Below are 71,554 nucleotides of genomic sequence, written 5' to 3'. Positions count from 1 at the left end.
TCTGCTGGAGGGACCCTGGAGCCTGGTCACAGCTGTCAGCTGATGGTCAAGTCCTGGCGTCCATCCAATTCAGCAATGGTGGGCTTGGCGCACATGCCGGCAGTTGAGCCAGCTATCGCCTCCCTCATTGTGACACCTGAGGAGGCACTGTGCCCAACTGTCAGGTGCCCACGACCCCAGTGTCGAGTCACGGATGACCATCTGACAAGAGCCTATAATGCCGTTGCACATGCTGGCCATCTTGGCAATTCGCTGGTGCACCTTATGTATGCCTTATTGACAGTACTGCCACTGCTTCCACTACTGCTCTTAGCGATGCAGCATTGCAGGCTTTTGCCCTGTTGACACGTGAGCTGGGTTGGATGGTGTTATTCCAACGCGTCTTCCGGCTAGAACTCATCCTGCCACCGCTCCACCGCCTTACATGGGACACGACGGGCAGGCAGGGGCTTTCATGCTCAAACTCGTCCACCACCAGAGCAACCTTGGGCCCATTGTCCTCCCCGTCGCCCCCCCAAGGCCCCTAAGGGCAGTGGGGGCAGGGGATGAAACTTCCGGGCCGGCTGTTGGGGTTTTCACCCAGCAGCACGTCAGTTGTTGGGCTGCTCTCACTTCAGACCCATCGGTGGTTGCCACCTTGACTCATGGGTACAAGTTGCAGTTCTGGAGCCGGCCCCCTATTTCAAGCCGATAGTCAACATGACTATCACCAGCGCCCCGGCAAGAGCCCTGGCGCTGGACCAGGAGTTATCCACCCTCCTGGCCAAGGGCACAATCGAGGCAATAGACCCTCTGTTGCAACCCAGAGGCTACCATTCCCCATACTTCCTCGTTCCAAAAAGGACTGGTGGATTTCGCCCAATCCTAGACTGACGAGGACTCAACAAGTACTTGAAAGTGTTACCATTCCATATACTAACCATGGCAGAGGTATTGCAAACCATCGCCGGCGAGTTCACATCTATGGACCTCAGGGACGCTTACTTTCACATCCCCATTGCACCACAGCACAGGCAGTTCCTCCGCTTTGCATACCGGGGACACCACTGGCAGTTCAGGGTGCTCCCATTCGGGCTGTTGCTCTCACCACGCGTGTTCACCTGGTGTGTAACGGCAGCTCTTGTTCCCTTGCAAGCCCAGGGTATGAATCTGTTGCCATACCTGGACGATTGGCTGCTCTGCGCCATGTCTCATGCTCAGGAAACTTGGGACACTGCCCGTCTGCTGTCCCACGTGGCCCGGTTAGGATTCCGGGTCAATCTGGAGAAGAGCTGCCTGATTCCCTCTCAGACCACAGTTTTCATCAGAGTGGCCTTGGACACAATCTCCAAGATGGCTCGTCCAGCACCACATCAAGTGGGCGACATCCTCCTCTGCCCTACATCACATTCCTGTGTCTTCTGGGCAAACTGACCTTGATCTTGCACTGATCTTGATCTTGATCTCCTCTGGGCTTGCTGTCTCTGCGCCCCTTCAGAGATGGATGAACAGCTTCTGCCTAGAGGAGTCAGAAGCTCCGGGTATCGGGGCAGTGTCTCCATGCCCTAGCTCCTTGGCGGAGCGAGACCTACATGTCCAGGGGTGTTCCTACGGGCACTGTTGTGTCCCGAAGGGAAACTGTGACTACAGATGCCTGCCCCACAGGATGGGGAGCAGTATGGCAATGCAGGACAGCACAGGGGCAGTAGCCCGTAGGGAACGCACCAACCATATCAGTGTGTTGGAGCTGCAGGCTGTGCATATGGCTCTCAAGCATTTTATGGCTTACCTGAGAGGAAGACGTACTTATATGGTCGGACAACACCCTCGACCATCACATTGATCATCAGGGGGCACCAGGTCTGCAAGACTTCTGAAGGTGTCGTGGGACCTTTTAGTGTGGGCAACCCCACGTCTGTCCAGCCTGCGGGCAATATACGTACCAGGAGAGCGGAACCAGCTCGTGAATTCCCTCTCTCGAAAGTCACCTCTTCCTGGGGAGTGGCGTCTCAACCCAGAGGTGATACACAAGATCTGGAGCCTCTATGGCAGGGCGGAGGTAGATCTGTTTGCCTCACAGGAGTCAACACACTGTCTCCTCTGTTTTTCCCTGGCAGAGATGACAGGCCCCCTGGGCCCGGATGTTCTAGCCCATCCCTGGCCGTGGGGTCTCTTGTATGCTTTCCCACCACTATCTCTGGTCGTTCCAACACTCCAGAGGGTTCTTCAAGAGGGTCACAGATTGTTATTGGTGGCCCCCTTCTGGCCGGCGCGGCCATGGTTCCCGCTACTGCACGAACTCTGTCGCGGCACGCCATGGCACCTTCCAGACAGGGAAGATCTTCTGTCCCAGCTGGGAGGGAGGATTGGGCACCCCAATCCTCACCGCCTCCAGCTATGGGTTTAGCCGCTGGAGGGTCTGAACTGCAGCTGACAGTTCTTCTGATCCCCGTCAGGCAGACCATCTTGAATGCAAGGGCCCTGTCCACCCGCCAGCAGTATGAGAACAGGTGGAAACTCTCCTCACAGTGGTGTCTTGGGCACACTGAGGACCCTGTATCTTGCCCAATGGCCACGATCCTGGAGTTCCTTCAGTCCCTCCTGGAGAGGGGCCGATCTCCCTCTACCCTGAAAGTTTATGTGGTGGCAATATCATGTCACCATGCACGGGTGGACAACACTACAGTGGGAAGTCATGGTCTGTGGTGTCTCTTTTTATGAAGGGTGCACAACGGTTGCAACCACCGGCAGTGGCCCCGGCTTGGGACCTGCCTCTGGTGCTGGAGGCTCTATGTGGACCCCCTTTCGAGCCTTTGTTACAGGCAGGGCTGAAGTGGGTGTCACGTAAAACTGCGTTCTTGCTGGCCATTACTTCAGCAAAATGCGTCAGCGAGCTGCATGCCCCTTCAGTCAGTGATACGTGCCTGAGATGGAGCCCAGATGACTTGGCATTACGCTTTGGCCGAACACAGCCTTCCTCCCGATGGTATAAGTCATTCAGTGCTTGCAGCACCGCCCTCTGGTCAGGAAGAATGAAAAAGAATGAGAGTTACGCATGTAACTGTGGTTCTATGAATCCTGAATGACTGCCAGAGCTCTCTTGTCCCTCAGAATCCTTGAGTTAACGCGAGAAGGTTCTGTAGGAAAAGAGCCTCGGATGATGCCAGAATATATGTCACCTCTGGGGGTCATCCGGGGTCACAGGTGACGTTTTTGGTATAATTACTCGAACTGCGCATACGCGAAGGGAACATTCAGTGCTTGCAGCACCGCCCTCTGGTAGTCATTCAGGATTCATAGAACTGCAATTACCTGCGTAACTCTCCTTTTAAACTTATCAGACATGGTAGTGACTATCATTAGCTTAATGCTAAATGGAACTTTTTAGCAACAAATATAACCACATTGCCACAGATAATTTAGCTAACCATCCATCCATCCAACCATCAATCTTTTTCCACTTATCTGCTGGGGACACCAGGCGAGCGCCTGGTGGCTGGGTCTCCCCCCATGGGGCCCAGCCGGGCAAAGCCCGAAAGAGCAACGTGGGGCCGCCCTTCTGTGGACCCACCACCCGCAGGAGGATCCATAAGGGGCCGGTGCATAGTGGATCGGGCAGTGGTCGAGGACGGGGACCTTGACGACCCGATCCCTGGATGCTGAAACTGGCTCTAGGGACATGGAATGTCACTTCACTGGGGGGGAAGGAGCCCGAGCTTGTGCGGGAGGTCGAGCGGTACCGACTAGAGATAGTCGGGCTCACCTCCACGCACAGCCTGGGCTCTGGAACCCAGCTCCTTGAGAGGGGCTGGACTCTCTTCTACTCTGGAGTTGCTCGCGGTGAGCGGCAGTGAGCTGGTGTGGGCTTGCTTATAGCTCCCCAGCTCAGCCGCCACGTGTTAGAGTTTTCCCCCCAGAGTGAAAGGGTCGTTTCCCTGCACCTTCGGGTCGGGGATAGGTTGTAAGGCCCATTGGCCGAAACAACAGTGCAGACTCCTTTTTGGAGTCTCTCCGGGAGGGTGCTGAAAAGTGCTCCTACCGGGGACTCCATAATTCTGTTGGGGAACTTCAACGCTGTGGGCAGTGACAGTGAAACCTGGAGGGGTGTGATTGGGAGGAACGGCCTCCCCGATACGAACCCGAGTGGTGTTCTGTTGCTGGACTTCTGTGCTAGTCACAGTTTGTCCATAACGAACACCATGTTCAAGCATAAGGGTGTCCATCAGTGCACATGATGGCACCAGGACACCCCAGGCCGGAGGTCAATGATCAACTTTGTAGTTGTGTCATCTGACCTTCGGCCGTATGTCTTGGACACTCGGGTGAAGAGAGGAGCAGAGTTGTCAACTGATCACCACCTGGTGGTGAGTTGGATCCCCTGGCAGAGGAGGAAGCGGGACAGACTTGGCAGGCCCAAACGTACTGTGAGGGTCTGTTGGGAATGTTTGGCCGAACCCACTGTCAGAGGGGTCTTTAACTCACACCTCCGAGAGACCTTCTAACAGATCCCGGGGAAGGCTGGGGACATTGAGTCCGAATGGACCATGTTTTCCACCTCCATTGTCGACGCGGCGGCTAAGAGCTGTGGCTGTAAGGTTTTGGGTGCCTGTCGTGGCGGCAATCCCCGGACCCGGTGGTGGACACCGGAGGTAAGGGATGCCGTCAAGCTGAAGAAGGAGTCCTACCGAGCCTGGTTGGCTTGTGGCACTCCCGAAACAGCTGACAGGTACCGCCGGGCCAAGCGTGCTGCAGCCCAGTTGGTGACGGTGGCAAAAACTCGGGTATGGGAGGAGTTCGGTGAGGCCATGGAGAAGAACTACCTGTCGGCCCCGAAGAGATTCTGGCAAACCTTCCGGCGCCTCAGGAGGGGGAAGCAGTGCTCTACCAACACTGTTTACAGTGGAAGTGGGGAGCTGCTGACCTTGACTGGGGATATTGACCTAAAGCCTAACAATCCAGGGTGGGGACCGGGATGCAGAGACTCAGTCTAAAACGCTTCTCTGCAGTTTCCTTAGAGCCGCCGCCCCCTTTAAACCACATAGAGACTGTGTCTGCCCCTCGAACATATAAATCAAATAAATCAGAAGTTAACAGAAGAGGAGTTATTCATAAAACCTTAATAAAAATTAAGACCACTCCTCTTATTGAACAGAAAAACAGAACTGTCAAATGTGGATTATTAAATATTAGGTCCCTTTCTTCTAAATCTCTGTTAGTAAATGATTTGATAACTGATCACCAAATTGACCTACTTTATCTTACTGAAACCTGGTTACAGCAGGATGAATATGTCAGTCTGAATGAATCAACCCCCCTCAGTCATAAAAATTATCATGTTCCCTCGAAGCACAGGTCGAGGTGGAGGAGTAGCTGCAATCTTCCAGTCAAACTTATTATTAAACTTTCATCCTCAGAACAGTTATAACTCATTTGAGAGCCTCACTCTTAGTCTCTCACATACAAACTGGAAAACACAAAAACCAGTTCTACTTGTCATTTTGTACCGTCCACCTGTTCCTTACTCAGAGTTTTTAACTGAATTCCCTGACTTCCTGTCTGATTTAGAGCTTAGATCAGATAAAGTCATTATAGTGGGAGATTTTAACATTCATGTAGATGTTGAAAATAACAGCCTCAGCATTGCATTTAATTCTATATTAGATTCAATTGGTTTCATTCAAAATGTTAATAAACCCACCCACTGTTTTAATCACACCCTTGATCTTGTTCTGACCTATGGCATCGAAATTGAACATCTAATAATTTTTCCCCCAAATCCTGTTTTGTCAGATCATTCTTTAATAACTTTCGAATTTAAAATGATGGATCATGCAGCGTCTGGAAGAAAATTCCACTACAGCAGATGTTTATCCGACAACGCTGTTAATAAATTTAAGAAAATGATTCCATCTTTATTTGCATCCATGCCAAGTATAAACATAGTGGAGGGCAGCTGCCTTAATCCTACTCCCTACCAAATTGATCATGTTGTTGACAGCGCTGTAACCTCACTGCGTGAAACGCTTGATTCTGTAGCCCCTCTGAAAAAGAAGTTAGTGATTCAGAGAAGACTAGCCCCATGGTATAATTTACATGTTCGTACCTTAAAGCAGGCATCACGAAGGCTGGAAAGGAAGTGGCGTTCCACAAACTTAGAGGAAATTTTTCTAGCCTGGAAAAACAGTCTACTAACATATAAAAAAGCTCTCCGTAAAGCCAGAACTGCATACTATTCATCACTAATAGAGGAAAATAAGAACAATCCCAGGTTTCTTTTCAGCACTGTAGCCAGGCTGACAAAAAGTCACAGCTCCGTTGAGCCCAGTGTTCCCTTAGCTCTCAGCAGTGATGAATTTATGAGTTTCTTTACAAATAAAATCACAACTATTAGAGATAAAATTCAGCAGGTGCTTCCTATACCTGCAACAAATGAATCTTCTACTACAGTAGCTCTTGAATCATCTGTAGGACCTCAGTTATGTTTAGACTGCTTCTCTCCTATAGATCTCTCTGAATTTACATCAGTAGTTGCTTCATCGAAATCATCAACGTGTCTCTTAGACCCCATCCCGACTAGACTGCTTAAAGGCACCCTGCCATTAATGAACTCATCTTTATTGGACTTGGTAAATTTATCTCTAGTATCAGGCTACGTACCACAGGCCTTTAAGACTGCAGTAATCAAACCTTTACTCAAAAAGCCTAGTCTTGATCCAGGAGTCTTGGCTAATTATAGACCAATATCCAACCTGCCATTTATTTCTAAAATCCTAGAAAAAGCTGTTGCTAAGCAGCTATCAGACCACTTACACAGGAATGAACTATTTGAAGAGTTTCAATCAGGATTTAGAGCACATCATAGTACAGAAACAGCACTGTTGAAAGTTACCAACGATCTTCTCTTAGCCTCAGATAATGGACTTGTTTCGATACTTGTCCTCCTAGACCTTAGTGCAGCATTCGACACCATTGACCACAACATCTTATTACAGAGACTGGAGCATGTGATTGGTATCAGAGGAACAGCGTTAAAGTGGTTCCAATCCTATTTATCGGACAGATTCCAGTTTGTTCATGTCCATGATGAACCTTCCACACGAACAAAAGTTAGTTATGGAGTTCCACAAGGTTCTGTGCTAGGACCGATTCTGTTCACCCTGTACATGCTTCCTTTAGGATATATCATTAGGAAGCACTCTATTAATTACCACTGCTATGCTGATGACACTCAGTTATATCTATCTATTAAACCTGTTAACACAAACCAGTTAACCAGACTTCAAGCCTGTCTAACTGACATAAAGGCTTGGATGACCAGTAACTTTTTACTTTTAAACTCGGAGAAAACAGAAGTCATTATATTTGGGCCTAAAAATCTCAGAAATAACTTTTCTAAAATTATAGCTACTCTAGATGGCATAGCCCTGGCCTCCAGCACTACTGTAAAAAACCTTGGAGTTATTTTTGACCAGGACATGTCCTTTAACTCACACATAAAACAAATTTCTAGAACTGCATTCTTTCACCTGTGCAACATTTCCAAAATTAGGAACATCCTGTCTCAAAATGATGCAGAAAAACTAGTCCATGCATTTGTTTCCTCAAGGCTAGATTACTGTAACTCATTACTATCTGGATGTCCTAATATCTTAATAAAAAGCCTCCAATTAATCCAGAATGCCGCAGCCAGAGTCCTGACAGGAACTAGCAAGAGAGATCATATTTCTCCTATATTGGCTTCTCTTCATTGGCTCCCTGTAAAATATAGAATAGAATTTAAAATTCTTCTTCTCACATACAAATCCCTTCATAATCAAGCTCCTTCATACCTTAAAGACCTCATAGTACCATATTATCCCAATAGACCACTTCGCTCTCAGAGTGCAGGCCTACTTGTGGTTCCCAGAGTTCTCAAAAGCAGAATGGGAGGCAGAGCCTTTAGCTATCAAGCTCCTCTCCTGTGGAACCAGCTCTCAGCCTGGGTTCAGGAGTCAGACACTCTCTGTACTTTTAAGGCTAGACTTAAAACCTTCCTCTTTGACAAAGCATATAGTTAGGGCTGGCTTCAGGCAACCCTGAACCATCCCTTAGTTAGTTATGCTGCTATAGGCCTAGACTGCCCGAGGACCATCGGTGCACTGAGCTCGAATTGTCGGACGGTGACGGATCTATGGTCATGAGCTCTGGGTCATGACCGAAAGAACAAGATCGCGGATACAATTCAATTCAATTCAATTCAATTTTATTTGTATAGCGCCAAATCACAATACAAATCATCTCAAGGCACTTTACAAAAACTAAAACTAAAAACCCAACAATTCCCTTATGAGCAAGCACTTGGCGACAGTGGAGAGGAAAAACTCCCTTTAATGGAAGAAAAAACCTCCAGCAGAACCGGGCTCAGTTTGCGCGGCCATCTGCCTCGACCGGCTGGGGTGAGTGGATAGAGCAGAGAGAAAAGAACAGCAATGATAAGGTTGGTGGGACCAGTAACTGCACATCAGCGATATACAGCAAATCAAAACAAATCATCACTTTTTATTTCATCCGTACGAACGTAAGGAGAAGTCCGTTTTTTCCTGTCTCACCCCATTACAGGTAATGTGGTCCCGCCTTGTACACTGTCCACTGTTCACATGTAAATAATCTCAGGTGAACCAGGTAAATATGTGCACACCCCCGAGAAATGACATAAAACGTCAAACTTCATCATAGAATTTACTCACTTTTTCTGCGCATTTGGATGATGGCGCATCACGGACGTGAAGAAGCGCTTCTTGTATTCCCCACAGAGACAAATAGCTTGTCCTCAGAGTAAAAACACTGATTTTAACTCAAATGAGGATCGTTTGGCTCCTCATTGTTTTGTATTGTGCTGCACTAATCCGTCCCATCTACATTGACTGAAAGGCTCATTATGCGCGTTTTTGTCTGGTCGTTCAGTGCGTCTTTTGTGTTCTCAGGTAAATCACATGACTATTCATCCTCAGACACACCCTCTTGCATATGGCCTTTCTGGACAAAAAGTGTCTTAGAAAATTTAAATCAGTGCATTGTTTACTGTGAATGTGTGAACAAGATGACATTCACAGCACTCTGAAGTAAACACTTTAGCCTACAACATGCAGGTCTCCAAAGTCTTGTGTTTGTGTTTTATGGTCTTATTTCAGTGAGTAAAAAATTGTAGTTTTTCACTAACCATGCATAAACACTTTTTTCTCAAAAACACAATAATGTATAAACTTGCTGCTCACATATTATTGTAGCCAATTTTGTGCTGATTACAGTGTTATTAGACTTTAGACATTAATATGTTTAAAAGACACTGAAAAAAGCACAAATGTCAGGACATGTCAAAATTTGTCCAGGCCCCCAAAACCCCCTCAGACCCCAGAGGGTTAAGCTTGTTGCTATGCTTTATTAGTAGTTATTGACTATATGATGTCTTAGTATAGTGTGGAGTAGAAATTATACCTTAGTATGTCATACACTGAGATGAAAACTAAAAAGAAAGTTATGCCTTGTTATACAACGTGATTAAATTATGTCTTGTGAAAATCATAGTATGGTATGACATGGAAATTATGACTTAGTACAATATTTCATGTAAATTAAACCTAGCTATTTATTTACTGAAAACAGTGCATTAGTATAATATGTGGTCTAAATTATGCTGTAGTATGTCAGGAGGCAGACACTCTCTGTACTTCTAAGGCTTAAAAAAGACTTAAAACCTTCCTCTTGGACAAAGCATATAGTTAGGGCTGGCTTCAGGTAACCCTGAACCATCCCTTAGTTATGCTGTTATAGGCCTAGACTGCCTGAGGACCATCAGTGCACTGAGCTTTCCTAACCCTCGCCTCCCTTCCCCTATCCTCCTCTCCTCCCCCCTCACATGTATATTCCACCATTGAATGTCACTAACCTTGTGCTCTCTCTCTCCCCTAGTTTGTGCTCTGTCTGTCTCTCTCTGTTCTCTCTCTCTGTACCTTCTGCAGGTGTCCCTGGTCCTGGAGCTGTATATTGATGATGTGCAGTTACTGGCCCCACCAACCTGCAGTGTCTATTTGTTGTTTATTGTTGCTGTTCTTTTCTCTCTGCTCTATCCACTCACCCCAACCGGTCGAGGCAGATGGCCGCCCAAACTGAGCCCAGTTCTGCTGGAGGTTTTTTTCTTCCGTTAAAGGGAGTTTTTCCTCTCCACTGTCGCCAAGTGCTTGCTCATCAGCGACTTGTTGGGTTTTTTGTTTTTGTAAGTGCCTTGAGATGATTTGTATTGTGATTTGGCGCTATACAAATAAATTGAATTGAATTGAATGAAAATTACAGTATTATGACATAGTTTCTACACTATGTGGTGAAAATATGCCTTAGTATCATGCAGAGTGAAAGTTATGTCTCAATACAGTACATTTTCTGCTTTAATATAGTATGTGGTAAGAATTATTTCTTAGTATTTGGTGATGAAAATTATGCCTCATGTCCTTCTAATACTTATCCAAAACAGATTAGAATCATTATTTTTTATCTCCAAAGAAACCCTAATCCACACATTTTATGAGCACTGATCATGTGACAGAAAGAAGCACATGGATCCAAAATTTGGGTAGAATGTTTATTAGAATTTGCGATTAGTGATGTAACATTCATCTACATGGCACAAAGGAAGTCATAAATATGCAAATATGGGCTCATCTTATCAGGGGATGATATATTCAAGGAAAACTGATACACCTCCACGTAACTGAACAGGGTGAAATGCACAGAAGCCTGTCATTGTGATGGCACAGTAAATAAAATAGAAAATCAGTAACAGATCTTCTATCAAATCTTTACATACACATTGAAACAAAATTACAAAAGGTCAGAAGAGCACTGGATTTTAAGAGTGAAATAAAAAGCAATTGAAAGATAAAATAGCTTTGTAATGCACTGCACCCGTAATAGTTTTATCTTTTCATTAACGTGGAGCTACAGTACTAAGTTGGCAGAAAAAGGTGCATGGCTTTTGTATTCAGTTTTTTATCTGAAAAAATACAGGGGGATGAACACCTGTAGATGCATTATCTTACAGTGTAGTCCTTACGAATCAATGAATAAAGGATCTGTGGTTACAAGGTCAGTTTTTGAATAAAGGTGAAACTTGGTAACACCAAAACTCTGTTACAAGAATCAGTGAATAAAAAATAAGAAACAAGGAAGAGGAAATAAATGAACAGAAAGTGTAAAGAAATTAATAAAAGGATAGCAGACATTGTATCCATGTACCAAATGTTGGTGGTGTGATCAGTAACAGCATGTCATGCTCAGTTAGTGAAATCCTTTAATATGGGATTGGCCGTCCCACTTCAGATGACAGCAATTTTGGGGTCTGGCCTGAGCATGATGTGAGGGAAAGGAGAAGGTGAGCTCAGCAAAAGGCAGTAGTTATAGTTGAGGTGAATAGAGTAATGTCGATGGTGAGGATCCATGGTTGATAATGGTAAAAGCGGGGAGGTCATGCAGCTTGGGCCAGAAGTGAGGAGGGTCAGAAAGGCCCTCACCGAAAGGATTTGTCATCACACTGTGGCCCCTGGCCTGCCGGTGCTTTAGGTAGGACACAAGACTAGAGAACAGGAACAGTGGAGAATACTGTTAAGTCTCCATATGATAAATAACAAAGTCACTTCAGCAGAGTGAGTCTCACAGCAAGATGAGTCCATTCTCACTATAAATTAATCTATTAGACAATATTTTAATTAGAGCAGACAGTCTTCCCTGTTGTCATTGTGTTGACTTTCCTTGTACTGTGTAAGCTAGACAGGTCAAAAGATAAAGATGTTCAGAACGTCAGCCAGTTTGGTTTTCTGAACCAGTCACTTTGTAGGATAAATAAAACTTGTGGTTTTGTGTTTACCTTTCAAAATATAGTCTGTTAGAAGTGTAGGCACCTTCTCACTGTCCTCCTTCATAGCATAAAGAACTGCATGGAGGAAAATTCAACAATATAATACATATATGGATATATATGCACATTTTCTAGTCAGCAGTAATTATCATCCTTTAATATGAATGTTCAGACTGGACACTTACTTTTTGTGAGCATCTGCAGGTCCTCCACAGATGGAGGGCAACCTTTCTTCTCATACGGAATAATTGTGTTTAGATACTAAAACAGAGGAAAGGTTGCAAAGTTTAAGAAGCTGGTTAGTTAACATGTAATGAGGATTTTTCAGTATATTCAATATTCAAAAATATTTCAGAAGCAACTTACCACTGATGTTAACAGCACTAAATCAAAAGATTTAAAACAATAGTTCTGTATTTTGGGAACTCACATATTTTTTCTTGCCTTGAGTTTTCAAAGATCAAAAACGGCTAGCACTCTTAGATGCAGGTGCTGCTGATTCTTGTGCTGAGGATTTGACTATCCTGTGTTGTCATGTGTTTGTGAAACCATTTTATTTCTCCAGGTAATGAGTCTTGGAATTTCTCACTGCACTAAACTCTACATACTACACTGCTCTGCTTTTGACTGGGTGTTTAGTCCTTAGTGTGGACCATCCTTAGGTCAAGAGACATTTCTTTGAAAACAGCACATTTTGGTCAGAGAAGACTGAAGGCTTAAAAGAGGAGTTAAAGAAGCCATCTACACTCTATTTACACCGCTTCCCACCTTGAACCAGCAAACTCTAAAAACATGCATGATGGCTGGGTGGGGCACTGACAGACATATCACCTCCATCACCCTCAAGGTGTGAAGGTTAAAGTCCTGGGACCCCCTCACAACTAGAGATGTAGAGTAGTAGAGATCATTTTATCTTCAAGAACCTCAAACATCCAGTTACAAGCTTTAGCACTTTTGGAAACATTCTCATACCTGTCCTTTAAACATCCATGCAGTTAGCTTGGAGACCAAAACAAGAACTCCAGTGGGGATTAAACAAACAAGACATACTACATCAATAATCTTTTTTTGAGCTAAGCTACGTAGCCACTCAAATATATTACACAGACATAAGGTCTTCTCAGCAAATAAAAGCAAATAAGCATCTTTACTAAAGTTTATTAAATAGACTTACATTGCAAACAGTTGTGCCAGTGAGTAAGAAGTTAAAAGCACAATCTATGAAATGTAAACATGAATATAATTTCAAAAACACGTTTACACTTAACATTTTATTTTCATATACACAAACTACGAATTTATACATGTTTTCTGATGTTGTAAAAGGTTTGTTTCATCCCATGATACCTGCAGAAACTGGAATAAATCAAACCTTTATTTATTTATTATTTATTCTATTCTAGAAACTCAAAAAGTTAAAGACAAAACTTTTAATAATATATGAGCATCTGCCTGTAGTTTACATGAACAAAAACAGGAGAGGGTACCATAGCATATTGCTTTCACTATCACTAAGGATCACATTACATACACTAGGCCAGTGTTCTTGTGTATGACCTCCACTGTGTGTTGGACCAAGGCGATGGCATAAATACAGATACCTGCACTGGCCTGAAAGGGGCTGTGCTCTGACCACCTCAGCAGAGTTGGTGCAGGAAATATGCTGTGAAATACACTGTGAGTGATAACCTCACTATAATCAATTATTATTACACTAACTGCTTATGTACCTTCAGTAACTGATGTCTTACATGGCTGTATTTACTGATGTCTACATGTTGCATATACTGTATGTACAGTTACTATCTACTGTGAACACAGTACTTACACTGTCTAAGCTGTTAAATGAATTAATTTCTGGACCTGTGCTGGAAATAAGTTTGCCAAGATCTTGCTTTGAATAGGGCCTTTGCACTTGCACTCCTGCTTTACACGGGTCAAAATTTAGATCACATTCATCGAAAAAAAGAAATACTTTGGCATTACCTGTTTGTCATTCCCTGTGCTTCCAAATGTCTGTCTGATGCCTGTCTGCAGAATGTTGGACAATCCTTCCATGCTGAAACGCTTCAGGTCACACACACACACGCACAGACACACAGACACAGACACAGACACACACACACACACACACACACACACACACACACACAGAAAGATAGTCCGTTACTGTTAGACTGTCTGAAATCTGATAAAAAATTAGTTCTTTAATTCAATTAGTAATTTCATTGTTTATACTGCATCTGCATCTTTAAGTGTTGGGTACATTCATATTTTATCGGTAATGCAGCCTCAGGTACCAAGGAGTGACCAGATAAAAGCAGGGCTGCTGCATGGAGAGATATCCATTAGGTTGTTTCTCTGTTAGTGGACAGGAGTAGACTGGACTTGGCGGTTACTGTCTGAAGACAATGGGTCATCTCCATTTTAGGATCTTTCCTGGAAAATACTTCAGAGACTAATGGACCTGAATCCATTATACTAACAGTCAGCAAGAAGGAAGAGTGAGAGCTTAGTGGTTTCACATTCTCCAATTTACAGTGGAACCATTAACACATCAAAAGCAAACTTAATGGAGATGGAGATACACATATAACATTATGAACTTTCCTGTAGTGACACTGCTGACAGCACAAGTTTCTGAAAGTTATGGCACACACTAGCACATTCATTATGTCAACAACTAAAAGGTGTGTCAAGCATAAAAGGCCGCCTCTCCCCCTCACCTTGACAGGCATGCTCCCTGTCTTCTCCATGCGTCCTGTCGATCCTGTATTCCCTCCGTTCACAGAAAGCGTCCCTGCCCCTTGCAGGCTCAGGGCTTTGTCCCTGCGTCGGCGTTTGCTGCTGTCTCGGTGCTCCTTCTGTCTATTCTGCACCTCCATCAGGGCTGTGATGAATGTGTTCTTCACCTCCTTTTCAAATTCCAGCTCGTCACGCCGAGCCAGCTGTTTGACAAGTTCCTTTGAGTACTCATGGATGGCAGCCTTCAACCGGTCTTTTAGCTCAATCAACGCTGAGATGTGCATCAGGCTCAGGCCTGCACAACAGATGAAGGGGAGTGCAGGGGAGTGTTTATGTGTATATATTTCTTACCTATAGGTTCAGACAGAATGCTAAAAAGTAGTTTAGCAAGGAAGCAAAGCATGAAACAGGTATTGGTTTCTTGGGTAGCTGTAGCTCTTATTCTTAACTTTGCAGACTTAAGGCTCGTGGTCTAATGCAGGCAGGCATGAACAGCTCTCGCAACAACTATATATAGCACGCACACCCTCTGCAGGTGTGGCGGTTTACTGGCCACACACAGGGCAGATAGGCCGCTCCTGTAACAATAGTTTGATAAATAGTTTTGTTTGGTTGCATAAGACAGATATTTATTGCAGTTTGTGTCTGTCCTTACCCTCAGTGTGTATGCATTCATCATAACTGGCCTTCAGGTTAGGGTGTCAGTAAATAATCACAGTATGATAAATATTTTAAAAGTCTATTTAAGGAGGGTCTCACTATTGCTTTATTATTGGGAGGAAATATTTTTGTAACATAAAGCAGGTGACATTAGAAAGACTGATCACCCTGACAAACTTTTACATAAGGAAGTCTACAAGGAAAAATTGTACACATGCCAGATCAGTTGAGAACAATTGAACAGGTGAGCAATTTACTATTAACAGCAGATTAATAAAGAAACAGTATCATGCATTATTTCCAGGTTTACCTTCATAGGAGGAGTTGTTGTTGGAGGCCTGTGAAAGCTTCCGGATCTCCTCCAGCAGGGAGGGACTAGTCCTGGATGAGCAGCTCTCCTCTTCATCCTCCTCCTCAGTTTCACCGGGATCTGGAGAGTTCTCCATCATCTCGACTATCTCCTCAATGACCTTACAGAGATGGTTAGACACCTGTCTGAACTCCTCTAAAACATGATGGTACAATGGTCCACATATGACATCAATAGTTTTATCAGACATGATAAAGACAAGTTCTTGAGAATAAGCATCAAAATATGGTATTGCGCCATGTCCTCTACAATACACAGAAATGGTTTCTGAGCTGATGGCCTATCTGCAGGACAGCATCTGTCATGAGTCCCTCTGGGGACTTCCTGCCAGAGGTCTCTTATTTTGTGTGGCCTTCCTGTTTCCCCTGTTTTGGTCTCTGGCAGTTTTATGTTGGTAATTTGTGTTCATGAGTTTCACCTGTCCCCGTTATGTTCACCTGTGTTCTATCACCTTTTGTGTTCTCCCTATTACCTCCCTTGTTCCTTTGTTTAGTTGCAGAAGCATTTGTTAATGTTAGTCCGCGCGTTGTGTGATGCCCGTTTGTAACAGGGAAAGGATTTAGCCTTGTGCCCGTTTACGCCGAGTGGCGTTTCTGTTGTTTTTGCCTGCCTGCCCGCCGAGTGGCGGAGATTTATGTTACCTTTGCCTGAACTCTGGAAATAAAGCCTTTGTTTTCCTGCACCTGGGTTGTCACCTCTCCTCCTTCACACCACATCACCCGCACCTTGTGACAGCATCATTTGTTGATGCCACCTAAATCTTCTAGAAATCACAGCTAGAAAAACAAATCATCTTTATTACTGTACTTCCACACCACAAGTTGATTCTCTAAGTTGTATTCTCTAAGTTGCTTCTATGACCATATCTGGTCATAGGGGAAACACATTTGATGGCTTCGGTCGTCATTGTTTCTTTTAACTCAGAAGAACTCAGTTCTGACTTGAATTTCCCCAAACATCGTAACACTATTATTGTCTCAGCTCTGTTTTAACTGAATAGCATTGCCAAAATTAGATTTTCATTGTGTGATGTACAAACTCTTATTCATGTGTTTCTCTGTAAATTACCAAAACTCCTAATATGCACTAGAAATAAATTATCTGCCTCCAACTCGTAATTTCTGTGATCTAAGCATTTTGAGTGTATTCCCCTATTCAGGACTCTGTACACTGGTCACTTACCCTGACCCATACCACTGACCTTCACCTACACCCTTTGCTCTCTAACAAAAATGGAAGAATCTGAATGAAAAGGGCAGATTTGTCAAATACTAAGGGGAATAATATAGGAACAATGCAATTAACTGGATGGAAAAGACATAATGTATGTAGTAGTAGAATATTAAAAGGACTCAAGCAAATTTTTGAGACAACAGCAGGTGTGGAGCCACCGAGCTCCGGGTCTGTTAGCGGTCCAAGGGCACATACTCCTAAGCAGAAGCCCACGGCTCATCACCTGCCTGTTCACGTTTCTAATAGATTTTCCCCGCTCAGCGACACACCCGCTGAGAAACCGACTCTGATAATTGGCGATTCCATAGTCAGGAACGTGAAAATAGAGACACCAGCGACCATAGTCAAATGTTTCCTGGGGCCAGAGCGGGCGACATCGAGTCAAATCTGAAGCTGCTGGCTAAGGCTAATCGTAAATATGGGAAAATTGTTATTCACATTGGCAGCAATGACACCCGATTACGCCAATTGGAGGTCACTAAAATTAATGTTGAGTCGGTGTGTAACTTTGCTAAATTAATGTCGGACTCCGTAGTTTTCTCTGGACCCCTCCCCAATCTGACCAGCGATGACATGTTTAGCCGCATGTCGTCGTTCCGTCGCTGGCTGTCTAGGTGGTGTCCAGCAAACGATGTGGGCTTCATAGACAATTGGGCCACTTTCTGGGGAAAACCCGGTCTGATAGCGAGAGACGGCATCCATCCCACTTTGAATGGTGCAGCTCTCATCTCTAGGAATTTGGCCGAGTTTATTAGCCGACCTAAAGCCTGACAATCCAGGGTGGGGACCGGGATGCAGAGACTCAGTCTAAAACGCCTCTCTGCAGTTTCCTTAGAGCCGCCGCCCCCTTCAAACCACATAGAGACTGTGTCTGCCCCTCGAACATATAAATCAAACAAATCAGAAGTTAACAGAAGAGGAGTTATTCATAAAAACTTAATAAAAATTAAGACCACTCCTCTTATTGAACAGAAAACAGAACAGTCAGATGTGGATTATTAAATATTAGGTCCCTTTCTTCTAAATCTCTGTTAGTAAATGATTTGATAACTGATCACCAAATTGACCTACTTTATCTTACTGAAACCTGGTTACAGCAGGATGAATATGTCAGTCTGAATGAATCAACCCCCCTCAGTCATAAAAATTATCATGTTCCTCGAAGCACAGGTCGAGGTGGAGGAGTAGCTGCAATCTTCCAGTCAAACTTATTATTAAACTTTCATCCTCAGAACAGTTATAACTCATTTGAGAGCCTCACTCTTAGTCTCTCACATCCAAACTGGAAAACACAAAAACCAGTTCTACTTGTCATTTTGTACCGTCCACCTGTTCCTTACTCAGAGTTTTTAACTGAATTCCCTGACTTCCTGTCTGATTTAGTGCTTAGATCAGATAAAGTTATTATAGTGGGAGATTTTAACATTCATGTAGATGTTGAAAATAACAGTCTCAGCACTGCATTTAATTCTATATTAGATTCAATTGGTTTCACTCAAAATGTTAATAAACCCACCCACTGTTTCAATCACACCCTTGATCTTGTTCTGACCTATGACATCAAAAATTGAACATCTAATAGTTTTTCCCCAAAATCCTATTTTGTCAGATTATTCTTTAATAACTTTTGAATTTAAGATGATGGATCTGTCATGAGGCAGCAGTACCAGCCGCCTGTCAGGGGGGCGCTGTGCCCTTTCCCGGTCTCATTTCTCCTCCTCGTGTGTTTTCATTCCCTCTCCTTCCGTGTCTGTCTGTCTGTCAATTGTTCACAGGTGCAGCAGGAGTAACCGCCCCATAAGGCTCCCGGCTTCTCTCAGCCAGTTGCCAGATCGTCTAGTCTACTTACCTGGTAGTGTCTAGTCCCTAGCTCTTCACAAACTTAAATCAACAGTGTAACGAACCAGTGTCTCTTCGCAGGTGGTGCATGCCTGGTCTTCTTCCGACCCCGCTCCTACTTCACCTGCGATTCCCGAGTTTGTATTGGTCCAGCACTTCTGGGAGACAACCCGAGTCACTCCACGGATTCCGCTCCGTCGACGGCCCATTTCCCTCGAAGCTTCAAGGACGGGTCCAACAGTAAGGCTGGCCCCAGACTCCTCCCTGCACCTTTTTGTTGACTGTTTATTAACAGTAAAAAGACTACCTGACTCTGATCTGCGTTTGGGCCTTTCAGTCCCCAACACATAACAGGATCATGCAGCGTTTGGAAGAAAATTCCACTACAGCAGATGTTTATCTGACTATGCTGTTAATAAATTTAAGAAAATGAATCTATTTTTATTTACATCTATGCCAAGTACGAACACAGTGGAGGGCAGCTGCCTCAATCCCACTCCCTACCAAATTGATCATATTGTTGACAGCGCTGTAACCTCACTGCGTGAAACGCTTGATACTGTAGCCCCTCTGAAAAAGAAGTTAGTGAATCAGAGAAGACTAGCCCCATGGTATAATTTACAGTGGGTACGGAAAGTATTCAGACCCTTTTAAATTTTTCACTCTTTGTGTCATTGCAGCCATTTGCCAAAATCAAAAAAGTTCATTTTATTTCTCATTAATGTACACTCAGCACCCCATCTTGACAGAAAAAAACAGAAATGTAGAAATTTTTGCAAATTTATTAAAAAAGAAAAACTGAAATATCACATGGTCATAAGTATTCAGACCCTGTGCTCAGTATTGAGTAGAAGCACCCTTTTGAGCTAGTACAGCCATGAGTCTTCTTGGGAATGATGCAACAAGTTTTTCACACCTGGATTTGGGGATCCTCTGCCATTCTTCCTTGCAGATCCTCTCCAGTTCTGTCAGGTTGGATGGTGAACGTTGGTGGACAGCCATTTTCAGGTCTCTCCAGAGATGCTCAATTGGGTTTAGGTCAGGGCTCTGGCTGGGCCAGTCAAGAACGGTCACAGGGTTGTTCCGAAGCCACTCCTTTGTTATTTTAGCTGTGTGCTTAGTGTCATTGTCCTGTTGAAAGGTGAACCTTCGGCCCAGTCTGAGGTCCTGAGCACTCTGGAAGAGGTTTTCTTCCAGGATATCTCTGTACTTGGCCGCATTCATCTTTCCTTCAATTGCAACCAGTCGTCCTGTCCCTGCAGCTGAAAAACACCCCCACAACATGATGCTCCCACCACCATGTTTCACTGTAGGGATTGTATTGGGCAGGTGATGAGCAGTGCCTGGTTTTCTCCACACATACCTCTTAGAATTAACGCCAAAAAGTTCAATCTTGGTCTCATCAGACCAGAGAATCTTATTTCTCATAGTCAGGGAGTCCTTCATGTGTTTTTTGGCAAAATCTATGCGGGCTTTCATGTGTCTTGCACTGAGGAGAGGCTTCCGTCGGGCCACTCTGCCATAAAGCCCCGACTGGTGGAGGGCTGCAGTGATAGTTGACTTTGTGGAACTTTCTCCCATCTCCCTACTGCATCTCTGGAGCTCAGCCACAGTGATCTTTGGGTTCTTCTTTACCTCTCTCACCAAGGCTCTTCTCCCACGATTGCTCAGTTTGGCTGGACGGCCCGGTCTAGGAAGAGTTCTGGTCGTCCCAAACTTTTTCCATTTGAGGATTATGGAGGCCACTGTGCTCTTAGGAACCTTGAGTGCTGCAGAAATTCTTTTGTAACCTTGGCCAGATCTGTGCCTTGCCACAATTCTGTCTCTGAGCTCCTTGGGCAGTTCCTTCGACCTCATGATTCTCATTTTCTCTGACATGCACTGTGAGCTGTAAGGTCTTATATAGACAGGTGTGTGCCTTTCCTAATCAAGTCCAATCAGTTTAATTAAACACAGCTGGACTCCAATGAAGGAGCAGAACCATCTCAAGGAGGATCAGAAGAAATGGACAGCATGTGAGTTAAATATGAGTGTCACTGCAAAGGGTCTGAATACTTATGACCATGTGATATTTCAGTTTTTCTTTTTTAATAAATTTGCAAAAATTTCTACATTTCAGTTTTTTTCTGTCAAGATGGGGTGCTGAGTGTACATTAATGAGAAATAAAATGAACTTTTTTGATTTTGGCAAATGGCTGCAATGACACAAAGAGTGAAAAATTTAAAGGGGTCTGAATACTTTCCGTACCCACTGTACATATTCATACCTTAAAGCAGGCATCACGAAGGCTGGAAAGGAAGTGGCATTCCACAAATTTAGAGGAAATATTTCTAGTCTGGAAAAACAGTTCTTTGTAAAGCCAGAACTGCATACTATTCATCATTAATAGAGGAAAATAAGAACAATCCCAGGTTTCTTTTCAGCACTGTAGCCAGGCTGACAAAAAGTCACAGCTCTGTTGAGCCCAGTGTTCCCTTAGCTCTCAGCAATGATGAATTTATGAGTTTCTTTACAAATAAAATCACAACTATTAGAGATAAAATTCATCAGATGCTTCCTATACCTGTCTCTTAGCCTCAGATAATGGACTTGTTTCGATACTTGTCCTCCTAGACCTTAGTGCAGCATTCGACACCATTGACCACAACATCTTATTACAGAGACTGGAGCATGTGATTGGTATCAGAGGAACAGCGTTAAAGTGGTTCCAATCCTATTTATCGGACAGATTCCAGTTCGTTCATGTCCATGATGAACCTTCCACACAAACAAAAGTTAGTTATGGAGTTCCACAAGGCTCTGTGCTAGGATCGATTCTGTTCACCCTGTACATGCTTCCTTTAGGCTATGTCATTAGGAAGCACTCTATTAACTACCACTGCTATGCAGATGACACTATCTATCTATTAAACCTGTTAACACAAACCAGTTAACCAGACTTCAAGCATGTCTAACTGACATAAAGGCCTGGATGACCAGTAACTTTCTACTTTTAAATTCAGAGAAAACAGAAGTTATTGTATTTGGGCCTGAAATCCTCAGAAATAACTTTTCTAAAAATTATAGCTACTTCAGAGTGTCTCCAGCACTACTGTGAAAAACCTTGGCGTTATTTTTGACCAGGACATGTCCTTTAACTCACACATGAAACAAATCTCTAGAACTGCATTCTTTCACCTGCGCAACATTGCCAAAATTAGGAACATCCTGTCTCAAAATGATGCAGAAAAACTAGTCCATGCATTTGTTACCTCAAGGCTAGATTACTGTACTGCAGCCAGAGACCTGACAGGCTCCTTCATACCTTAAAGACCTCATAGTACCATATTATCCCAATAGACCACTTCGCTCTCAGAGTGCAGGTCTACTTGTGGTTCCCAGAGTTTCCAAAAGCAGAATGGGAGGCAAAGCCTTTAGCTATCAAGCTCCTCTCCTGTGGAACCAGCTCCCAGCCTGGGTTCAGGAGGCAGACACCCTTTCAAGGCTAGACTTAAAACGTTCCTCTTTGACAAAGCGTATAGTTAGGGCTGGCTTCAGGCAACCCTGAACCATCCCTTAGTTATGCTGCTATAGGCTTACAATCGGTGCACTGAGCTCTCTCCCCCCCCCCCTTCCCTTCCCTTCCCCTCTCTTCCTCTCCTTCCACCTCACATGTATATTCCACCATTGAATGTCACTAACCTTGTGCTCTCTCTTTTCCCTAGTTTGTGCTCTCTCCCTCTCTCTCTGTGCTCTCTCTCTCTGTACCTTCTGCAGGTGTCCCTGGTCCTGGAGCTGTATATCGCTGATGTGCAGTTACTGGCCCCACCAACCTGCAGTGTCTATTTGTTGCCTTTGTTGCTGTTTTTCCTCTCCACTGTCGCCAAGTGCTTGCTCATAAGGGATTTGTTGAGTTTTAAGTTTTAGTTTTTGTAAAGTGCCTTGAGATGATTTGTATTGTGATTTGGTGCTATACAAATAAAATTGAATTAAAATTGAATTGAATTGATCTTTGATTTCATTTTCTCATCATCAGAAACAGGATACAGACAAACTACTCTTTGATCTTTAACACACACCTGCTCAGCTGTGATGAGAGGCTCTTCATTCAGGCATTTGGCATTGTCATTCTTCTCATTCATTTCCTCCTCCTCTTTTTCATGGATCTGCAGAATGTAAGAGATAACATAGGAACCAAACAATAACCAAGTACTGTATCTACTACAGCATGTCTGAATAAGAAGATTAGCCTAATAATAGTCAAAAAATGCCTCTCTGCATTGGTATAATAATCTAAATCCACAATCATTTTCAGAAGGAATTATTATTTATTTGCAATGCTTTTTTAAATAGTCACATACTGAACTTGACACTTTCATATGAAGAAATCAACGGGCAACACTGGTCAGTCACTCCAGACTGAAGTATCTCAGCTGCTGTACTGGATGATTGGATGCATAGTTTCCACATCAGGAATACTGCCTCTAGCTCCACCATGATATTTTCATTTGTTGTTTTGCACTGGTTGTTGTGTGACATGTATAAACAGCAATTGGATGATTATTATGCAGTATACTAGAGATATTGCAGTTCCTCTCACGATAAATTATTATTATGATTCTCTGAGGTTTCATCACTGTCATCAGGTCAAAATATTGATTTGCCCAGTACTTCTTATGACCAATTAGCTGCAAAGCTAATAATGACAATCTCATCACATCACTCTCTCAACTAAAAAAAACTGTAGCTAAAGGTTTTAGAAAGCCAATCGAATTCACCTTTCCAAAATTAAAAAGAATATATACCTACTATTGATATTTTTACAGACCTGATGACACATTTCCTAGATCTTAAGCACAGAGAATGATGAGATCTACCTCTTGATCAGAAAGATTGCCATTGAGACCTTCAGAATTGGGTGCATCCCAGGTGGAGATGTAGTTGTCAGTTAGAGCATCCCACACACTGTAAAATAACACAGAGGCACAAGTATGCACACATGTAAGCAAGACACTGTGAGGTAGCACAAATATTAAAAAGAAGCATCAAAACACCATTTGCCTCAGGTCTAATAGTTGCCCACTATTTGAAGCTGGATCCAATAATGATGTCTTTAGACAGTTACATAACAGCATTAGACTGGAAACCAGTGTGTCTTCAGCAGCCTGCAACTCAATTAACACTTCAATGTGACAAGTCAGTGATGGTGGTCAATGTGAAGAGTTGGAGGATACAGCGGAACAATGCACTGAATACTATACTGAATATCGAAGAATACTACTACTACTACTACTTACTTACTAACCACTACTAGGTATCTTTAGCAGAGATTTAGATAACATTTCTCACATCATTGTGCCAGTGGTCTCTGTCTGCAACCCTGAGCAAGTGTCTATCTTAGGAGGAATAACATAAAACTGGGAGAGAAGTCTCCTTTGTCTCTGAGTCGGTCTAAGCCAGTGGCTCTGCCCACATGCCACACAATGGACACTACTAAGCCTACAGTTTACCACATATGCCATGCCTGCATGCCATGGTTGCAAGCACCACCACAAAAACATGGTCAAGGTTTTAGTACATTTCACAGAAATGATAAAAACTATAGTCATTCACCAGAGGAAATATTAAATTTAACTTATGTGAATTGTTTTTCTCTTTTTTATACTGTATGTATAGTAATATGGGCCATGGGTCTAATTGCTGTCACACAACTAAAAAACATTTTTAAAAAATAGATGTTTATTAAGATCCTTCTAATATCTCTGTAAACCGAAAATAATATTTGCAATATGTGTATGGTTATTATACATAGAATCATGATACATAGGGTACTTACAATTGCTCCAAGCCATGAAAATGATACCAAAATCCTTTTTGAAAATTTTTGTTTCATCAAAAATTTTTAGCGCCTTTGGGAAAATAAGAAATAAAAGGTCAATTCATATTACAAATTTTTTGTAATTTATGAAAGTTTATGTAAAAACCATTTTTGCTCAGGTAGTCTGTGTATTTCCCGCTGTGTCATAGCTGCATGGTGAGGTCTAACCATCTTGAAGTAAATGCTAAATTAAAAAATCTCAGTCCAAGGCCATGGTTCTCAACCAGAAAAGGTGGCCTGCCATCTCCAGGTCAGGGGAGAGATCCTGCCTCAGTTGGAGGAATTTAAGTATCTTGGGATCTTGTTCACGAGTGAGGGAAGGACAGAGCGTTAGACTGACAGACAGATCGGTGCATTGGCAGCAGCAATGTGGTCAATGTACTGGTCTGTATTTACTAGTCAATCTACATTCCTACTCTCACCTATGGTCATGAGTTCTGGGTCATGACCCAAAGGACAAGATCTCAGATACAAGCAGCTGAAATGAGCTTCCTTCTCAGGGTGACCAGGCGGTCCCTTAGAGATAGGGTGAGGAGCTTGGAGTAGAGCCGCTGCTCCTCAACATTGAGAGGAGCCAGCTGAGGTGGCTCGGGCATCTGTACTGGATGCCTCCTGGCCGCCTCCCTGGGGAGGTGTTCCGGGCATGTCCCACTGGGAGGAGGCCACGGGAAGACCCAGGACACGCTGGAGGGACTATGTCACTCGGCTGCCCTGGGAACGCCTCTGTGTTGCCCTGGAGGAAGTCTCCAGGTAAAAGGAAGTCGGGGCATCCCTGCTTAGGCTACTACCCCCGTGACCCGGCCCCAGATAAGTGGAAGAAGATGAATGGATGTAAAATCTCAGACTCAGTGTGTAGCTTAAAATGACATCAATACCAAACACATATTTTCTGCAATGAGGCAAACTGGTACTGGGTATTAATTTAGTTTTTATGTGTACACAACTGTGCTGGCTAACCACGTGCTGACTAGCATGTTTAAGCTCAAAAGTTTCTCAAACGACCAAAACAGTCATCACAACCGAAACAGTCAAAATGACAACTGTTGTGACTCCTTTAACTCATTCATGCAAATAAAACGTTTTTGTATAAATTTTGTATCAGTTAAAATTCTCTAATGTGATGTAGCTTGAATACTTTATAATTTAAATATAATGCTAAACAACAGTCAAATTATGCTCCTCAGTTTTTTGCTTCTAGGACAGTGTGTTCATTCATGTATGTTTCAGTAGAGGTCAGATAGGAAGCTGCAAGGATACTGACAAACGTACTGTATCATTACCATCGCTTGGACCTTTAGGACAGCATGTTTGTGCAAGGGGTACAAACAGGAATAAAAACATAGTCTGCAAATATACAGTATTGTCACTTTCAGTGTTTGAGAATAACTATGATTCACTTTTTCATGGAAAGAGGGACAAAAGACCCTCATGTCAGAAGAGAAGATGAACTAGAGCTGAGAGACTGGGACCATACAAGCAATTCTCGTTGCAGACATGGTGAATGGTGATACATCATGATATGCATCATATTGTGGGGTTTGTATTGTCATTGATATTCTATCTTAAAGTTATTTGTAATACAGAGTAAGGGAGGACCTAGGAAAGTGAAGAATTCTTGAGAAAGAAAAGGGGAGGCAATATTAACGGAAGGAAAGAAGGAAAGGGAACGAGCACTGATGAATTGTCTGTCAGGCAGCAAAGATAGACCAGAAACGAGAAAAGCATTTTTGCACTGATATCAATGCATTGATAAAGTGTAGGCTAAAATTTATCTGTTCTGTTTTATTCCAAGGTAGCACGATGGTTTAGTGGTTAGCACTGTTGCCTCACAGCAAGAAGGTTCCTGGTTTGAAACCTGGCAGGGGCCTTTCTGTGTGGATTTAGAGGCTGAGACATGGCAACTGGACGTCTAGTTTTTAGGTTGAAATGTTTTTCTACTCATCCGAGTAGCTTCATCAGTCTAACAGAAAGCTGGTATGGAAATTCAGATTTATCCTTTAGGTTGGTTTTACTCCCCCCCTAGTCCCATAGGCTCATTAGGTGAACTATGTAAATCAGGTGAGAGTCGTTAGACCCACACTCCTGAGTTGGTTTCACTTCACACCTGGTCTGAATAGGCTCATTAGGTGAACTTCTTCTTTTCCTTTCGGCTACTCCCTTCAGGGGTCCCCACAGCAAATCATCTGCATCCATTTAACCCTGTCCTCTGTATCCTCCTCACCCACACCAACTATCCTCATGTCCTCCTTCACTACATACAGTGGGTACGGAAAGTATTCAGACCCCTTTAAATTTTTCACTCTTTATGTCATTGCAGCCATTTGCCAAAATCAAAAAAGTTCATTTTATTTCTCATTAATGTACACTCAGCACCCCATCTTGAAAGAAAAAAACAGAAATGTAGAAATTTTTGCAAATTTATTAAAAAAGAAAAACTGAAATATCACATGGTCATAAGTATTCAGACCCTTTGCAGTGACATTCATATTTAACTCACATGCTGTCCATTTCTTCTGATCCTCCTTTTGATGGTTCTGCTCCTTCATTGGAGTCCAGCTGTGTTTAATTAAACTGATTGGACTTGATTAGGAAAGGCACGCACCTGTCTATATAAGACCTTACAGCTCACAGTGCATGTCAGAGCAAATGAGAATCATGAGGTCGAAGGAACTGCCCAAGGAGCTCAGAGACAGAATTGTGGCAAGGCACAGATCTGGCCAAGGTTACAAAAGAATTTCTGCAGCACTCAAGGTTCCTAAGAGCACAGTGGCCTCCATAATCCTCAAATGGAAAAAGTTTGGGACGACCAGAACTCTTCCTAGACCTGGCCGTCCAGCCAAACTGAGCAATCGTGGGAGAAGAGCCTTGGTGAGAGAGGTAAAGAAGAACCCAAAGATCACTGTGGCTGAGCTCCAGAGATGCAGTAGGGAGATGAGAGAAAGTTCCACAAAGTCAACTATCACTGCAGCCCTCCACCAGTCGGGGCTTTATGGCAGAGTGGCCCGACGGAAGCTTCTCCTCAGTGCAAGACACATGAAAGCCTGCATAGAGTTTGCCAAAAAACACATGAAGGACTCCCAGACCATGAGAAATAAGATTCTCTGGTCTGATGAGACCAAGATTGAACTTTTTGGCGTTAATTCTAAGCGGTATGTGTGGAGAAAACCAGGCACTGCTCATCACCTCCCTACAATGAAACATGGTGGTGGGAGCATCATGTTGTGGGGGTGTTTTTCAGCTGCAGGGACAGGACGACTGGTTGCAATTGAAGGAAAGATGAATGTGGCCAAGTACAGAGATATCCTGGAAGAAAACCTCTTCCAGAGTGCTCAGGACCTCACACTGGGCCGAAGGTTCACCTTTCAACAGGACAATGACCCTAAGCACACAGCTAAAATAACAAAGGAGTGGCTTCGGAACAACTCTGTGACTGTTCTTGACTGGCCCAGCCAGAGCCCTGACCTAAACCCAATTGAGCATCTCTGGAGAGACCTGAAAATAGCTGTCCACCAACGTTCACCATCCAACCTGACAGAACTGGAGAGGATCTGCAAGGAAGAATGGCAGAGGATCCCCAAATTCAGGTGTGAAAAACTTGTTGCATCATTCCCAAGAAGACTCATGGCTGTACTAGCTCAAAAGGGTGCTTCTACTCAATACTGAGCACAGGGTCTGAATACTTATGACCATGTGATATTTCAGTTTTTCTTTTTTAATAAATTTGCAAAAATTTCTACATTTCTGTTTTTTTCTTTCAAGATGGGGTACTGAGTGTACATTAATGAGAAATAAAATGAACGTTTTTGATTTTGGCAAATGGCTGCAATGACACAAAGAGTAAAAAATTTAAAGGGGTCTGAATACTTTCCGTACCCACTGTAGGTTTATTAGGTGAAAAATAGCAGTAATTACAGATGAGGGTTGTTAGGATCTAATGGTAGACTCAATTGACCCGTCTGATTCACGAAGAATGTGTCCTCCCTAGGAGACATTGGATGTGTTCCTTAATTTCCTGGGAACAGATGAAAGGGCAGCCTGGTAGATTGAAGACAAGTTATGTCTGAGCCCTCCGTCCCTGTTAAGGGAGGGTTTTTCTACTTGGACATATATAGCTTCTCTGACTCCTCTCTCAAACCATCTATCTTCTCTGTCCAAAACATGTCTTCAAATGAGTGTCCTGTCTCTTTTAAATGGAGGTGCACAGCTGACTGTGGTCTGAGGAGCTGCTCCTCCTGTGCTAGACCATCCTCCTGTTAAGTGGTTGTTTGGTTTCTCCAATGCAGAGTTCTGAGCATTCTTCCTTACACTGGACAGCATATATTACAGTGCTATTCTTTTGTTTTGGTGTCCGGTCTTCAAGATGAAAATATTTTATAATAGCATAACAATGCAGAATTAGACCTAACTACACCCAATAAAAATGTGCAGCTTGGGTATTATGTAACTTGCAGAAATTTGGGAGAAAAGACATATTCTTTCAGGGTGTTATAAACAGTTTTTTCTCCAATTCAGCAGAATGGCCCATATCAGCGTCCATTTTTACTATATCCTCTAAACAGATGTCACGTGCCATCATCATTTGTACACTGAAAAATGTTCGAGATGGTCTAACGCATTCACTTTTTTGTTTAATTAGTCACCCTTGGAGCGGATCCGAGCCGATATTTGTATGTCTACATATGTCACAAAAAGATCGTCGGAAAATGTGTATACAGTCTAAAAAATTTAATAAATAAAACCTTAAAGTCTCACGATTCAAATGACATAAAGCAATTTTGGATTGAATAATCACAGCGACTACAGTTTCTTAATATTTAACAAAAGTAAAAATACAGTACAATACGCTGCTCCTTACCTTTCTGTCGCGTTAGTTCATATGTGTACTCAAATATGGAGTGTCGCTTATCGTTTTGTTCGTTAGAATCCATAGAACAAAGTGCACCCATGTTTTAGTCCAAAAGACTGTAATATTGTACAGTAAATCCATAAATCCATCGTCCTCCTCATAAAAAGTCGTAAACCGCTTCGTTTTACGGTTGTTTTGTCCGTTTATTCAACAAAGTTTGACATAGCAAGCTTCTGTGAATCACATGAGGCCTCAATCAAACCTGTTTGTTATGTTTCACAGCGTCACTAACGGTAAAACCAATAGAATTCACATCCTCAGAGAAAATCCCAGTCAGGAGGCATAGTCTAACTTCGATTGACAGGAGAATTAGCCAGTCAAATGGTTCATAAATGGTGACTGACGCATCTTGTAGCCAATGATGAGACCTTTGCAACAATATATGGCAAGTCGTGCCAGATGATGCAACAGTGGGCTTTAAATGGCCCCTCCTTACTGTAAATGTAGCCTTGACAACACTGAGCAAACAGCGCTCGACGCCAGAGGGGGAGGGGAGTCATATTTCACATTTTACAGCGCGCCGATAGAAAACTGGGACGCTTTTGCTTCAAACGACACGAAGGTCGTCAATATAACTCTTAAAATGTAAGAACAACAGCTAGTTTAATTTAGCTACGTGTTGTTCGGCCGTATGCAAAAAAGGGGGTGGGGGAGACAACAGGTTAAATGTCTTACTGCCACAGAAAGCAATATGAATAGCACCTGTGGTGAAATGCAGATAAATTAAGACGTTTGATCCCAAATTCAGATTGTGGCTGAGTTTAAGATGAATATTTTTAAGAGCTTAAACCTAACATACATTAGTTTAGCATGCATCAAAAGCTGAATACATAAAAAAATGACTATGTAATAATGGTGGTAATAAATAAGGCAGCAACGAACACAAAACAACTGTTCTAAACTTTGGGCATTATGTCTTTAAAGGCCCTGCACACCTGTGTGTTTTCACATATTCTGGCTAATTAGCTGGCGGGTGGAAACAGGCAGATACATTAAGCCTAGCTCTGTCCAAAGATAAACACATCCAACTGCAGTACAGCACCTGGAGGTTTGCTGTCACCTTACGGTTGTCTTGTCTGTACCATTAGTGGAAGATACCACACCCACCAAAGATCTGTCAAACATTTCCCAATGTTAACTGTCTTCATGCTAAGTTAAGGTAAGTGTTGGCTGCCTCAATATGTAGTTTGATACATAAAAGACAACCCACAAAAACAGTTGAACAAAACCTCTTCGCCTGCAACAGAGGGGCATGGCTTGGTTGGTTGGCAGGAACTGGAACTTCATGTTACAAAGCTGTCCTGCTGTGTTTGCAGCCACAAAAGAGAAATAATTCTGCCTATTATGGTTCTCCATAAGCTTGTCCAACTCACTCACTCACATCTGCATTTTTAATCAGGCAGTTGCAGGAATTAGGCCAAATGTGCAACAGACTGTTTTCAGCCATACAGCAGATACAGCAGTCTTCAGCGTATTCTGTGCATTTGTCAGTCTTTCTTGTTTTACATCCTCCATGTAGAAAAGATACTTTTCCTATGTGCCATGATATGGCATAAGGTTAGGATATGAACATCAGTAATGTATCTATTAATCGCTGCTTGTATCCAGTGTCTAAGTGGTACTGGGGTGGATAAATATTTAGTGAATGAAACCCAAAATCACACCACAGACTTTTGCTTGCAAAATGGGACTCCAGAGCAGGTTGTAATTGATGTGTTTGGCTGAAATATGGTCTGTACTAAGGTTCCCATGTGTGCCGCAACAAATCAGTGTCTAGGCCTTGCTTTTTATGTCTTGGTCATAACATACAGATTAGTGTACTGTCCAACTGTATGTTCCCACCACCCTGTATTGTCTGCTCAATAAAGAAAACATTCCTACCAGCAATGCAATATTGTTTAAAAAATGTAATGTGATTCATGTTATTATTTTTCAAAATCTTTCTTCTTACACCTACCATCAGGCTATTTTTAGCCCGATTCCTATCCAGACAGTGTGAGGATTCTTATGTTTCTGCCTCTGGGCCTTCTAGCAAAAGAAGAAAGATTTGGCAGTCAGCTAGTGGACAGGCAGAGACAGATGAACCAACAGAGCCAATGCCAACTGAGGCATACATCACTGCACATTGAATAATTCAGCATGCAGCCTGACTGTGGGAGATGGGAAGGGTGGGGTCACACTGGTGACTGACTGGTTGTTTAGGATATTGTGATCTGTGTGTGGAAATGTTTTGGTTTTCTGAGAGTGTCATGTGTTGTGCTAATTATTATGGTTTTTGAATAATGATGAACCCAAAACCTCTGTTTTAATACTACTGGATCTTAGTGCTGCATTTGACACAGTTAATCATGATGTGCTGCTTGATAGACTAGAAACGTGGGTGGGAGTTACTGACACTTAAATTGGTTAAAATCTTACTTACAAGATAGAGACTGTTTTGTCTCACTTGGTAATTACGAGTCTGAGCGAACAAAAATTAAATGTGGGGTTCCTCAAGGGTCTATTCTTGGACCTCTCTTATTCAATATCTACATGTTGCCCCTTGCTCAGATTATGGAATACTACAACATTGACTACCATATCTATGCAGATGACACCCAACTTTATATATCAATATCATCTCATGATTATAGTCCTCTAATTTCATTATGTGAGTGTATTAATCAAGTCAAAGAATGGATGTGCCAGAATTTTCTCCAGCTCAATACAGACAAGACAGAAGTGATTGTTTTTGGCCCCAAAAATGAAAGGTCAAAGGTCATTGCTCACCTTGATTCCATGTCATTGAAAGCTACAAATCAAGCCAGAAACCTTGGTGTAATCATTGACTCAGACCTAAATTTTAACAGCCACATAAAATCCATCACTAAATCTTCCTATTACGACCTGAAAAACATTGCTAGAATAAAAGGTTTTCTGTCTAAACAAGATGCAGAAAATCTTGTTCATGCATTTATCTTCAGTAGGTTAGATTATTGTAATGGCTTGTTTACAGGTCTTAGCAAAAAGTCAATCAGGCAGCTGCAGCTAATCCAGAATGCTGCTGCCAGAGTTCTTACAAACACCAGGAAACTGGACCATATCACACTAGTTCTCATATCACTACACTGGCTTCCCGTTAGTCAAAGGATAGATTTTAAAATCTTATTGCTAGTTCATAAAGCACTAAATGGTTGTGGACCAAAATATATTCAAGATGTATTAGTTCCCTATGAGGTTTCCAGACCCCTCAGGTCATCTGGGACAGGTCTACTGGGTGTTCCCAGAACCAGAACCAAACAAAGTGAAGTAGCATTCAGTTACTATGCTCCTCACTTGTGGAACAAACTTCCTGAACACCTGAGGTCTGCTCAAATTGTCAGCTCACTCAAATCAGGACTGAAAACACTGTTGTTTACTGCTGCCTTCAAATAATTGTTCATCCTTGTTTTCTTAATGTGCTTTTACATCTTATTTTAATTTATTTTATTTTAAATGTCTTTGTTTTTAAATGTTCTTTTCCATTCCATTTGCCTTGCCTTGCCTTGCCTTGCCTTGCCTTGTGCTGCGCTGCTGAGCCACTCTTTTAAACTTGGGTGTGTTATGAACAACCACGGCTGCATATTCAGTATGCTACTTTGTCTTTTATGTGTGCTGAGAGTCAGTGGTATTCCATTATGTTACTACAGCATGTGTGTGTTTCCTTTACTTACTTTTATTAATATAACTCTGACTGCCTAACAGGATGTATGAGAAGAGCCTAGATGCTACAACCTTTTAGCATTTCACCAGGTAACTCAATTATTCAAAGACAGACAGTAACCCAATGTGAATACGGTACTGCAGTTTAGTTTTCTGTGGTCTGTACGTCAACGCAAAATTATTTTAATTATTTCCATATATGAACAATGTCCTGTCCTGGAGCTGTATATCGCTGATGTGCAGTTACTGGCCCCACCAACCTGCAGTGTCTATTTGTTGTTTATTGTTGCTGTTAATCATGGACTCAGACTTGAATTTTAACAGCCACATTAAATCGATAACATCGTCAGCATTTTACCATCTCAAAAACATTGCCAGAATCCAAGAGATCATGTCTAAACCAGACTTGGAAAGACTCACTCATGCTTTTATCTCTAGCATTCTCTCTAGATTACTGTAACGGCCTGTTCACGGGGTTCTCAAAACGAGCTGTAAGGCAGCTACAGTATATTCAGAACGCTGCTGCTCGGGTCCTGACTAGAACCAGGAAGTACAACCACATTACTCCTGTTCTCAGATCTCTGCACTAGCTTCCTGTCTCTCAGAGAATAGACTTCAAAACAGCACTGCTTGTGTATAAGTCTCTTCATGGCTCAGCACCACATTACATCTCTGACATGCTGATGCCATATGAACCATCTCGAACTCTGAGAACATCAGGGACAGGCATTCTGCTCGTGCCCAGAGGACTAAACAGGGAGAAGCAGCATTTCAGTTTTATGCAGCTAAAACCTGGAATAGTCTTCCTGATGATGTTAGACAAGCCTCATCTCTGGCAATGTTTAAGTCCAAGCTAAAAACCTTTCTTTTTAGTGTGGCATATAACATATGACCTGACTAGACCTGACAGTGTTTTATCCAAACCGATCTATCTGCACTCAGTTTCCTCTAATATTAATTTTTAATTAATGTTAACTTTTTATTATTATTTTCTTTTTTTAAAAAAACTGTTTTGTCACTACTTTTGTCCAGTTGGGGGAGACAATTAGACTCACGGTCAGTACTCAGTTGATCAGTCAGTTCCTAACCTACAGTTGATTAGGTTAGGAACCTTCGATCTAAAGCCAGTTGGGTCAGGGACTCAGGGGTTAGGAACCTGGGCGCTTTAGTGTTATCCTTAGAATACGGATCTAAACAGCTGTAGACTTAAATAAGGGGTTTGGAACCTCCAGCTGTAGTCTACTCAATCCTAGATGTAAGAGTCCGGGACTCAGGATCGTCTCCGCAGATAGTCTATGTTGAGGTACTTTTAGTCCATCAGGGATGGGACAAACTGAAAGTAGGGGACGCACAAATATGGGTCAGCGTGGTCCGATAGTCGATATCATATGGTGACAAAGCGGTGGCATACCTTTTTATTTTTATTCTTGCTTATGTATTTTTAACCTGTCTTTTATTTCTGTAAAGCACTTTGAATTACTCTGTGTGTGAATTGTGCTATATAAATAAACTTGCCTTGCCTTGCCTTGCTTGTTCTTTTGTCTCTCCTCTATCCACTCACCCCAACCGGTCGAGGCAGATGGCCGCCCAAACTGAGCCTGGTTCTGCTGGAGGTTTTTTCTTCCATTACAGGGAGTTTTTCCTCTCCACTGTCACCAAGTGCTTGCTCATAAGGGATTTGTTGGGTTTTTAGTTTTAGTTTTTGTAAAGTGCCTTGAGATGATTTGTATTGTGATTCGGCGCTACACAAATAAAATTGAATTGAACTGAATTGAATATATCCAAGAAAGTCAGATAGTGTGTAAAACTGCTACAATATTGGCAAATGAGAAATATAAAACAGGATTAACAGCAGCCACTCACTCTTCATCTTGCAAACGCTCCTCATCCTCCTGGTTGTGCGACAGGTTGCGTATAGGTGCCAGGCCCTCTGTCTTGGTATTGTAATTGTGGAAACAGACATTGAGCTTCTCATCGAACTCATTGACCAGGTCTTCCATTGACTTGAAGCTCATCATCTCAGAGAAGTTCTCCAGCTCAGAGAAGTCCTCACGGGTGATGGAGGCCAGAGGGATGGTATTGGTGGTTGTGGAGTAAGCTGAGTGATTCAGTGCTGCCTGGTCCAGCTCATCCACCCTACAGGGTCGGAGATCTTCAAATTCCTCATCCAAACACACAAGAGGGGCTTCCATTGTGTCCCCTGTTATCTTAATGTCCTGCACAAAACAGAGTTGGGGTAATGTTTAATGCATTAAGTTAGTTAAATCATCACAACTTATAAAACAAATGTTTCATCAGCCTTCCATGAATTCAACAAGACCACTACTCAAACTAAGCAGAGTAGTTTCGTGATTATTACCTGTCCCTGTCCGTTAGATTAACCGGTACTCCAGAAGGAATTGCCTGGCGTCTTCTAAGTCACACCTACCTCACCTCATGGAATGGCACCGTGTTGTCTAGACAAAGCGGAGATAAAGGTAGACGTGCCAGAAGGAGACCAGCTCCCAAAGGGAACCCAACCAGTTGGTGTTACTGGTAAACAGCAGTTAATTAAGTACCTCTGCTGGGCTTTAACTAATGAGGTTTCCCAGATTCTGAGGCAGAGAATTACAGGAAGATTTCTCAAACTACATCATATTGTACAGTACTGGCAAAAGGTTTTTGATGCTATAGGTATAGAAATCATTAACTTTAACTTCATTAAATGATGTCATAAATTGTGTGAGTTAATTATAATGCAGCTCCGAGAATGCTCTTTTCATTTAAGTTGTTCATGTTAATGTGACCAGTTTAAAGAATGAATATAGCTCCAAAGATACATTTATCAAAGCCTGTGGTAGGCAGGTGGGCTTCCCCCTAATCGTCAAACTTGGTGCTTGTAAGATGGAGTATATTCATAAAATTAAGACTAAATATATATTTTTTCTATGTGTTTATGATCTCCCATGGCAAATTGCATAAAATAAAATTTTACATGACCCTATTTGTATTCAGCTACGTTACTCTTAAATTATGATTATTTAATATGATTCATGTTTGTATGTTTAAAGTGAGGTGTCTGACAGTGATGACAAAAGGACTTCACAAATCACTGTAGGTTACCTCAAAGTATAGTCTTCTGAATAAAGAGCATGTAGTTTAATAATTAGAATGAAAGGTTTTGAGCAGTTCTACCTACTAGAAATCATGTTTGTCATTAGAGCTTAAAACAAAGGAGACATATTAAGAGAATGCAAATCAATGTAAAAAACAAAGCTGGTGATTTTCTTTGTCTCTTAGGATAGTAAACACATAAACTTGAGTTTACATAGTTTATAGATAACCTCATCCACTTGAAACATTTCTCTGGTGATTATCAGCTAATGAAAAGTGAAATCTAATTCATAGTCTTGCAAAACATGAACAATCATTCATGCTTGTGGTGGATTTAATGCTGCTGTCAGACTTTTAAGAGAAGTTGTGCCTCAGTCAGGCTGTCTGATGCTGTGTAATTACAACCTAAATTTCATCTGTTGTGCTTTGGTGGATCGTGGCCTGGCTTAAGTGTGTGAGAACAGAGGAGTCCATTTGAAAACTAGCTTATGCAAGCCTCTTCCTCCTTATCACACCACTCAGCAAAGTGCAGGTCAGTGTGCAGCTGGGTATTGTTTTTCACAATCCCATCCTCACTCTCCATAGTTCCCTTTACTTTCGATGTGTCTCTGTGATGTGTTTTTCTTTATGTTTTTAGCTGCAAACACTATTGACTTCACATTAACAGTATTTCTCTGCAATCTATAGTTGAGAAATGACTCCATGTTGAATACCTCTTGAATTACCGCATTGCCTTTGTGTCACAGTGACTACCAACATGTGTCTGTCAATAGATCCAATTGAGGCCATTTGGTCGAGTCAAATAAGGAACATGAACATGGAAATTAGTAGCTGAGTCTAACCTTGCCACAGGGACTTATTCCAGGAGGCACTTATGCACGACTGTTTGAAAATTTGTCAAGGCATCTTCTCTTCCAGCCTTTTTTGTATGTGACCTTCACACAGAGTGGTGGTGGTCTCAGGTGCCTCTCCATGCTCCAAAAAGCTGCAGGTTTGAAAATGAGCCATTCTCCTGAGCTCATCAAGTAATGTACAGCGGCCAAAATCTGTCAGCCCATTTTACTGTGAGGAGTATGACCACAATTTCTATTGCAACAATTCCATTAACACACATTTTTCTATTTTTAACGACATAATCAAGCTTGTCACACATACACAATGTCAAATTTTTGCACAGTGGTTAATTTAATATTGTAGATAGGAATGATGTCAACATATGTCAATATGCTTCTAAAATCAATACGTGGGATCCTGTTATGTGTCTGGAATATAACATTAAAATGGTCTTATTATCATGTAGCAGGTATTTAATCATATTTATATTGAAAGAAAAACAGTCTGACCATTTAGAAAATGTTACACATAAATATATGAGAAAAGGATTCCACTCTGATAATTATTGAGGTAGCCATGGCAGAAATGGAAATCAAGAAATGTCATCAAGCTCATCAGAGGAAGAAAAAAGAGCAGAGTGGGGGGAGGAGGAGAGCAGCAAAAAGATGGATAGAAGAGATGGAGGAAACCATGGTTACAAAGATGTAGGGAATATGATGCACTGTGAGGTCAGGACAGACCACTGGAATAAAAAAGAGTGAAAGCAGAATGAAATGTACAGTAAAAAGGCACATTACCTGCACAAGATGAGCTGCTATTTGTTAGCTTGATGTGTAAGCAGGATCTTCTTAGACAAAGAGAGTCTATGTCTAAGCTTTTCTTTGTAGCAAAACCCACTGATGAGCAGCAGCTGTTACGTTCATTTCAGGGTAAAAGAGAAAAAAGATGGGGAGGTAAAGATGGAAGCGTGGTCCAAGCTTTGGTCTGTATCCCTTCCCTCACCCGTTAACCCACAGCCACCCTTATCTGTCCTCCCACAGCCCGTTGTTTTCCAATCAATAGGCAGCCAACCCAGCTTACACAGAGTCTGCGCACTGCCAGCCCTCTGACGATATCAGCTTACCCCTCCCTTTTCTTCTTTCACTGTCCTCATGTTTTCCCTTTGTCCTGCTCCTCCCTCCCTCCCTCCCTCCCTGCATGCATTAATTCTCCAATATTCATGAGAAGAGGAAGAGGAGCAGGAGGTCTGGGAGAAGGAGATGACTATGGAAAGCAAGGCACCACATTGTATATCTTAGATGTTTAAACCTACAATGTCACCTACTTTTCCCCAAATGTCTGCTTAATCACTCTACCATGGACCTAAATGGAATTTAAAAATTCAAGTTCTGGTTTGAACCTGTATGTGTGCACACAGAGAGCATGGCCAGAATGGAAAGGAGAGCAACATCATCAAAAATTAATGGAAAATTACATGTAAGTTGTACAGTAATTGAATTTTGAAAGATTGCATTTGATCCCCAAATCAATATCTTATTTTTTTGTACTAAAACAATAAAAAAAAAAGTCAATATCAAAATAAATTTACAAATTTACAATTAAACATACACTTCTGGACCATTTAATGATACCCCAAAATCTCAATCAACTGTATGAGGACTTCTGTTTTGGCGCACTACAGAAATACATGTTATTTATGCATCATCTTATATTGTGATTTGTGCAATTTATCTGATTCAGTGAAGTTAATTATGCACCATGTGTAAACATCTAGGTAAACACCAAAATCCTGACCCAAATAATGCGTAATGTTTATTACAGCCTTTTGTAACCAATTGATTGTATATGTGGAACATCACGATGCATTCCTACGAAGATTCAATTTACATTACAGAGTTGAGTACAAATAACTCCTGGTAGGTAGTGATAATGGTTTTGTGAGTGCTGAAAAGATTTTAATGTACAACCTACTGACACACAATAAACTGTAATGCTAATATTTTTACACTGAAAACCACATCTGTACAGGTACAGTGGGTACGGAAAGTATTCAGACCCCTTTAAATGTTTCACTCTTTGTGTCATTGCAGCCATTTGCCAAAATCAAAAAAGTTCATTTTATTTCTCATTAATGTACACTCAGCACCCCATCTTGACAGAAAAAAACAGAAATGTAGAAATTTTTGCAAATTTATTAAAAAAGAAAAACTGAAATATCACATGGTCATAAGTATTCAGACCCTTTGCAGTGACACTCATATTTAACTCACATGCTGTCCATTTCTTCTGATCCTCCTTGAGATGGTTCTGCTCCTTCATTGGAGTCCAGCTGTGTTTAATTAAACTGATTGGACTTGATTAGGAAAGGCACACACCTGTCTATATAAGACCTTACAGCTCACAGTGCATGTCAGAGCAAATGAGAATCATGAGGTTGAAGGAACTGCCCAAGGAGCTCAGAGACAGAATTGTGGCAAGGCACAGATCTGGCCAAGGTTACAAAAGAATTTCTGCAGCACTCAAGGTTCCTAAGAGCACAGTGGCCTCCATAATCCTCAAATGGAAAAAGTTTGGGATGACCAGAACTCTTCCTAGACCTGGCCATCCAGCCAAACTGAGCAATCGTGGGAGAAGAGCCTTGGTGAGAGACGTAAAGAAGAACCCATAGATCACTGTGGCTGAGCTCCAGAGATGCAGTAGGGAGATGGGAGAAAGTTCCACAAAGTCAACTATCACTGCAGCCCTCCACCAGTCGGGGCTTTATGGCAGAGGGTCCTGACGGAAGCCTCTCCTCAGTGCAAGACACATGAAAGCCTTCATAGAGTTTGCCAAAAAACACATGAAGGACTCCCAGACTATGAGAAATAAGATTCTCTGGTCTGATGAGACCAAGATTGAACTTTTTGGCGTTAATTGTAAGCGGTATGTGTGGAGAAAACCAGGCACTGCTCATCACCTGCCCAATACAATCCCTACAGTGAAACATGGTGGTGGGAGCATCATGTTGTGGGGGTGTTTTTCAGCTGCAGGGACAGGACGACTGGTTGCAATTGAAGGAAAGATGAATGTGGCCAAGTACAGAGATATCCTGGAAGAAAACCTCTTCCAGAGTGCTCAGGATCTCAGACTGGGCCGAAGGTTCACCTTTCAACAGGACAATGACCCTAAGCACACAGTTAAAATAACAAAGGAGTGGCTTCGGAACAACTCTGTGACCGTTCTTGACTGGCCCAGCCAGAGCCCTGACCTAAACCCAATTGAGCATCTCTGGAGAGACCTGAAAATGGCTGTCCACCAACGTTCACCATCCAACCTGACAGAACTGGAGAGGATCTGCAAGGAAGAATGGCAGAGGATCCTCAAATCCAGGTGTGAAAAACTTGTTGCATCATTCCCAAGAAGACTCATGGCTGTACTAGCTCAAAAGGGTGCTTCTACTCAATACTGAGCACAGGGTCTGAATACTTATGACCATGTGATATTTCAGTTTTTCTTTTTTAATAAATTTGCAAAAATTTCTACATTTCTGTTTTTTTCTGTCAAGATGGGGTGCTGAGTGTACATTAATGAGAAATAAAATGAACTTTTTTGATTTTGGCAAATGGCTGCAATGACACAAAGAGTGAAAAATTTAAAGGGGTCTGAATACTTTCCGTACCCACTGTACATTCAAAGAGTAAGTGTGAAAAAATCAATAGTGAAAATATTTAAAAAGATTTCAAAACCAGACTGGGACATATTAAATATTATAAGATCACTGTATTGGTAAGCACTCAGATATGAGCAGATTTTACAGATTAAACTCTCACAGCTGGGTGTTTTGGTTGACAGGACAGAAAATAGAACGGACTTGTTCAGCTTGCAAAACATTATTTAAATATACTTTAAACAGGGACGGCATAATGTATTTTGTACTTGGCTTTGAAGCCCAAAAACTGTTATTCTTCAAATTTTTAATACTATATTATGTTTACATATTTAGCTAGTGATTATCAGTAACTGAAAATTAAAAGTGGGATAAAGTGTTTCTGTCATCCTAAAATAGATATCATAATTCTGGAAAGTGGCAAGTAAATAAAACCAGGCAAAGATGAAGAGGAGCTAAAATGTTCTGAAATGAATGCATGATTTCAATACACAAGAGAAGCAGCAGCACCTAGCTGCCCAGCTATACACTATGCACCTAAAATGCACTATAACCTTCACAGCTGAACTTAATTTGACCTTCTCTAAACTTTTGAATGCACATGTCCAACTGTTCAATGTTTCAGTACTTATTGCATAACATGCTGTTCTCTAACGTGCTGATTAACCACAAAAATCCCAACAAGTGTCTGATCCATGACCATCGACCACTAAATGTTCTGGTTCAATGACAGTTCGTATTTAAACAGTTCTCTTCATCATGCTGTTCACATTTTGACATCATGAGACCAAGACGACACCTAACAATTGACAAGTTATTGAGACATTGACATTTTTTGTTGTGGTATACCCACCCCTGTTGTTAGCTTTTGTTTCAATAAATTGTTTGAGAAGAAGAAATTACCATTGCATACTTCTACTTAAATTCCCTACTTTCATGATATAATATCACTGTAGTATGAACTTTTTACATTTTCCATAAATTTCACCTGAAAGTCGAATACCCCTAACCTTTTGTGAGTAGTGTATATATATCAGTGCAGCTCTAGTTTTTCAATCCTCACTGACTGAGAATAAGTGAAGTGTTAGTGTAGTGATGATTGAAGGACTAATATATTGTAGGGACTAATATATTATCAGGTGAAATTGGCACCATCTTGTGGCAGAAATATATTCCTGCACACACTGAAAACTTGCATGTTTGTGGCTCTTCAGCGCTGTCTCCTCTACCATTTATCTGTGGTCAGTTTTTATCCACTGACTAAAATAAATTGTGAACAAAAACTAACCCAAGCTATGGATGCTCCCCACTTTCCCTTCTGTGTCTCCTTAGCAGGAACATTCATAGTGAATGTGACACAGAGCTCCTATTGGGCAGAGGAGAACCACATCTAAATCTCTGTTAGTAAATGATTTGGTAACTGATCACCAAATTGACTCACTCTGTCTTACTGAAACCTGGCTACAGCAGGATGAATATGTCAGTCTGAATGAATCAACCCCCCCTCACTCATAAAAATTGTCATGTTCCTCGAAACACAGGTCGAGGTGGAGGAGTAGCTGCAATCTTCCAGTCAAACTTATCATTAAACTTTCGTCGTCAGAACAGTTATAACTCATTTGAGAGCCTCACTCTTAGTCTCTCACATCCAAACTGGAAAACACAAAAACCAGTTCTATTTGTCATTGTGTACCGTCCACCTGTCCCTTACTCAGAGTTTTTAACTGAATTTCCAGACTTCCTGTCTGATTTAGTGCTTAGTTCAGATAAAGTCATTATAGTGGGAGATTTTAACATTCATGTAGATGTTGAAAATAATAGTCTCAGCACTGCATTTAATTAGATTCAATTGGTTTCACTCAAAATGTTAATAAACTCACCCACTGTTTCAATCACACCCTTGATCTTGTTCTGACCTATGGCATCAAAATTGAACATCTAACAGTTTTTCCCCAAAATTCTATTTTGTCAGATCATTCTTTAATAACTTTTGAATTTAAGATGATGGATCATGCAGCATTTGGAAGAAAATTCCACTACAGCAGATGTTTATCTGACAATGCTGTTAATAAATTTAAGAAAATGATTCCATCTTTAACTCCGGTTTCCTCCCACAGACCAAAAACATGCATGTTAGGTTGATTGGTGAATCTAAATTGCCCGTAGGAGTGTGTGTGAGGTTGTCTGTCTTTGTGTGTCTATATGTGGCCCTGCGATGGACTGGTGACCTGTCCAGGGTGTACCCCTGCCTTCCACCCGAGAGAGAGCTGGGATAGGCTCCAGCAGATCTCCGTGACCCTGATTCAGGAAGAAGCGGGTATAGAAAATGGATGGATGGATGGATGGATTCCATCTTTATTTACATCTATGCCATGTGCCAACACAGTGGATGGCAGCTGCCTCAATCCCACTCCCTATCAAATTGATCATACTGTTGACAGTGCTGTAACCTCACTGCGTGAAACGCTTGATACTTCAGCAGATGCTTCCTATACCTGCAATAAATGAATCTTCTACTACAGTAGCTCTTGAATCATCTGTAAGACCTCAGTTATGTTTAGACTACTTCTCTCCCATAGATCTCTCTGATCGCCGAACACAGTGTGTGTCAACAGATTATAATGTATCATATTTTTCAGATATGTCATGATGGCACCACAATGTTTGAAACATTTTATAATGTCAGGTTGCATGGTAATAGATATTTTCATTTCTAAGAATTTGAATTTGAAAGGTGATACATGGACAACTTATACAATATTCTCTAATGATGGTCATTATCTTCTCACAGGGTGGTCGATCCTGAAGCCTCCTCCAGTGAAGTGAGGTTTGCTGCTCAGCTGGGGCAGGGGCTCCAGCTGTTCCACTTTGGTCCTGGCCCTCTGCTCACTTTGGAGACAGTCATCACACCGTGAACACAACATTTCTATTCTGTAACACATGTTGTGCATTTTGTACTCAGCATTAGTACTTATTGTTGTGGACTGAGAAAAAGAGGGAACTCACCTATAAAGCTTTTTCTGACTGAGGTACTTCTTTTTGATGTTTGCTAGCTCATTGGCCAGTCGTTGATTCTCACTTTTGTACTCATTCATCTTTGAGTCAAGCATTCTCAGCTCAGCTATTAACATCTGTCAAACAACACACAAAAGTACAGGTATGTATAGTTAAATAGTAGCCTGTATAGCCATAATGGTGGAGGTCTGACTTCGAAAGCATGTGCGTTGTATTGTTTCCATTGTTGTCTAAATTGTTTCACTGATATTTCATGAACGGCCTTTGTCAGAGCTGAATGAGTTAGAACTTTAATGGGATGATTCTCATTTGGTAGAACAAGCGAACACTGTAGGCCACTTTTCAGTTACAGGAACCAACTGTATATGTATCATGAATAAGAATATGACAATTTAACAAATAGGAATTTTGAGGATTGTGTGGGGACAGAGGCAGACATAGTTGACTAAAGACCTTGAGCTTTTTGGTTCTCTCTCTGATGGTCCACTGGCACTGCTGGAGCTGCTCAGCTACCTCTGGACCAGGCTGACGGGACAGAATGTGCTTCAGCTCCACATATAACTTCTCTTTTTCCTGAAATACATAATGCATAATAATACAAAAAAATGAAATTTGTTGTGAAGAAAAAGAGGAAATTTACTGAGTGAGCTTATATGCTATTCTGATTATTGCAATTAGAAAGGAAAAAGTACCGTGTCACGTAACACTGCAAGCACCTGCTATTGCAGAGAAAAACACATGACTCCATTTTACAGTGTATTTTTTAATGTGGTTTTCTACCTTTCTGAGCCCAGTGTTCTGGGGTCAGATCTATGCTGGATGCTTTTTGTAAATTGCTCTAAGGCATTCTAACCAAAAGCCAGAGAGGTAGGTTTTAAAAATTATGTTTAAAGTTATCTATACTTTTCTTTAAGATCTTCATGCAGGCTAACACTACCACATGACATTTTCAAATCATATAAAAACGTGGTTTTAAAGGCAGAATATATTACACAAAGAATATTGAGTAGTAAACTCTATCGCCACCATCTGAATATGGGAACTCAGCACAGGAAGTTTTTCTATCAAGATTTATTCAGGTTTTCTTCTATATTTTATCTTGTTGGCAAGCCTCATGAAAAGACCAAATTGAGCATGTTATGTAACATACTAACATGTTAGGTGTCTATCCAAAACATCTTTGTTCACAAACTCAAACTCAGTTCCACATCATTGTCCTGTTGTCACAAATATTTCACTCCAGTATGCCACTGAAAATGGTGGAGAATGGTCCAAACATATTATATGCCCAGATATTTTAGGTGTTTATTGTGGCTTTGTCACGGACCGGCCGGACTCTCCCCCCAATCCGGTAAGACGATCCGGAGCTATGGAAGAGTTCAGTGGATTCCTTCTCCAGTGCAAACTCATTCTGGACCAACATCCCCACATGTTCCCCACGGATAGTTCGAAGATAGCCTTCGTCGTCACCTCTCTGACGGGTCCCGCTCTCCAATGGGCAGAAACCATTTTAAGTCAGGCGGCACCCGCCGCCCAATCGAATGACAATTTCACCGCTCACTTTCGGGAGGTGTTCTGTTGTCCTCCCGGAGACTCCTCGATTGGTGAGCAACTTTATCACTTTAAACAGGGAGCGCTCACCATACAGCAATATTCCCTCAAATTTCGAACCCTAGCGGCCGCCAGCGGCTAGAATGAGCCTTCACTACTGACCGCCTTTCGCCAGGGACTGGAACCTGACCTACGCCGCCACCTGGCGGCCTACGACGATACTTGCGGTCTTGAGAAATTTATCCAACTAGCGATACGGTGTGCCAACCGTATCAGTGCCTGCCCCCGGGATAGCCCGGCCACACCCGTCAGATCACCTCCCAGCTTGCCTGTGATCTCCAGCGCTCCTCTTATTGAACAGAAAAACAGAACTGTCAAATGTGGATTATTAAATATCAGGTCTCTTTCATCTAAATCTCTGTTAGTAAATGATTTGATAACTGATCACCAAATTGACTTACTTTATCTTACTGAAACCTGGTTACAGCAGGATGAATATGTCAGTCTGAATGAATCAACCCCCCTCAGTCATAAAAATTATGTTCAAGCACAGGTCGAGGTCATTGTGTACCGTCCACCTGTCCCTTACTCAGAGTTTTTAACTGAATTCCCTGACTTCCTGTCTGATTTAGTGCTTAGATCAGATAAAGTCATTATAGTGGGAGATTTTAACATTCATGTAGATGTTGAAAATAACAGCCTCAGCATTGCACTTAATTCTATACTAGATTCAATTGGTTTCATTCAAAATGTTAATAAACCAACCCACTGTTTCAATCACACCCTTGATCATGTTCTGACCGATGGTGTCGTTTTTCCCCCAAATCCTGTATTGTCAGATCATTGATTAGAATGATGGATCATGCAGCGTTTGGAAGAAAATTCCACTACAGCAGATGTTTATCCGACAACGCTGTTAATAAATTTAAAAAAATGATTCCATCTTTATTTACATCTATGCCAAGTATAAACATAGTGGAGGGCAGCTGCTTCAATCCCACTCCCTACCAAATTGATCATATTGTTGACAGCGCTGCGTGAAACACTTGATTCTGTGGCCCCTCTGAAAAAGATGTTAGTGAATCAGAGAAGATTAGCCCCATGGTATAATTTACATATTCGTACCTTAAAGCAGGCATCGCGAAGGCTGGAAAGGAAGTGGTGTTCCACAAACTTAGAGGAAATTTTTCTAGCCTGGAAAAACAGTCTACTAACATATAAAAAAGCTCTCCATAAAGCCAGAACTGCATACTATTCATCACTAATAGAGGAAAATAAGAACAATCCCAGTTTTCTTTTCAGCACTGTAGCCAGGCTGACAAAAAGTCACAGCTCTGTTGAGCCCAGTGTTCCCTTAGCTCTCAGCAGTGATGAATTTGAGTTTCTTTACAAATTAAATCACAACTATTAGAGATAAAATTCAGCAGATGCTTCCTATACCTGCCATAAATGAATCTTCTACTACAGTAGCTCTTGAATCATCTGTAAGACCTCAGTTATGTTTAGACTGCTTCTCTCCCATAGATCTCTCTGAATTTACATCAGTAGTTGCTTCATCGAAATCATCAACATGTCTCTTAGACCCCATCCCGACTAGACTGCTTAAAGACACCCTGCCATTAATTAACTCATCTTTATTAGACTTGGTAAATTTATCTCTAGTATCAGGCTACGTACCACAGGCCTTTAAGACTGCAGTAATCAAACCCTTACTCAAAAAGCCTAGTCTTGATCCAGGAGTCTTGGCTAATTATAGACCAATATCCAACCTGCCATTTATTTCTAAAATCCTAGAAAAAGCTGTTGCTAAGCAGCTATCAGACCACTTACACAGGAATGAACTATTTGAAGAGTTTCAATCAGGATTTAGAGCACATCATAGTACAGAAACAGCACTGTTGAAAGTTACCAACGATCTTCTCTTAGCCTCAGATAATGGACTTGTTTCTATACTTGTCCTCCTAGACCTTAGTGCTGCATTCGACACCATTGACCACAACATCTTATTACAGAGACTGGAGCATGTGACTGGTATCAGAGGAACAGCGTTAAAATGGTTCCAATCCTATTTATCGGACAGATTCCAGTTTGTTCATGTCCATGATGAACCTTCCACTCGAACAAAAGTTAGTTATGGAGTTCCACAAGGCTCCACAGTTATATCTATCTATTAAACCTGTTAACACAAACCAGTTAACCAGACTTCAAGCCTGTCTAACTGACATAAAGGCCTGGATGACCAGTAGCTTTTTACTTTTAAACTCAGAGAAAACAGAAGTCATTATATTTGGGCCAAAAACTCTCAGAAATAACTTTTCTAAAATTATAGCTACTCTAGATGGCATAGCCCTGGCCTCCAGCACTACTGTAAAAAACCTTGGAGTTATTTTTGACCAGGGCATGTCCTTTAACTCACACATAAAACAAATCTCTAGAACTGCATTCTTTCACCTGCGCAACATTTCCAAAATTAGGAGCTTCCTGTCTCAAAATGATGCAGAAAAGCTAGTCCATGCATTTGTTACCTCAAGGCTAGATTACTGTAACTCATTACTATCTGGATGTCCCAATATCTCCATAAAAAGCCTCCAATTAATCCAGAATGCCGCAGCCAGAGTCCTGACAGGAACTAGCAAGAGAGATCATATTTCTCCTGTATTGGCTTCTCTTCATTGGCTCCCTGTAAAATATAGAATAGAATTTAAAATCCTTCTTCTCACATACAAATCCCTTCATAATCAAGCTCCTTCATACCTTAAAGACCTCATAGTACCATATTATCCCAATAGACCACTTCACTCTCAGAGTGCAGGTCTACTTGTGGTTCCCAGAGTTTCCAGAAGCAGACTGGGAGGCAGAGCCTTTAGTTATAAAGCTCCTCTCCTGTGGAACCAGCTCCCAACCTGGGTTCAGGAGGCAGACACTCTCTGTACTTTTAAGGCTAGACTTAAAACCTTCCTCTTTGACAAAGCATATAGTTAGGGCTGGCCTCAGGCAACCCTGAACCATCCCTTAGTTATGCTGCTATAGGCCTAGACTGCCCAAGGACCATCGGTGCACTGAGTGCACTGTATTGTGATTTGCCGCTATACAAATAAAATTGAATTGAATTGAATTGAATTGAATTCAAACAGATGTCACTCGCCTCACTCCGGCAGAACGACAAAGACGCCTAGGACAGGGTCTCTGCTTATATTGTGGTGGCAGTGGACATAGGATCAGAGATTGCCCAGTGCATCCCATACGAACGTGGCTGAGTACGATCCATCCTCCTCTTCCCAGAATGAAACCCCCAACTACTATGGCCCATTTAACCTTTGGTATGTCTGTGATACCAGTTACGACCCTCCTCGACTCTGGGTCAGTGGGGAACTTCATCTCCAGCAACCTGTCGGCAATTTGGAACCCCGACCACGACCACAGAAACCCCCTACAATGTCCAATCCGTGACCGGAACCCCGCTAACGACCTCCCACGTTTCCCGTTGTGTGGGGCCCCTGCTTCTCCAGGTGGGGCTACTACATGAGGAACGGATCCATTCCTAGAGGGAGCCACGGTGGATCTCATCTTGGGCCGCCCGTGGTTGATGAAACATAACCCCATCATATCGTGGGCAACAGGGGAGATCCTCCGGTGGGGGGAGGAGTGTTTCCCCGAGTGTTTCCCGAGATGTCCCAGACCTAGCCCTACTCCCCCTACACCTCTAAAACTCCACTCCACCTCCATAAAAAGTCCCAGAGGGGCCCATTTGCTCCGATTACCTCCCAGTTATTTGCAGTTCAGAGACATTTTTTGCCCCCAGCAAGCCACTCAACTCCCGCCACACAAACCATGGGACTGTGCGATAGACCTGATTCCCGGAAAACCACTCCCACAGGGACATGTCTACCCATTATCGTTACCAGAGCAAGACGCCATGGAGGAATACATCCAGGAGCTTCGAGGAGCCACCATCTTTACGAAATGGACCTACGCAGTGCTTATAATCTTATACGGATACGTAGGGGAGATGAATGGAAAACCGCCTTCGTCATCCCTACAGGTCACTACGAATACAATACAATACGACTATTGAATGCCCCAGCCGTATTCCAGAATTTTATGCATGAGATACTCAGAGACTTCCTCCATCGATTTGTAATAGTGTACATAGACGAAATACTCATCTACTCCCAGAACCCTCAGGAACACCACCACCACGTGACACAGGTACTCCTTCGTTTGCAACAGCACCGCTTGTACCTAAAAGCCGAGAAGTGCCTATTCCATCAGTCTTTGGTGCACTTCCTCAGGTACATCATAAGCAGAAGAGGAGAACAAATGGATCAGGAGAAGGTGAAATCTTGGCCTCAACCCACGTCCATTAAGGAGTTACAAAAATTCCTGGGATTCTCCAACTTTTACCGCCGTTTCATTTTCGGATACAGTACCATCTCCAGCCCCCTCACGGACCTATTGAAGGGCCAAACCAAGACACTCGACTGGAACCCGAGAGCAGAACAGGCCTTTCGAAAACTGAAATACGCTTTTACTCTTGATTCATCCAAATCCCAACTCCCCTTTTGTAGTGGAGGTGGACGCTTCCACGACCGGAGTTGGAGCCATCCTGTCTCAATACCAGGGGACCCCGGCCCAACTGCACCCCTGCGCCTATTTTTCCCGAAAACTTAACCCGACGGAGAAGAACTATGATATTGGGAACTGTGAGCTGCTAGCTATCAAACTAGCTTTGGAGAAATGGCGGCACTGGTTAGAGGGGGCTAGGCATCCCTTCCTGGTCCTGACAGACCACAAGAACCTGCAATACCTCCGGGAAGCTAAGCGGCTTAACCCTCGCCAGGTTCGATGGGCCCATTTTTTCACACGGTTTCAGTTTAAGATTTCCTATCGTCCTGGGAGTAGGAACGTTAAAGCAGATGCCTTGCCCCGCCTTCACGCACCCGCGGAGGAGGATGACCAGCCGGAGGAAATCCTCCCATCTCAGATCTTTGTGAACCCCGTCCAGTGGACAACCCCGAACCAAAACTCCGGTACTCCTGTGCGCTCCCCTCCTGGGTGTCCACCCCACCTGCGGTATGTACCTCGTCTACAACGCATCCCACTCATCCACTCGGTGCACTCCTCCCTAGGCATCCTGGGACCACCGCCACACTAACACTTGTGAACGAACGATACTGATGGCCCAGCATGGCACGGGACATAAGGCGTTTCATCCGTGGCTGTGCCGCGTGTGCCGTCTCCAAGAGCCCTCGCCACCTACCTGCGGGGAAACTATGCCCCCTGCCGGTTCCTAACCGACCATGGTCCCATCTGGGCGTTGGTTTCATCACTGACTTACCCTGCTCCAACAGTAAGACCTGCACATTGGTCATCATCGACCGCTTCTCCAAATTCTGTCGCCTTGTGCCCCTTGCAGGCTTGCCCATGGCTCTCTAGACGGCGGAACTACTCTTTGACCAGGTGTTTCGGAACTTTGGTCTTCCGGAGGACATCGTGTCCGATAGAGGACCCCAGTTTATATCACGAGTCTGGAGGGCCTTCCTCGCGCTCCTGAACGTAGCGTGAGTCTGTCCTCTGGTTATCATCCGCAGACGAACGGACAAACTGAGTGGAAAATCCAGGAGGTGAGCCGCTTTTTACGGACATTCTGCCATGATCGCCAGGAGAGCTGGGAGCGTTTCCTTGGATGGGCCGAATATGCACAGAACTCCCTGGTTCACAGTTCCACCGGACTCACTCCGTTCCAATGTGTACTTGGATACCAACCTCCCTTATTCCCTTGGTCTGGAGAGCCCTCGGATGTACCAGCTGTAGACTTCTGGTTCCGGGAAAGTGAGAAGGTCTGCGAAGCTGCGCACCAGCAGTTACAACGGGCCATCCGCAGACAACGACTAACGGCAGACATCCGACGTTCGGACGCACCTAGCTACCAGCCCGGTCAGAGGGTATGGCTCTCCGCCCGGGACATCCACCTTGGTCTGCCAAGTCGAAAACTCAGCCCCAGATTCTGAGGACCCTTCACCTGGATTAATCCAGTCACGTATAAACTCCAGCTCCCAGTTCATTATCGCATACACCCCACTTTTCATGTCTCACTCGTAAAACCTTTTTACCCTTCTGTTTCCCCAGAGTCCGGCCGAGCTGTGGAGCCCCCTCGTCCACTCCTGCTGGACGAACCGCTTGTTCTGTGACAGACATACTAGATTCCCGGCGCCGTGGTGGTCGGTTGGAGTACCTTGTGGTCTGGGAGGGGTATGGACCCGAGGAGCGATGATGGGTTCCTAGAGAGGATGTCCTGGACCCGAATCTCCTGACTGCATTCCACAGGGATCATCCTGCCCGTCCAGCTCCGCGGGGTAGGGGTAGACCGCCACGACGCTGGGGTTGGTCCTCAGGAGCGGACCATGAAGGGGGGGATACTGTCACGGACCGGCCGGACTCTCCCCCAATCCGGTAAGACGATCCAGTTCACCTGTGTTTTGATGATCAATTCGACTCACCTGTCCCTCGTCCCTCAGCTGCCTATAAAAACGCCCGCCACTAGCGAACAGACGTCCGATCTCGTTAGTGACTGCAGTAACTTGTTGCAACGCAGAACCTATCGCCGTTCAAAGGACTCCATTCTTTCACCTGCGCAACATTTCCAAAATTAGGAACATCCTGTCTCAAAATGATGCAGAAAAACTAGTCCATGCGTTTGTTTCCTCAAGGCTAGATTACTGTAACTCATTACTATCTGGATGTCCTAATATCTTAATAAAAAGCCTCCAATTAATCCAGAATGCCGCAGCCAGAGTCCTGACAGGAACTAGCAAGAGAGATCATATTTCTCCTATATTGGCTTCTCTTCATTGGCTCCCTGTAAAATATAGAATAGAATTTAAAATCCTTCTTCTCACATACAAATCCCTTCATAATCAAGCTCCTTCATACCTTAAAGACCTCATAGTACCATATTATCCCAATAGACCACTTCGCTCTCAGAGTGCAGGCCTACTTGTGGTTCCCAGAGTTCTCAAAAGCAGAATGGGAGGCAGAGCCTTTAGCTATCAAGCTCCTCTCCTGTGGAACCAGCTCTCAGCCTGGGTTCAGGAGGCAGACACTCTCTGTACTTTTAAGGCTAGACTTAAAACCTTCCTCTTTGACAAAGCATATAGTTAGGGCTGGCTTCAGGCAACCCTGAACCATCCCTTAGTTAGTTATGCTGCTATAGGCCTAGACTGCCCGAGGACCATCGGTGCACTGAGCTCCCCCCCCCCCCCCCCCCCCCCTTCTCTCCCCTTCTCTCCCACCTCATGTATATTCCACCATTGAATGTTACTAACCTTGTGCTCTCTCTCTCCCCTAGTTTGTGCTCTCTCCCTCCCTCTCTCTCTCTCTCTCTCTGTACCTTCTGCAGGTGTCCCTGGGTCCTGGAGCTGTTTATCGCTGATGTGCAGTTACTGGCCCCACCAACTTGCAGTGTCTATTTGTTGTTTATTGTTGCTGTTCTTTTCTCTCTGCTCTATCCACTCACCCCAACCGGTCGAGGCAGATGGCCGCCCAAACTGAGCCCGGTTCTGCTGGAGGTTTTTTTCTTCCGTTAAAGGGAGTTTTCCTCTCCACTGTCGCCAAGTGCTTGCTCATAAGGGAATTGTTGGGTTTTTAGTTTTAGTTTTTGTAAAGTGCCTTGAGATGATTTGTATTGTGATTTGGCGCTATACAAATAAAATTGAATTGAATTGAATTGAATTGAATCCTCGAAACCCTGTTTCTCCTGAGCCCCACACCACCACCTAGCCGACTGACCTCCGGACCACCGGTGCTCTGATCTCCTGATTCCAGCATTCCTCCACGTTCCCTCGAGCTGTAAATAAAGACTCCTGAATCCTCCCTACTCCGTGTCTGCTTGAATACATATAACAGGCTTTTAAAATAAACGACTTATTTAAGACCTAAAGATACACTTTCTTAGACTAATTTATTTTTTATTTTAGTCTTATATTCACATTTATTAACTGTAATAAAAATAATATCACCTGCTTTTTCCTTTAAAATCTCATAAAGATTACAGAGATAGTTGTTTATACACCCCAGCTCCTTATTGGGGAGCTTGTCTCACTCCTTTATTAAGAGTAGTCCAAGAAGTGTGTGTGTGCACATTGTGTAGAAGGTGTCAAGTGTTGACCTGTAAAAGGAGTTCGTGTTCCTCCAGCTCTTGGGTCTTGGCAATCAGTCTTTTCTGTAAGGACTGAATTTTCTGGATGAGTTCATATTTGCCAGGGTCACTGCCCTGCAGAAGAGAGTCATTTATAAAATATCAACAGCCTGGCCTTTTAGTCTTTGGTTAATGAGGTTTACTTTGCTCAAAGAGTTTGAGTGGTCTTTCATGAAAAGTAAACACAAAAATAGTCATATTAAGCAGACTATAATGAATGTAACAGGCTTCAGGCTAACCCATACAGATAGCCCTTAACAAGCCTTTGACCTCCAGTCGTCTCCATCGGTGAATATTTATGGGCTTCAGCTGCTCCTCTAGGACACTGTTTCTCATCCTTTCTCTGAGAAGTTCCCTCTGCAGGTGGAAGAGCGCTTGCCTGCAACACAACTTGATGGTATTACACACAGCATGTACTATACATATAACAACATACAATATGTAATTTCAGAAAACAACCATCTGTAAGCAGATATGCTTTGGTCCATCCATCCATCTTCTTCTGCTTATCTGGGGCCGGGTCGCTGGGGCAGTAGCCGAATCAGGGATACCCAGACTTCCTTCTCCCTGGACACTTCCTCCAGCTCTTCCGGGGGGACACCGAGGCGTTCCCAGGCCAGCCGGGAGACATAGTCCCTCCAGCATGTCCTGGGTCTTCCCCGGGGCCTCCTCCCGGTGGGACATGCCCGGAACAACTCCCCAGGTGCCCAGGAGGCATCCGAAACAGATGCCCGAGCCACCTCAACTGACTCCTCTCGATGTGGAGGAGCATCAGCTCTACTCCGTGCTCCTCCCGGGTGACCAAGCTCCTCACCCTATCTCTAAGGGAGCGCCCGGCCACCCTGCGGAGGAAGCTCATTTCAGCCGCTTGTATCCGCGATCTTGTTCTTTCGGTCATGACCCAGAGCTCATGACCATAGGTGAGACTAGGAACGTGGATTGACTGGTAAATCTTCACCACAACATGCCGGTACACCGACCGCATTACTGCTGCCGATGCCCTGATTCGTCTGTCAATCTCGCGTTCCGTCCTTCCCTCACTTGTTAACAAGGCCCCGAGATACTTAAACTCCTCCACTTGAGGCCGGACCTCTCCCCTGGCCTGGAGATGGCAAGCCACCTTTTTCCGGTTGAGTACCATGGCCTCGGACTTGGAGGTGCCGATTCTCATCCCAGCCGCTTCACACTCGGTTGCAAACCGCCCCAGCGCACGCTGGAGGTCCTGGCTCGATGGAGCCAACAGGACAACATCATCTGCAAAAAGCAGAGATGAAATCCTGTGGTCCCCGAACTGGACTCCCTCCGGCCCCTGGCTGCGCCTAGAAATTCTGTCCATAAAAGTAATGAACAGAACCAGTGACAAAGGGCAGCCCTGCCGGAGTCCAACATGCACTGGGAACAGGTCTGACTTACTACCGGCAATGCGAACCAAGCTCCTGCTCCGTTTGTACAGACACCAGATAGCCCTCAGCAAAGGGCCCCGGTCCCCATACTCCTGGAGCACCTCCCACAGGATGTCACGAGGGACCCGGTCGAATGCCTTCTCCAAGTCCACAAGACACATGTGGACTGGTTGGGCAAACTCCCATGAACCCTTGAGCACCCTTGAGAGTGTGTAGAGCTGGTCCAGTGTTCCACGCCCAGGACGGAAACATTGTTCCTTCTGGATCCGAGGTTCGACCACCGGCCGGATCCTCGTCTCCAGCACCCTGGCATAGACCTTCCCCGGGAGGCTGAGGAGTGTGATCCCTCTGTAGTTGGAACACACCCTCCAGTCCCCCTTCTTAAAAAGAGGAACCACCACCCAATCCAGGGGTACTGTCCTTGAACGCCACGCGATGTTGCACAGGCGTGTCAGCCATGACAGCCCAACAACCTCCAGAGACTTAAGGTACTCGGGGCGGATCTCATCCACCCCCGGTACTTTGCCACTAAGGAGCTGCCAAATTACCTCAGTGACTTCGGCTTGGGTGATGGATGGATCAGCCTCCAAATCCCCAGCCCCTGCTTCCCTTATGGAAGACGTGTTGACGGGATTTAGGAGATCCTCGAAGTATTCCTTCCACCGTCCCCAGTCGAGGTCAGCAGCTCCCCACTTCCACTGTAAACAGTGTTGGTAGAGCACTGCTTCCCCCTCCTGAGGCGCTGGACGGTTTGCCAGAATTTCTTCGGGGCCGACAGGTAGTTCTTCTCCATGGCCTCACCGAACTCCTCCCATACCCGAGTTTTGGCCGCCGTCACCGCCTGGGCTGGACCACAATTGGCCCTGCAGTACTTGTCAGCTGCTTCGGGAGTCCCACAAGCCAACCAAGCTCGGTAGGACTCCTTCTTCAGCTTGACGGCATCCCTTACCTCCGGTGTCCACCACCGGGTACGGGGATTGCCACCACAACAGGCACCCGAAACCTTAAGGACACAGCTCCCAGCCGCCGCGTCGACAATGGAGGTGGAAAACATGGTCCATTCGGACTCAATGTCCCCAGCCTTCCCCGGGATCTGGTAGAAGCTCTCTCGGAGGTGTGAGTTAAAGACCCCTCTGACAGTGGGTTCGGCCAAACATTCTCAACAGACCCTCACAGTACGTTTGGGCCTGCCAAGTCTGTCCTGCTTCCTTCTCCGCCAGCGGATCCAACTCACCACCAGGTGGTGATCATTTGACAGCTCTGCCCATCTCTTCATCCGAGTGTCCAAGACATACGGCCAAAGGTCAGGTCACGACTGCAAAGTCGATCATTGACCTCTGGCCTAGGGTGTCCTGTTGCCATGTGCACTGATGGACACCCTTATGCTTGAACATGGTGTTCGTTATGGACAAACTGTGACTAGCACAGAAGTCCAGCAACAGAACACCACTCGGGTTCGTATCGGGGAGGCCGTTCCTCCCAATCACGCCCCTCCAGGTTTCACTGTCACTGCCCACGTGAACGTTGAAGTCCCCCAACAGAATTATGGAGTCCCCGGTAGGAGCACCTTTCAGCACCCCCACGAGAGATTCCAAAAAGGCCGGGTACTCTGCACTGTTGTTCGGCCCATAGGCCGAAACAACAGTGAGAAACCTATCCCCAACCCGAAGGTGCAGGGAAACGACCCTTTCACTCTGGGGGGAAAACTCCAACACGTGGCGGCTGAGCTGGGGAGCTATGAGCAAGCCCACACTAGCTCGCTGCCGCTCACCACGAGCAACTCCACAGTAGAAGAGAGTCCAGCTCCTCTCAAGGACCTGGGTTCCAGAGCCCAGGCTGTGTGTGGAGGTGAGCCCGACTATCTCTAGCCGGTACCGCTCGACCTCCCGCACAAGCTCAGGCTCCTTCCCCCCCAGTGAGGTGACATTCCATGTCCCTAGAGCCAGTTTCAGCATCCAGGTATCGGGTCGCTGAGGTCCCCGTCCTCGACCACTGCCCGATCCACTATGGACCGGCCCCTTATGGATCCTCCTGCGGGTGGTGGGTCCACAGAAGGGATATGCTTTGGTACTCAATAAAACTTTTTATTCACTTTTTATTGATATGCTTTGGTACTCAATAAAAAGTGCTAGGAAAATGTTTTATTCTGTTCAATTGTTTACATATATTCTTACACTTATCTTACTATAAGTATGTGTTTCTTAATTCTGATATGTCTGAGAGACAACTTTTGCCATCTGTGGGCTGGAGGATAACAACAGGATGGTTGACCATATTTTAACCCATTTAAGTCTTAAAGATGGATGACAACAGTTCTGATCTCTTATCCTAATCTGAAAGATGGTTGATGGCTCTTCAACCCATTCTGGGTTTTTTCTTAATGTGCCTGCACCTCAGGAAGAGTGTCCTCCTTTGTATGCAATTCTGGTCATAGGAAGCTATAAAATGTCTAGGCTGGCTGTGCCTAGCCAGTGATGTCTCACTCTGTACTCAGTGTGCTTTGTGACAGTTACTCCTTGTACAAGTAAAATTGACTTAAACTTTGAAGTTCGTCCTCTGAGTCTATTTTGTTAAGAATTTCCCTAACAAAAAAGAATGTTTTGTCAGAAGAAAAAAAATGTAGAAAAATAACAAGCAAGAGGCCCTTGGGATATATGTATGATGATCATGATGGAAAAATGATAATCCTGCATGAAATATTACAGACAAAGCATAAAGGAGGATCAGTTACTTTGCCGCATGTCAAGTCAGAAAACAGATAGAGACAGAGAAACATACTGCCCAGCATCAGAACTCCGTCTCAGTCAGATCATCCTTCTCGGAAGAAAGCCATGATCTTTCTTTTCTTTGTGGAAAGGTATCAACATTTTAGCCATGCTTATAGTTTAAATTTAAGGCAATAAATAACCAAAATGTCTACACTCAGACTGTTTGAGCAAAGCTTCACTATAGAAATCGTATTTTTTAATTTTTAATAGGAAATGGTTGAAAGGACATTATCCCTACCTGACCTGACCTGGATCTCTCTCCACCTTCCTCCATCTTTGAATCATCACTTCCCTAAATACTGCATTTTGTGGGTTGCTTCATTCTTTTTCCACCTGCTCTCTGTGCTCAGCTTGTATCCTGCCTCTCCTTGTCTATTCCAAATTCTCCTCTTTTTTTTTTTTATCCTGCTTATGCTTTCTTTTCTTTTGTACCTCATGTCCTCAGTGTAAGGTACAGTCTTGTCAAGGATGCTCTTCTTGCGCCGGAGCCTCTTGATCTCCAGCTTGAGCAGGCGGATGTCTTCCATTCTCTGGCTGTAGTGGAAATCACCCTTGCCCAGGATTGCTTGTTGGATCCTGATCTTCTCATAAAGTAGTGTGCGCTCATCATTGCAACGTAGAAGTTGTTTTCCCAGGTTGTCCCGCTCTCTGATCACCTTGAGAGAAGTTTCACCAATATTGAGCATCACTGGACATCACTAGACAACAGTTTTTGTCATTGTTTACTTTTTTGTCTACCTCGTGCTTATTTTACCTGCCCCAGTTGTTTCTTCTGTTGGATCTGTTCAGCATCAGTGTCAGCTATAATCTTCTGTAGTTTTTGTTGTTCTGCTTTCTGACTGTCAACACGCTGATTTGTTTCCTCCAGCTGCAGCTTAATCAGTTGCAGCTCCCCCTATAGCAGGGCACAGAGGGTGCATATACACATGAACAATAGGCACTGACAAAGTATAGGATAGGTAGGCATAAACCAGTGAAAAAACACTCTATTTTAACATAGGAGTGGTTCCCAAATGTACTTCCCCTGTCTTTCAACAATTTGAAAAGATGGACTATTTATACGCAGGGGTAAGATTTACATTGTAGCGTACTCAAGACTGATAAAACCAAGGAGCCAGTTGAGACTTACTCTTAAGGAATTTATTGTTCTGAAACTGCTAACCCAGGGACCAGTGACCTATGGATGCAACTGATATCTTAACGAGACACTGCATTTCCAGACTCTCTTTGATCATGAACAGAGTCTGCAGAGTTAACACATCTGTTCTAACCAAGAGACCCCAATGTAATGGGCAGAAACCAGCCATACATTCCTTTAAACCACTCCTTTGCCAGCTAAACATGTTTTCTTAGATACGACCTGAAGCTAATGTGATGACATATTAATCGTCCCTGTTATATTACTACTTCTATCGCTAAATATGTAACACAACCTACTGCATTGCCAGAATATAATGGTAGATATAAGTATCGATATAAGTATTGTCCTTGTTTATCTGGTCTCATACTTTTGGCTAATTCATATACCTGTGTTACTTATTGACTTTTGTTAATGTTGTTATGACTCTAATTTACTTACTATGTGTCATGGAAACACTATCAAGTGATCTAAAAACTTATATACTTGAAACTTGCTTGGTGAAAAAAGGGAAAATATTATTCCTGTGTTAGAAAACACTCCTACGACACTCCTAAGCTAAATCAGCATAAATGTAACACATGTAACACATGCATCACACAATGCTCAGACCAGTGAAACTGTGCATTGCAGTCAGGTGACTGTGAACCAATCACCAGCAATGATCAATCAGATTGCCCGAACTGCGATGACTGAGCAATCAGATGAATCCCCTGCCCAGTGTGGCGGAAAACAAACGGAAGTGCAAACCAACGACTGAAAGTGAAAGTGCCATATATTAATTATTGATGTAGACCTCAGGACCACTGAGGCAGTACCTTTAGGGCCTCATTATCTTTTTCTAAGCGCTTGTGCTCCTGCTGATCCTTGGCAAGGGCCAACTCTTTCCCAGTGATCTCATCTCTCAGCCGGGTGACATGGTTGTTCATGGTCTTCATTTTTCTTTTCATTTCTGCAATATCTTCCTAAAACAGAGGAAGACATTTGAAGGAAAAAAGTAAAGAAAATAAATAATGCAGTTAATAATCGAAAAGGCAAACTTCATTCAAACATTCGAACCTCACAGCCACAATCTTTCCATTTCTCAGCAACTATTTGTGTAATGTGTGTAGGCAGCCTGCAACTGGCTGGTTGACTCTCACCTTTACTTATATAATGTGGTCCAATAAGAGTAATTGTACTCTAAATTGCACAGGCGACATGTCACAAGCAATGACATACATTTTATATGAACACTCATAACTTATAAGCTGCAGATTAGATATTTCTACAAAATGGCAAAGAAGAGCAAGCACAGTGCTGCAGTACCTAAACTCATCAATAATGGAATCAAGGCAGTCAGCCATAACTTCTAAACTACAAAAGGAAAAAAGAATAAAAAAAACAGGACTGAACCAGCAATATGTTTGAACAAAAAACAAAAAAGTCAAATTAACATTATGATCTAAACTTCTGACAGGAAACAAAAGGAACACTTGACTCTTACCTGCGCCTCAATGAGGTTTTTGCTATAAAGATTCCTTTCAGACACAATAGACTCCAGCAGGTTCTCTTGCTGCTTAAGCTTGCACTCTGCCTCAGTGACCTTTTTCCTCCATTCAAATATCTCCATCTCTCTTAATTCAACGTCATTCATTTTTTGTTGCACCTATAAAAAAGTGTAAAGCTCCACACTTAGAGAGGCCACAGATGATACCAGCTTCCCCAACCTCAACATCAGAGAAAATTACTGTAATATCAAAATTAATTCAAATAATGAAATCAACTGAGCTAGCTCTTCTGCATAACCTGCCTTTTGCATCAGGCTACTGGTGTCATTGATATAGCGGTCACGTTCTTTTTCCAGCTGCTGGATGATCTTGCGCTGCTTCTGGGCCTCCTGGCGGTATCCAGTGATCTCATGTTCCAAGGTCCTCTTGTCCTGCTCAAGAAGCTTTACAATGTTCTGCTCTTTCTCAGTTGACTGTGCAGCTTTGATCATGTTCTGTTGATGGGGAAACAAGCACAAGCAACAAATGTAAAAAAAAACAATAGTGGTGAATGGGACTAGACTTTACAGCATTTTCTGTTTTTGATATTGTATAACAGGCAAGTAAGAATTGTTTGCTAATAAGGAGGAGAATACAGAAAAAAAAACTCTTTGGGTCAATGTTTAGCACATACCTTACTTAAGATGTCTCTCTCACGGATCAGCTCATCTATGGCTTTCTTGTCAGCTTCAATTTGCTTTTCGGAAGATTCAAGATCTGCAGAACAGTTTGTGTTAATGGTCAAAAGCAACTGTGGTTGATATTTTCATAAAGGTTGTCTTCATTGGCAGTTAAACCATTTAGTGTATCTGAAGTCTCTGAATAAAATATTACACTGTAGAAAAGGAGCTTATTTTTTGTCTGAATATACACTATAAGTACATACAGTAACAGAGAAACAAGAACTAAAACAAGAAGTGCACAGAAGGCTAAACGTGAAGAAATAAGACATGAAAAACATCAATGTTTACACCATATCTGTGATTAGATGTCTTATTCACAAGCTCAGTGTCCTTATGAATCTGCTGCTTGTAGCTGAGCTGAGCGCTGAGACTCTATCAACCTGCTCACCTCTAAACCATCTACTCTGATGATAGTATTTGCAAAACTGGATAAAAACGAGATTCCCAGCAGCTGCTCGTTCAAGTCCATTGTTTCCACTGAGACTGATTCTCTGAATTTTGACTAGAGGTTAAATGCTTAAATGCTCCCTTACATATTTGTAAGATTTATTTGATATATATTATTTTTGGTTGTTTTCCTCTTCCCACTCATCTCTTTTGTTCTTCTCACCTAAGTAGATGTGTTATAGTAAGTTAATCATATACTCATACTGATGAATTATCTTTATACAAGGGCTTTTTATTGTGCATGCAATGATGCATGACAGCATATGTGGACACAAAACAAGATTTAAAAAAAACAAAACAAGGTTTTAAAAATTTGACACATCTGATATAATATGTTCTTATTTCTTATTGAGAAATATGTAGTTGCCATGGAATATACTTTTATTTATTACTGGCTAATTGTTTATTTGGGATGAAAAGTTAAAGGCTGAGGTTTCAGCATACTATGCAACTCAGTTAATGTAGAGAACACACGTAGTATGGAAGAGACACTATGACAACCTAAAACTTTGTCTCATTGTGCACAGATATGTGTAAGAAATTCCTTTACTTTTCTCCAGACCAGCAATCTGAGCTTTTAACGTCTCCCTCTGCACATCCACATCAGCTTTCTGATCCTCCATCTGGTGGAACTTCTTCTGGATGGCTTCTCTCATGTTTGTTTGTTTGGCAATCTCCCGGCGCATCTGATTCACCTCCTCTTCTCTCATCTGATAGGTGGAATTGTGTGAAATATTACATATATTACATTAGAAACAGTGGGGAAGAGAAAGGGTTTCGGAAGAAGAGAAAGGATAACATACATTTCTGTGTACTGAGGGCAAAACTCAAATATGAGTCTCTTTCTCACTTTGATCACAGCCCTCAGATAACAAGTACTTAAGTACTTAAGAAAACGTATATTACCTAAAACCCTGATTGCTAAGATGCAACATGGAGATATGAGAGCAAAACACAAACCCAGCCTTTTCAAATCTCTCTCAATAAAGCCTAAAACAAAGAGCTCAAAACAAAGTCCTGGGTTAAATATAAACACAGTCCATTAGGATGAGTATGGTCTTTGCTCACTGAATTACTCCCTCGCCACTGAGGTGCAACCGTTCATTATAAAAGTAAAAAATAAATAAATAAATAAAAATCCACAGGGTCCTTAAAGAAAAAGAAAAATCCCAGCGCCACATTTCCTTAGGTCCAAGAAAAAATATTCGTTCCAAATCTTGAGAAAAAGAACAACTTATCACCATTAAACAACCTTACCGGCATTTAAATAGGAACACCGCTATTGTAAGGTATTGGTATTTTCGGTGGCTGTGAGCTAATTCTACCGGTAGCTTATTAGGTGTGCACCTTACACATGGCTCACCAGGTCTCTCGTGGTCTCCATGGCGTCTCTCTTCCCTATTGACCTCCTCTATTTGTTTAAAACGTTCTTTCAAGTTTCGTTTTCCCATTCGAACGGGAAGTGACAGGTATATCAGCTGTTACTGTCACGGAGACATTACTACTGATACTGGTTCAGTATTAATGCAATCGCGGAGTGTGCACCGGTTAGAATGCTGGTATGACCCCCAAACAATGATGAGCCAGATGAATCTTTAGTATATTAAAATATGTGAGTATGTGGTTTTGTCTCATGGACGCACACCAGCTGTAAGAAATAAGTAGCGAAGAGGGCGTCTTACTGCTACTTATGTATCAAACTCCATTCTCCTTAAAACTACTCAACAACCAGCTGCACCCCCAGTGGGTATTGCAGTCCTGCCTTCAGCACAGATACATATAAACAAATATTTAATATCTTAAACATATTATGTTGGACACCTACCCTGTTATGAGGTTCGGTGTGAAGGAGAGGCGAATACGGTGTGCGGGAACAGGTGAAAATAATCAGGGCTGATAAACGTAAGGCTGCCGGGGACCAGTACAGGGAAAACAGGAATTCAATACAAAATAAAGGTCCCCGGCAGAAGTCCCAAAAGGTAATCATGACATACACATACCATGGTCACACAAACCATAAAAATGGAATACACGTATTTACCTGTTACTTCTTTTTCTCCAGGCTTACTAAAAGTGAATCCTACATACAGTATGTGGCAGTACCACATAGAGCCCACCCTTCCAGCCAAAAGCTAATGGGGCAAGACTCCATACCATCTTTTCAAATACCACATTAACTGTGTCTTCCTTCTGTGGGTTGCTCCATCTTACACTATAGTTGACAGGTCCTAAATTTTTTATGATTTTAGCTGGTCCTTCCCATTTAGGTGCTAGCTTCGCAGAGAATTTTTCAGTGGCCTTAGAAGGTGGGTGTGCCCTTACCCAGACTAGGTCGTCAAGCTGAAAGCGTGCATCTTTCCTGCGGGAATTATAATACCTAGCATGTCTGGCCTGGTTCACTCCCATCCTCCTTTTGACCTCCTCTGCCATCTTTTGTTGTGTTTCTAATAGGTTATAGGCCCCACTCTGGTCAGGAGAAGGTGGACTGTAGAATAGCCTTCCCAGAGGGCCTTTAAGATTCCGGCCCAATGCCAATTCGCCCAGAGTTCTTGCTGTGGTCTCTTGTTGTGCTGTGTTAAAGGCAAAGTGGAACCACTGGTCCCAGTTGTTATGATGTTGACCTACAAAAGAGGCAGTCACATTTTTATGGTCCGGTTCAAGCGTTCAGTCAGGTTGGTTTGAGGGTGATAACTGGTAGTGAGTTTTTGTACTACCCCCCAAGTTTTACAGAGGTCGGTAATGAGGGTGGCAGTGAACGGAAGTCCTCTATCTGACACCATAAACTGCGGCATCCCCCAGTGTGTGATTTCCTTCCTGAGGATTTTTTAGACAGGGCTGTTTTGCTGTCTCTCAACAGGAACATTTCCACCCACTTAGAGTAGTAATCCACACCACAAAGAGGTACGTGTGATACTTTTTGCTTTGAGGGAAGAGATCCATAAGATCAACTCCCAGCATCTCTCCTGGAGCTTCAACTGCTGTACTCTGTAGTAGCCCGGGCAGCCTGCTGTTATCAGCTTTGTATTGTTGACTGATTACACAGGACTTGTTGTGTTCCCATAAGTCATTTCAGACTGTTGGCCATCAAGCCACGTCCAGTATTCTCAGCAGGGTCTTCAGTCTTCCAAGATAACCTCCCAAGGGGTTATCATGGAAATACTGCAAAAACTGGGGCAAGGATGGATATGGCTGATGAAGCACTCATTCTATAAGCTAATTCCATCGGTAGCTTATTAGCTTATTAACTTATGCACAGTTCACCAGGTCTCTCCTGGTCTCCATGGCGTCTCTTGTCTTGTTTCACATCTACAGTAGTAGAGTAGTAGTGGAGTATACCTGACAATAGATATAATTCCCATTGGACCACAAGGGGCACTGCTCTGATAGTCAGGTACAGTGTGTTCTGAACTGTTTCCTACTCCCTGTGTTGTCTTAATATCAATATATAATCAATTATTAATATATTTATATAATACTAATATAATATATATTAATATAATATATTCATAAATAAATGCCATTTGCCCTGCACAGGCACACACAGACACTAGTAAAACACAGCCAGTCAAGAATTTACCCAGTAGAGGTGTGTTTCTGTTTCCCACATGTGTATGTCAGTGTACCTTGAGCTCATTTGCCTTCTGCTGATTTTCCAAGGACAGATGTTCTTTGACTGATGATAGCTGCTCACATTCCTGCTGCAGCTTGGCATTCTTCACCTGCATCTGCTCGATCTCCTTGGTGGATCGCTCATTCAAGATCTGTCATAATCAGGAATCGAATAGAGGTTTATATATGTTGCATACTACATCAACAGTATGTTATAAACCACACAATTATATCTACATTGGTTTTATAACATAATGTTTAACCACCTCAAATAAGAAAAGATGCACTAACATGACTAATGTCAAAACATACTGAAACTGTTTTGAAGGCTTACTCTGATCATTATATATTGGTTTTATGTTGAATTTGTCCCTTATCTGTACACTGGTCTATTTTAAGGACTAATACAATGAAATAAACTATACAGTGGGTACGGAAAGTATTCAGACCCCTTTAAATTTTTCACTCTTTGTGTCATTGCTGCCATTTGCCAAAATCCAAAAAGTTCATTTTATTTCTCATTAATGTACACTCAGCACCCCATCATGACAGAAAAAAAACAGAAATGTAGAAATTTTTGCAAATGTATTAAAAAAGAAAAACTGAAATATCACATGGTCATAAGTATTCAGACCCTGTGCTCAGTATTGAGTAGAAGCACCCTTTTGAGCTAGTACAGCCATGAGTCTTCTTGGGAATGATGCAACAAGTTTTTCACACCTGGATTTGGGGATCCTCTGCCATTCTTCCTTGCAGATCCTCTCCAGTTCTGTCAGGTTGGATGGTGAACGTTGGTGGACATCCATTTTCAGGTCTCTCCAGAGATGCTCAATTGGGTTTCGGTCAGGGCTCTGGCTGGGCCAGTCAAGAACGGTCACAGAGTTGTTCCGAAGCCACTCCTTTGTTATTTTAGCTGTGTGCTTAGGGTCATTGTCCTGTTGAAAGGTGAACCTTCGGCCCAGTCTGAGGTCCTGAGCACTCTGGAAGAGGTTTTCTTCCAGGATATCTCTGTACTTGGCCACATTCAACTTTCCTTCAATTGCAACCAGTCGTCCTGTCCCTGCAGCTGAAAAACACCCCCACAACATGATGCTCCCACCACCATGTTTCACTGTGGGGATTGTATTGGGCAGGTGATGAGCAGTGCCTGGTTTTCTCCACACATACCGCTTAGAATTAACGCCAAAAAGTTCAATCTTGGCCTCATCAGACCAAAGAATCTTATTTCTCATAGTCTGGGAGTCCTTCATGTGTCTTTTGGCAAACTCTATGTGGGCTTTCATGTGTCTTGCACTGAGGAGAGGCTTCCGTCGGGCCACTCTGCCATAAAGCCCCGACTGGTGGAGGGCTGCAGTGATAGTTGACTTTGTGGAACTTTCTCCCATCTCCCTCCTGCATCTCTGGAGCTCAGCCACAGTGATCTTTGGGTTCTTCTTTACCTCTCTCACCAAGGCTCTTCTCCCACGATTGCTCAGTTTGGCTGGACGGCCAGGTCTAGGACGAGTTCTGGTCGTCCCAAACTTTTTCCATTTGAGGATTATGGATGCCACTGTGCTCTTAGGAACCTTGAGTGCTGCAGAAATTCTTTTGTACCCTTGGTCAGATCTGTGCCTTGCCACAATTCTGTCTCTGAGCTCCTTGGGCGGTTCCTTCGACCTCATGATTCTCATTTGCTCTGACATGCACTGTGAGCTGTAAGGTCTTATATAGACAGGTGTGTGCCTTTCCTAATCAAGTCCAATCAGTTTAATTAAACACAGCTGGACTCCAATGAAGGAGCAGAACCATCTCAAAGAGGATCAGAAGAAATGGACAGCATGTGAGTTAAATATGAGTGTCACTGCAAAGGGTCTGAATACTTATGACCATGTGATATTTCAGTTTTTCTTTTTTAATAAATTTGCAAAAATTTCTACATTTCTGGTTTTTTCTGTCAAGATGGGGTGTTGAGTGTACATTAATGAGAAATAAAATGAACTTTTTTGATTTTGGCAAATGGCAGCAATGACACAAAGAGTGAAAAATTTAAAGGGGTCTGAATACTTTCCGTACCCACTGTATATCAGAGATGACTCTCCATATATGCAATTCAGTCCATATTTAATCTAATTTTTTGTCCATCTTAGAGGAAGGAGTATACAGTATCTACACCAATATTATACACATGTATAAATAAACACATAGTTTGACTAAAGAAAACATCCATATTTTCAACTTTATGATAATATTAGAGCAGCTCATTTTCTAAACAGGTAAACATCCATTCCATTTTTTACCTTTAATTCCTTCAACTGCTGCTCTAGTCTCTGTTGCTCCTCTCTGGCCCTTTGGCCCTGCATATTCATAGCTTTGATGTCCCTCATCTTGGCCTCCAGGTCGATTTTCAGTTGTTTCAGCTCTTTGTCCAGCTTTTCCTTTAGCCTCATCTCCCGGGAAATTTCATTCTGCTGTACCTGAAGCTCCTGCTGGAGCTAAGTTCAGACACACAGAGGAGGAGGAAGAGCTCGTAATTTAATATTTCCATGAATTAAAGACAATTTGTCTGCAGCCTCAAAAGCAGTTTTGAGTTATAGATACTGCTTGCATCTACCAATCATTTGAAAATATCACATAATTAGAATTACATTAGAAAAATCTGATCTTTTTCTCTTAGTGAGAATTTGCTCCATGTTTACCTGAGAAATATTTTCTAAGGCACTCTCTCTTTGAGCCTCTATCTCCTGATGGGTTGCAGTAGCTTTGCTCAATTTTTCTCTCAGAGCCTCCACAGTTGTCAGCAGTTGATCTCTCTCCTTTGTCAACTCCTCATTTATTTTTAGAAGTTCACTTAAACAAATTACAGTTAGTGTCACTCATTTTAAATATGAGCATAAAGCAGAAAAGGGAATACATGTTTCACCTCTGTTCTATTTCCTAAAAACTCAGGACTCTATGTTATGCTATCTTTAAAGATGTTTACTGTACTGCATACAAAAAAACAGGTTTCAAGTCATATTGATTCTTTTTGTACAAAAGTATCAAATGGACCCATGTATTATAATAGTAATAGTCAGGTCTGTGCTGTGGGTGTGGCTACTTTAGACCTACTGAAAGCCCAGCCTGAGCCAATTTGTCAAGATTTAGTAATTTCACATTCCATACATATTTGCAGTATAAAGAAATTAAATTGCCCAAATTTCCCCAAAGAGCAGTTAATACCTCCAAACAAATCAAGTTACAACCATACCTCTGCTCTTGGTCCACAGGCAAGGAAGTTTGATTTTCAGCCATTTTTGTTAGATTTGCAACATCTTCTGTTAAATTCATGATGGTCTCCTTGTCCCTCTTCTCTTTATCATGAGCAGCATCAACCATTTTCCAGGATTTATCCAGCTCCTGTAGTGCAGGAAAGGTGATTTTTAACAAAAACTTGCATTAATAGAATCCAAGGAGTCCAGAGGGAAAATTCTAAAACATCACTTGCATAACTTCAAAAATAGAACTTTGTAAACATAGACATGTTTACAAAAATGTAGACATATTCTATTAACTGGCATTCTTGGTCCTTCATTTTCTATTATTATTTTTTTTAACAAAAGCCACATGTAACATAGCCTTCATGTTTAATCAAACAAATGAAATATGCTATGGTAGTGTTGCCTCTTATGTCCTGACAATGTACCCTCTTTAATGAAGCTATTGTTGTCTCATCTTCTTGGCACAGCTTCAGGGCAGCTGTGACTTTAGTTGATGTGGACACAATCTCTGCATTCAGCTCCCTGCATTTAGACATTAGCCTCTTCTCATTCTCCCTGGACTTCTTCAGAGAATGGAGGAGCTTTTCAAACTCCACTCTGATCTTCTCCATGCTCTCATCCCCAACCAGCTCGTTGAGAACCGTCTGGAACTGTTCTAAAGACTCAAAAGAGTCTTCCCCTCCTGGTCCTGTCTCCTGGAATTACAGTAAAGACACAGACTGAAAGTCCAAATGAGTCAGGAAATGAAGAACTACCCTTTTAACCTCGTGTCAATGAAAAGTGTTCATTTGAATTTGACCCTTTACACAACAGTAGGCTGCAGTTAGAACAAAGTTAAGTTGTGAAATTAGCGAGAATGGTGAACCGTTACGCTAACAATATTTTTTGACTCGGTTAACAGCGGAGTTATATTGTCTTGTCAGTGTTCAAACAATATCCAGACTCTCGGGAACAGCACCTACCTCCATTATATAAATCGAGAACTCAATATAAAGCGTTACTACAATTTGCGTAGCATTAGTGTGAGGTTTCTCAAAAGAACTGTTGACACAGGTTGCTAAGCAACCATTGATCTCGCGAGAGAGAATAAACGAGAATAAGCCACTGGTCCGCAGGGTTGGGGTGAGGTTGAAGACAGCATGGCGGACAGTTGCAGTCAGCAGCAAAAATCTGCAGTATCATTGAACCTTTCCATAGGCATATCAGTGGTTAGATCACTCTGTATTTAAGGTCAACTTAAAAAGCAAGCAGCACACTCATTAGAAATATAAACTGCTATCAACACAATGATACCACAAATGTATGCTCCAACAATACACAGCTATAGAAAAATATTTCTCCTACCTAAAACCAAAGAAGTAGCCTTAAAATCTTAAATGACATTTATCCATCCAATGACTTATTGCTTATTAGATTTAATTACAACAATAACAATTCATATAGACTCAATGTGAGGGTTATAGCCTATTTTCCCATTGTGAATCAGTAGGCTACAGGTAATCTGGGTTTTATTTTAAAACTGGCTTCAGTTTATCGCTGAACCTCCTAAATATGAAGTCTATCAAAGTTGGGGTATTCATGAAAGAAAAAAAGCAGAATTATGTTGGAAATAATTTCTGATTCTGATTGTGTTTTTTCTGGGAAAGTTTTATTCATATGGACATATGAAAGAAAGAATTCAAACTTTATGCAAAATCCCTGCAAACCATGAAGGATAGAAAAGCCCTAAAGCTCTTTTCTTTTTTGGACTTATTTGTGCTACTTGAATACACTTCTCACACAAATTTTCTTTATTCTTTGATCTACACTGCTGTTCAGGGTGATGATACAAACTAAGTGGTTTCAATATATCAGTAAAATATATATCAATAAAACTGGCAAATATCATCCATGTTTACCTGAGAAATATTATATTTTCTAAGGCACTCTCTCTTTGGGCCTCTATATATATATATATATATATATATATATAAAATTTGAACAACAGAGTATCCTATGCAAGTAAACCAAGCAGCTAATTGATCTGGTGAGAGGAGATATTTCTTGCAGTAGACAATATTGACTGGTTAGAGCTTGCAGAACAACTCCAGTTATACACCGTCCAGTGGCACCCCAGGTGTTAGGATTAGGGGCATCACTGGAGGGGGCATTTCAGACAATCATACAAAGTAGCCTATTTAAAAAGTCCACTGCTTATTAATAACTTTTATTGTTAAAATGGAATGAAAATTGCATTTCCTGCGAAAAATAATTGTGAATGCTGAAAGCTGAAGGGAGCTGGCCAACAATGCTGAAAATTGCTGAAATGCTTTGCTGAGTAAGCTGAAGGCTGAAATACAATGCTGAAGAATCCTGGAAGCTGAAATGTAAAATTGGAGATGGAAGCTTAACTTATGAAGGAAGGAGTAACTCAAGGATTTAAATATGATACGAGTTAAAGAAAAAAATGGAAGAATGAAACAAGTGAACTTGTAGAAAGACTGTATAGACAGAAACAATGTATAGTTTAAAAACCGATAAATATTGCTGAAAAATACAGTAGGTAAAGGCTGTGTATGCAGATCAGGAATATTTGAAGGACAGTTTTCTTAGAGAAAGAAGAGAAGATGGAAGGAAAGACTAAAAAAGGGAAGAAATGAAGCAATGAAGCAGTATGAATAAAGAAAACAGATGTGCAGTGATAAAAAGGCTGAAAGGGAAAAATGTGCTGGAAAAGAGCAAATATTAGAACCTTCTTGCTGTGAGTCATGCTAATCACTCACCCACCATGCTGATACAGTCAATTACTTAAGGACATATAAGATATTTGGGCCCATAAGGGTGAATACAGAAGAAGAAGAAGAACTAGAAAAGGTAATTTCGGAAGAAATTACGTGGGAGAGCTGATATGCTGACGAATATACGAGGAGTATTTTAAAGTCAAAAAAGCAGACGAAAGAAAAAAGTGGGTTTAAACATAAACAACAGGTTTAAACTTTTCTGTCTCTGCCATTTCTCTTCACAGACACGTAAATAAAACAACCAGAATCTCAGCGAATACTTGGCTCCTAAAAATAAGAATTATATGGCTAGAAAGCTTGAAATGTTTTCTTTTGAGTGAAACAATTCAAGTCGAAAACAAATCATCACTTTTTATTTAATCCGTATGAACGTAAGGAGAAGTCCGTTTTTTCCTGTCTCACCTCATTACAGGTAATGCGACCCCGCATTGTACACTGTCCACTGTTCACATGTAAATAATCTCAGG

The 71,554-nt window shown here is 42.6% G+C and overlaps 2 protein-coding genes across 2 annotated transcripts; both read right to left on the bottom strand.

The window, feature by feature from the left end:
• Positions 1 to 11,092: 11,092 nt before the first annotated feature.
• On the bottom strand, positions 11,093 to 38,100 carry fez1 (fasciculation and elongation protein zeta 1 (zygin I)). The gene is made up of 10 exons (XM_026328730.1): positions 37,883 to 38,100; positions 35,022 to 35,374; positions 23,571 to 23,658; positions 22,773 to 22,859; positions 15,582 to 15,741; positions 14,593 to 14,906; positions 13,853 to 13,933; positions 12,052 to 12,127; positions 11,876 to 11,941; positions 11,093 to 11,584 (listed from the first exon to the last, which is right to left on the bottom strand). The coding sequence occupies exons 2-10, from the start codon at positions 35,348 to 35,350 to the stop codon at positions 11,568 to 11,570; spliced, it is 1,218 nt and encodes a 405-aa protein (XP_026184515.1). The 5' UTR covers positions 35,351 to 35,374; positions 37,883 to 38,100; the 3' UTR covers positions 11,093 to 11,567.
• Positions 38,101 to 43,236: 5,136 nt separating this feature from the next.
• On the bottom strand, positions 43,237 to 69,368 carry cfap58 (cilia and flagella associated protein 58). The gene is made up of 18 exons (XM_026328535.1): positions 69,270 to 69,368; positions 68,733 to 69,002; positions 68,298 to 68,446; positions 67,747 to 67,897; positions 67,348 to 67,542; positions 65,086 to 65,223; positions 62,013 to 62,172; positions 60,967 to 61,049; positions 60,596 to 60,787; positions 60,290 to 60,451; positions 59,622 to 59,768; positions 58,420 to 58,560; positions 58,098 to 58,321; positions 53,765 to 53,873; positions 53,465 to 53,569; positions 44,200 to 44,319; positions 43,738 to 43,862; positions 43,237 to 43,620 (listed from the first exon to the last, which is right to left on the bottom strand). The coding sequence occupies exons 1-18, from the start codon at positions 69,273 to 69,275 to the stop codon at positions 43,509 to 43,511; spliced, it is 2,589 nt and encodes an 862-aa protein (XP_026184320.1). The 5' UTR covers positions 69,276 to 69,368; the 3' UTR covers positions 43,237 to 43,508.
• Positions 69,369 to 71,554: the final 2,186 nt, after the last annotated feature.

This window comes from Mastacembelus armatus, chromosome 14, assembly GCF_900324485.2.
Source record: "Mastacembelus armatus chromosome 14, fMasArm1.2, whole genome shotgun sequence".
NCBI classification, from domain to species: Eukaryota; Metazoa; Chordata; class Actinopteri; order Synbranchiformes; family Mastacembelidae; genus Mastacembelus; species Mastacembelus armatus.
The sequence above is the reverse complement of the archived record's forward strand: the minus strand, read 5'-3'. Positions and strand labels throughout refer to the sequence as shown.

Bases quoted from the DNA above. Each gene is read 5' to 3' on its own strand.
- fez1 (XM_026328730.1), bottom strand. From the start codon at position 35,350: ATGGAAGCCCCTCTTGTGTGTTTGGATGAGGAATTTGAAGATCTCCGA. The intron at 22,860-23,570 runs GTAGATCTCATC...TACATTCTGCAG, and splicing joins GCAATCTTTCTGATCAAGAG to ATCCATGAAAAAGAGGAGGA. The intron at 11,942-12,051 runs GTAAGTGTCCAG...TCCTCCATGCAG, and splicing joins CCTGCAGATGCTCACAAAAA to TTCTTTATGCTATGAAGGAG.
- cfap58 (XM_026328535.1), bottom strand. The intron at 60,788-60,966 runs GTATGTGCTAAA...CCCCATCAACAG, and splicing joins AGAGAGACATCTTAAGTAAG to AACATGATCAAAGCTGCACA. The intron at 43,621-43,737 runs GTGAGTTCCCTC...CTGTCTCCAAAG, and splicing joins AGTCAGAAAAAGCTTTATAG to TGAGCAGAGGGCCAGGACCA.